The following is a 71,839-nucleotide window of genomic DNA, read 5'->3' on the forward strand; positions in this document are numbered from 1 at the left end:
TCTATTGACTAAGTTCCTTAAAACCAATGGACTCAACCACAATTGCGCCGCTAGACCTAGTGGTGATGGCTCAACAAATTCAACCACTAACAGCCAATGTGCAAGAATTGAAGAAACAAAATGAAGACTTGAAGTGAAAAGTGCATCCAGAGGGCACAAATACGTCACAATCACAGCGTAATCGCAATGACAATGACGACAAAGCCTATAGTCTAGGAAATAGTAGAAGAGAAACTTCTGAGCACACTGCACAGTCAACTCGTGGCAACAATTAGATGATGAAAAACATGAGGAAGGAGTTAGACGAAGTCAAAAATGCTATGAAGGGAAAGACAGCAATAAATCTTGATGGCATGATCAAGAGGATAGAATCACCCTTCACTGCCAGTGTTTTGGAGTGGCCTTTGTCTCCCAAATTTTGTCTACCACAGCTAGAGGTTTACCATGGCACTAAGGATCCCCTAAATCACATAGGGGCATTCAAGAAAATATTAAACCTCCAGTAGACCCCAGACGAGGTAATTTGTAGATCATTCCTAGCAACCCTTAGAGGAGCAGCAAGGGTATGATTTAGCAAGCTGCTCGCGACATCTATCGCGAACTTTGAGCAGCTGAGCGACTCTTTGTGAAGCAACAGGAAATGGAAACATTGCGAGAGTATGTAAAACGCTTCAACAAAGCAGTGTTAGAAATTGACGAGGCTAACGATCAGGTGATAATAACGACCTTCCAAGTGGGGTTGAACAATCCTAACCTCGTCTTCTCTCTAGGGAAGACTCCACCGACCTTGATGATGGATCTATCGTTCAAAGCACAGAAGTATATGAATGGAGAAAATGCATTAACTGCAAAGGGATTGATGGGTAAGCAGAAAAAAGAAGAGAATGTTGAGTCACAAGGTAAGAAGAGGGATCGCAAAGACAATCTCTCAGATGCCAAGGCCAGCAAAAGTGGTTTGGAAGCACCATCAAAGAAAAAGATGAATTTTACTCCTTTACTAATGCCTATGGACAAAATCCTTATACAAATAAAGGACGACCCTGCTCTGAAATGGCCTAAGCCATTGGGTTCATCCTCAAAACGGAGAGATTCAAAGAAGTATTGTCACTTTCACAAGGATCATGGTCATTATATTGACGAATGTTAGGATTTGAAATAACAGAGAGGAGTTAATCCAGAGAGGAAAACTCCAAAAAATTTTCAAGGACTACCAAACCTGTCGCCAGACTGAATAGAAGTCTACTGACGACCACAAAAAAGATGATCGGGACAATCCTAAACAAGTCGTAGGAGAAATAAGGATGATCATTGGAGGACCGGTCGCAGGGGGGTCATACAAGTATTTGAGAAAGGCAGTCCAAAGGCAAGTCAATGGTGTTCATATAAAGCACTCGACAACCAAACATCATTGCACTGGAGAGGATGACATTATTTTCTCCGATCGAGATGCAAAGGGAGTCAGGCAGCAATATGATGACCCTCGTTAGCATTACTAACAAATGAAGGGTACAACACCCGAAGAGTTTTGGTAGATAACAGAAGCTTGGTAGACGTGATGTACATGACAACATTTTAGCAGATGAAGTTGGATCCAAAATACCTCAGATCTTTCGGGTCTCCCTTGGTCAGTTTCAATGGGAACCACGTATATCCAAAGGGCATCATTTCCCTATTGATTATAGTAAGGACTCACCCAGCCCAGGTAACGAGGGAGGTAGACTTTCTAATTGGTGACTGTCTTTCATCTTATAATGTGATTCTAGGACGACCAACCCTTAATCATTTCAAGGCTGCAACTTTTACATACTGCCTAAAGGTGAAATTTCCAACCCCCCAAAGGATTAGAGAAATCTATGGAGACCAGCTTTTAGTTAGGGAATGTTGCCTGGCGGTCCTGGCGTCCAAAGAATCACAACTAAATGGTAGAGGAAGAGCTGCCCAAGCCCATGGAAGAGGCAGAAAATATAGAACTGGTGGAGGGAGACCGTTCCAAAACTACCAAGGTAAGGAAGGAGCACCAACCGTCCTTAAAAGACGAACTAGTGAAGTTCTTGAAAAAGAAACTAGATGTCTTTGCATGGAGCCATAAAGATATGCTCGAAATTGACAGACATGTGATGGAGCATTGTCTAAATGTCGACCCAATGAAGAAGCATGTCCAACAGAAGAGATGGTATTTTCTCCAAAGCAGAAAAAAAAAAAAAAAAAAAAAAAAAAAAAAAAAAAAAAAAGTAATTATGGAAGAGGTAGAAAAGCTCTTGACTGCAGGATTTATTCGAGAGGTTTATTACATGGTTTTAAAAACCGAACCTAACTGGACGGTTAGACCAAGAACCAGCCTTTAATCTGGTCCGGTTATGGGTAAAAACCAAAAATCACTCAAAAATCGAGAAAATCTGAAAACTAGCCAGTTCAACCGAAAAATCGAGAACCGGCATGATTGAATTAGTTAATGGCCGGTTAGGTTGAAAACCTAAACTACACCATTTTTTTAAAAAAAATTTCCCAACCTAAAACTATGTCATTTTGGACAAAGGGAACCTAAAAACTAAATATTTTAACCCCAAACACCTGATTCACTCTCACGCCTCTTTGTCTCACTCTTATAGTCTCTCACTCTCACCTTACTCAAGCTCACACCTTTCTTTGAATCTCTCTCACTCTCAAAAAAAAAATTTCCTTCTCACCCTCTCAGCCTCTAAAGTCTGATCTACTTCTCATCCTCACGAGTCACGGCCTTAGCTTCTGGGTTTTTTTTCCTTTGGTCTCGATCTTGCCCTCTGTGCTCTGCTATTTGCTTCATTAGGTATTGAACATATTTTGATTGTTTTCCTTTTTCCTTTTCTTTTGATTGTTGATTCTCTTTCTTTCATTTGATCATTTTCTCGGCTTCTTTTTTTTTTTTTTTTTTCATTTCTCTCGGTTTCATCTCAGGTTCTCCATTCATGTTCTTTGCCTTCAAATTTCCAATCAATTCAATGACTTCACTGGTAACTTCTATTGTTAACTTAATTATTCAATTTATTCTTTAATTATTAGTTTAGCATAGCATTTTAATTTATTTGTGATTTTGTGTATGTTGTGGATTGATTTACAGAGCATTATTGTTTGTGAAATATAGTTTACAGAGTATTATTTGTGTATGTTGTGCTGATGGATTTATTTGTTGATAAAATGGTTGCTGCCAGTCTAAAATTGTTAAGTGAAATGGAGTCTGCCTCTGTACCATCTAATGAACATGCTTCTACAATCGGGTCTAATGCTAATTCTTCATCTGTGAGAGCAAAATGTGATCCCACATGGAATCATGTAACTGAAGAGTTGAAAGACGAAAAAAGTAGTTATAGATGCATACATTGTGGGAAAGTTTATAAAGGAGGGGGCATCAATAGGATGAAAAGACATCTAGCTGGAATTAAAGGCGATGTGGCTACATGTATAGGTGTACCTTATGATGTTAGGTTTCAAATGGTGGAAAATTTGAAGGAAATTTCTAAGTCTAAAGAACAAACAAAAAAGGATCAAGAAGCATCTAATTATTCACCATTAGAAGACTCACCAGAATTTGAAGATATCCAAGAAGTTACTCCTAGAGGTAGGGGGTTAGGTAGGGGAAATAGAAGTGGTCCTAGTAGTTTGCCACCAAGATCCAATCTTGGCAAGAGAAAGGTTGGTGACATTGGTGATTACTTTGCTCCTAGAATAACACCGGAAGCTCAACCTTCTATTAAAACTGTGCTTGCTAGCAAAGATGATAGGCCAAGAATGTATTGACCCCTTGTGATGAATTAACCAATTAATTAGCCAAGTTAATTAATTAATCTGATTAACATGCAATACGCGTGATAGCACAAACAAATCGCCAAATAAATTAATATGCAGCGGAAAATAAAGTTAACATGGTGATTTGTTTACAAATAGGGAAAACCTCCAAGACAAAAACCCCCACCGGTTGAATTTAAGGTCACCATTCTCGAGAATCCACTATTATCACAACAAGCGGTTACAAGTAAAGGAATCCCAGTACCTTATACCAACCTACAGTTTAACCCTTACCCCAATACCCAATTGGACTTGTTCTGTAGTGACAATCTCTTCTTTTCAATGCACGGCTCCCAATACGTGACTAACCAATCAATGCACGGATCCAAGTACATGACTAACCACCAACTTGGAAAAGATGTTGGCTGCAAAGTTCTTTAGCTCATCAACACGATGAAGATCACGAAGCTCCTTGGTTACAAAACCCTACGGGGTACAAATGCAGCAGCTTCTTCAAGAGAAAGATGAACTATGGCAAATTGTCTCCAGTCACAATATGCTTGTGAAAAACCTGTGCATCAAGTTGCATTCACTTGCATCATCTATGACGGCTCTTAAAATAATCATTATATATGTTTAGAGTTGTGAGAAAAGAAAGCCTAAACATGTATACACGGATATGTGTGAAATCAGATTTGAAAAACTGATTTTCATAAATCTCGATAGATAGGTTATCTATCGAGCATCGAGCTAAAGGTCCCTTTTAAAACTCAATAAATGTTATCTGTTGAGTTAGCTGCCGAGTTTTAAAATCTAGCACTTCTTCACTTGTTTCTTGGACAGATTTTCATGGTTTTAACACTTGGACTTGAACTCTTGTTCCTTGAAGTATTAAACACATCCTATATGTACCCAATTACAAGTAAAGTGTGTTTTGTCATAGGATTAGTCAATTCTAAATGACATATGTTCCTAACATGATTCACATATGTCCTAACAAAAGAAAAGAAGAGGAGGGTTGATATATCTGTATCAAGATGGATGTATGATGCTTGCATTCTAATTAATGTTGTGAATTCCAGTTATTATCAAGTTATGCTAAATGTTGTAGCTTCTTATGGTCCTGGATATAGAGTCCCAAATTATCGTGCCCTTCGAGTGCCTTTGCTGAGAGAAGCAAAAAGAGAAGTCCAATTGATTGTTGATTCTCATCGTTCATATTAGGGTGACACTGGTTGTACAATAATGGTTGATGGGTGGACTGATACTAGGCATAGAACATTGATTAATTTCCTTGTCTATTGTCCTAAAGGAATTATTTTTATATGTTTTGTTGATGCTTCTAACTTGGTTAAGGATGCTATTACTTTGAGTAACTTGTTTGATGAATTTGTTAATTGGGTTGGTCCTGCAAATATAGTACATTTGGTTACTAACATTGCTGCAAATTTTGTAGCTGTTGGAAGAATTTTGTGTGGAAAATATAGGAACATTAGTTGGTCATCTTGTGCAGTACATTGCTTAAACCTAATTTTAAAGGATATTGGGAAGATGGATCATGTAGATAAACTTGCAAAACGTGCATCCAAGACCACAGTGTTCATCTATAACCATGTGGCTTTGCAAGCTTGGTTAAGAACTAGAAAAAATTGGACGGAAATTGTGCGTCCAGGGCCAACTAGGTTTTCTACTACTTTCATTGCCATAGGGAGCCTTAAGGAACATAAGCATGACTTACAAGCATTGGTGACTAGCAAATTTTATGTTGAATCAAGATATGCAAAAGATAAGAAAGCAAAGGCAATGTTGAAAATCATTCTTGACAATCAATTTTGGAATGATTGTCCTGTAATTGTGCATATTGTGTCACCATTGATTCATTTATTATGCATTGTTGATTCTGATGAAAAACCAACTATGGGTTTTGTATATGATGGCAAGTATAGAGCAATTGATGGAATCAAAAAAAAATTCAAGGGCAAGAAGAGATTATGGGAGCCTTATGTTAATATTATCAAGGATCGTTAGGATACTCAATTCTATAAAGATATTCATGCTGCTGCTTATTGGTTGAATCCTGCATTCCAATATGACCCATCCACTCTTAATAAGAGGCTAGAGACACAATTTGTTGTGATAGATGTTATTGAATCAAAAGTTTCAGTTGGTTGAATGAAGTTGGTGGAGGAATTAAAGCTATTTCAATAGCGTGAACAAACTTTTGGAACCCAACTTGCTCAAGAATCAGCCAAGACATCTCAGTCGAGTAAGATATTGTTTACTTTAGCTAATAATAAAATGAAAATATGTTTTAAAGATCATAGCTCTTTTTTATTTTTTTGGGATAAGTATAGCTATTTTTATTGATTTATTGTATCTTTATTTTGTGTTGTATATGGAACTTAGATGAGTGGTGGAAGTTGTTTGGATCTTGTGCTCCAACCTTACAAAAGTTTGCAATTCGGATCCTTAGCCAAATAGCTGCCTCTTCGGGATGTGAGTGGAATTGGAGTGGTTTAGAACAAATACATACCAAAAGAAGAAATAGATTGGAGCATCAACAACTTAATGATCTCGTGTATGTTCATTATAACTGCCGATTGAAAGAAAGGTATATATTATATAATCTCTTTGTTTCAATCCTTTTCTTTTAATCTCACTGTGCACTGAATCTAAAAATGAATAATGGGCTTTTGTTATTCCATTGATTTTACAGTGATTCACTAATTTGGTCAAGTGGGTTCTTTGTGATTGTGAAATATAAGTGATTTGGTTACTAATTATTCATTATGTTCATCTTATGATATTGAGTCAAAAGGAAGAAGTTCAATTTTGATCCTATTGATTATGCAAGTATTGATAAAACTGAATTTTGGGTAGTGGAAGATGAGGAACCTCCATATCTTAATCATGAGGAGATAGAGAATGCATTATATAAAGAGGCAGCTTATCCAATCGAAGAAGAGTCTTCTAGCCAATGTACAAGAAGGTTAGCTTATAACAATTATTTGCCTAGTTACATATTTTAATTAGACTATTTATGATTTATGAGAAATGATTATTAGAATCTTTATTTCATTTATTGTTCTTTGGTTTTGGAATTTGTATGGATATGGACAATGAAGTGATTAAGGATGATGATGACATCAATTTGGAATCATTTGGTGATGAACTTGATGCTCCTCCTGGATTTAGAGATAAAAATCATCCTATTCAAGTTGAAGATGAAGATGAGGATGAGGATGATGATAATGATGCTAATGGTGGAGTATTTGGTTCACATGATGATATTGATTTCAATTTTCTTCATGACAAATGAGGCTTGTGTTATCAAATGAACCTTAAAACTAGTAGTTGTTTGTTTGAAACTTTTTTGTTATTTGAATGTGATGAACTTATTTATTTAGTTCTCTATTTGCTATTTGGATGTAATGAACTTATTTATTTAGTTCTCCACTGTTTGGATGTAATGAACTTATTTGCTATTTGCCATTTGGATGTAAATGTAATGACTAATGACCTTATTTATTTGGTTTTGTTGAAAGTTTATTATGTTAAGGATGATTGTTTTGTAATGTTATTATATTAAATTCTTTAAAAAGATGTTATATACTTATATGTTCTTTAAGGAAACATATTTATTACGATTGGTTTGTTAGTTTTAGTATATTAAAAAATTATAAATTATTTATGACGTCATCGGTTCGACCATCGATCGGACCTTAATCCGACCAGAAAACCGGTAATTAGTTCCTTTTCCGGTTCTTTCACCATACCAATTTTTAAAACCATGGTTTATTACCCCAAATGGCTCACCAATGTTGTAATGGTAAAACAGTCCAACAGAAAGTGAAGAATGTGTGTGGACTTCATAGACTTAAATAATGCATGCCCCAAAGATAGTTTTCCCCTTCCCAGAATTGACTAGCTCGTTGATTCAACAGTTGGCCATGAACTACTAACCTTCATGGATGCTTTTTCAAGTTATAACCAGATCCTCATGAAGGAGGAAGACCATGAGAAAACTGCATTTGTGACTAGCCAGGGCCTATATTATTACAAAGTCATGCCATTTGGACTAAAAAAAGCAGGTACCACGTACCAGAGACTGGTAAACCAAATGTTCAACAAGCAGATAGGCAGGAATATGGAGGTCTATATGGACAACATGCTCATAAAAATTAAGGAAGCAAAAACCCACCTTAAAGACCTCCAAGAGATGTTCGATACTTTGAGAAGGTATAGAATGAAGCTCAACCCTGCGAAGTGTGTTTTTGGAGTCTCGTAGGAAAAATTCCTCGATTTCATGGTGTCTTAGTGAGGAATTGAAGCAAATCAAGAGAAGGTCAAAGCCATACTTGACATGACTTCTCCTAGGACAATTAAGGAGGTGCAAAAGCTGACAGGACGAATCGCAGCATTGAACAAGTTTGTCTCCAAGGCCATTGATAAGTGCCTCCCCTTCTTTAAAACTCTTAAGCAGGCCTTCCAATGGACAGACAAGTGTGAAGGAACCTTCTAGAACCTCAAGGAGCATCTAGCCAAGCCCCCACTCTTGAGCCCGTCTGTAGAAGGAGAAGATTCGTTCTTATATCTGGCTATATCACAAACAGCCATCAGCTTAACTTTGATTTGTGAAGAATTCAAGGTGCAACAACATGTGTACTACACAAGTCAAGCTTTTCAAGGTGTTGAAGCGAAGTACCCACAGATAGAAAAGATGGCCTTTTCATTAATCGTCACTTCCAGAAAGCTTCGTCCATACTTCCAAGCTCACACCATTATGGTAATGACAAACAAAGCAATCCGGAAAGCCATGAGCAAACCAGATACAGCAGGGTGCATGGTCTAGTGGACTGTTGAACTAAGCCAGTTTGATATTGAATACAGGCCAAGAACAGCAATCAGAGCCTAGGCGTTAGCAGATTTTATCATTGAATTCACTCTTCCAGACCCAGATCAGGAAACAGAGTACTGGACGATCTATGCAGATGGCTCATCTGTCGTAGGACTCAGAGGCGTCAGTGTGATTGTGACCTTGCCTGAGCACTACGTCCTTAAATATGAAGTTCAACTCCAATTTCCAGTGACAAATAATGAAGCGGAGTATGAAGCAGTTCTCACCAGCCTAAGGATTGTGAAAGCTCTAAGAGTTAGAAATTTGAAGCTAAGGATTGATTCCAAGGTAATTGTAAGGCACATAACCAACGAGTATGAAGCGAAAGAAGAAAGAATGAAGATATACCTGAAACTAATGAGTCAACTAACTGATGACTTTGATGACATCAGGTTCGAGCAAATCCCCCAAGAGAACAACTCAGCTGCTGACAAGGTTGCCAAACTGGCATCAATTGAAGATGCCCCAGAGAAACCTGGGCTATACATCGAAATCCAGACAATCCCTAGCATAGAGGGATTACAAGCCTTCTCAGTCCAGCAATCAAGCACTTGGATGGACCTAATCATTTCTTACATCAAAGATGGCCAGCTCCTATCGGACCCGTCCGATGCAAAGAAGGTTAGGGTCAAAGCAGCAAGATTTACTGTTGTGAAGGACGAACTCTACAAGAGGGGATTTTCATTGCCTTACCTAAAATGCTTGGATCCTGAAGAAGCAACGTATGTGTTGCAAGAGATCCATGAAGGCGTATTTTCATATTGAGATTGCACATAATTTTGTAGATCGTAAGAAAAATGCTTGCATCATGAACTGAAGCAGAGATACAAATTAAAGAAAACAAATACTCAAAATTTTCCTGACAACTTTTTCCTCACAAAACAAGCATATTAGTATGGTCATTCATTGGCAAATTCTTGGTATGTTTCTATATATGAGTAGCCAAGTGGCCATTTCACCATTTACTGCCGCATTAAGCAAAAACTTGGGAACGATCAATCCCATGAACCATCAAATTCATTTGGTGCATGTGGCCAAAACTTGGAGGTGGTGGAAATTCTAAATAATCTAGGTATCCATCATTTAGTTAGCACTTTGAAACTACTTTTATTGCTTCTAAAAGACAAAAATTTACCTTTGGCACTTATAAACCAGTATTTTAGTTCTAAGGATGCAATTTCTTATTTGCAAAGATTGAATACAATACAATATAAGTGAATTAATAGAAATGCAAGAACAAAAAAGAATCATGTAATTAAATTTATGTCATGAGTTAAATAGGCATCAAAACAACATTCCTACAACAACCAAATTGGTGAATGACAACATCCAACATTACATGCTAGGCTATTTATATGATCGCAGCATACATTTTTACACCCATCTCCCTTTGTCCTTTCAGCTTAGTTTTTCTCCAAACAATCTTAATTCTAACTTCCTCATTTGTTCACCTCTTCATACTTGGTAATAAAACAAAAATTCCTATTTATCAAAAAATATAAAACAAAAATTCCACAACAAAGAACTTTGATATTCAATTTAATTTGTAATAACCAAGTAAGGAAAGAGGAAGGTTTATAAAAACAAAAAACCTCAAAATTTCTTAAGAGTTATGAGAGTCATATCAAGAGCTAGACAACATAAACAACAACAACAACAACAACAACAAAAAATTCTATATGTTTAGTTCTAGTAGCTCAACTATTGTATTGACAATGTTACTAATTCACTACATGTTGTATATATAGGTATATCCATGAATAGGTTGTAATAATGATATAAGGATGGAGAGTATTTATTTGTCAAATGAATAAAGTGAAAATTCAAGTTCTGGAATTTTCTAAGTGAAAATTTGAAATTCAGTATGTTAGATCGATTGAAATTTTTGTTCGACCGATTGAAGTGTTGAAGAAAATTATCCTAGAGTTTTTGCCTGGTTCAATTGATACTCAATTCCTATTCGATCAATCAAAAAGGGCTTTTGATCGATACTCGATTCCTCTTGATCGATCGAGACTTGTGAAAACTGAATTTCTACAGAATTTTTTGATAACTGTTCTGAACGTTTGAAAATGTTTCAAGTTTTGTAAACAATTTTATGAAACATTTTAACTCTCCATACGTACCTTTTGAAGGGTTATAACCCTATGGATATAAATAGAAGTTTATGTTCACTTGAAAAATAGTAAGTTAAAAGTTAAAACAAATCCTATGGGTATTCTCCAAAATTGCTATTTGCAGAACCCAATAAACTTGGTTGTATCCTAGGGACAAGTTTGTAGAAACCCTTTAGCAACTTGCGTATAGGGACAAATATCATCTAAGAATAACATTCAATTGTGCCTCTAAGTCAATCATTAATTTCTATTTACTTGATCTGTTCATTTTGTTCTTTCATTATTACTCCTTGATTTGGTGAAATCCCCAACACTACATTGTAAGCATTAACAACACTAAACACAACTGTAACAGATATAAAATACTCAAAAAAAAAAATTAATCTCATTTCAAGCACTAAATGGAGATCTGACAGGGATATAACAAGAAAAACTTCAACAACAACAAAAAAAAGACATACTTGATTAGTTGGGATACTCACTCTTTAGCGCATGCGCATAACAATCAAACTCAACTGTGAATGGTTAGAGAGAAAAAGTATTTTTTGCAAAAACCAGTCCTAATTAACCAACCATACTACAACAATAGTAAAAAATAATAATTAGCAAAATGGCAATCTGTAATTATGCAAAATCAATTCAAGCATCAAAAGCTTAAACAAGTAGAGTTAGCCACATAAAAAAAAATTAAAAAAAAAAAAACCCACAATCGCAATCGCAGCAGTATAAATACTTATAGGTAGTGCTTCAAAAAAAAATGTAGGAAATTCATGAAATGTTAAATTGTATAAACAAACACAGCAAAATCTCCTAGATTTAAACAAAGTTTGGATGATCTAATTAAATAATTATTTGAATTTTGTATTTAATTAAAAAATAAAGGAGATGATAATCATCCAAAAGGGAAATTCCTAAAAAATCAAATCATATAAACAAACACAACAAAATCTCCCAAAAATCATATGAGTATTTAAACGAAGCTTGAAGGAGCAAATTAAATAATTACTTCAAAATAGAGCACAGATTCAACCTTACAAATCAACAATCAACAAGTATAGAGAATTTTCCAATTTCACAATCAACAATCAACAATGAGCATTTCATAAGAGAGAGAAGAACCTGTAATCAAACTAGAGGAATCAATGGTGTTGGAGCCGAGATGAGAGGAGACCTTCGATTTTTGAGTTTTCTAAGAAATGTGTGAAAGGAAAATCAAAGAAATGTGGTGAAAGTCGACAATAAAGTGGGAGAAAACAAAGAAACAAAAAAATTCAAAGGAGAAATTAGGGTTTTTGATTAGGCAATACCAATTTTTATCAATGTGATTGGGAGATGAAGAAAACACTCCATGACCGAGAGAGACGAAGTCACGAAGAGAACACCAAGCTTAGACTGAGAGAGACGAAGAGAAACAAATGAAGAAATCACGAACTTGAGCTTGAATGCTATGTGATTTCCATGATTGCCGAGCTTAGATTTGTGAAATTTGGGGAAAATGAGTGAGTGAGAAAGAGTGCTTCTTAGAGAAAAATGAGGGTTTGATAGAGAGCTTGTGATATATGAGAGACTGAGGGTGTTTGGATTGGGTGAAAGTTGAGTTATATAACTCAGTTTTCATTACCCATAATCTAAAACATGTGAGACCCACAGAAAAATTGTTGTTTGGCAAGATTTTTGAATCTTGTTCTCATCACTCAAAACTCAAAAAACTAAGTTAGAGTGATGAGAATTGGAAACAAATTTTTTGTGTTTTCATATTTCCAAGTTATGAATTACATGGCATTTTAGTAAATACATAACAATAATGGGACCCACCTAAAGTCTTGTCATATTAATTCTCTTTCTTTTTTCTTTTTTTTTATTTCTTTCTTCTTTTCTGCTTGAGAATAAATTGGGTCAGGAGCTAGTGTAAAATGTGTGTTTTACACCAACCAATCATGACCCACCACGTCAACAAAACAACTTATTTTCAATACACTCAAAACACAAAACTATAACCCAATTAAGTGCCCGTTTGTTTCCACATTTTGAGCCCAAAAAGGGCTTTTTGAAAAAAGCCAAACCTAAATTTGTGTTTGGTTAAGCCCAAAAACGTGGACAAACGCGGAAATTTTTATGGACCTCTGAGGGTCCATAAATGAAAACGCGCAGTGCGCGTTTTGGATGGGTTACCGTTGCTACGGTAGAATTACGGAAATACCCATTCAATTAGAACAACAACTCTTTCAGAAACAGCAGATCAAGAACAGAACAGAAAAAAAAAAAGAAAAAAAAATAGAACAACAACTCTTTCGGATCAACAGCAGATCAACAACAAAAACAAGAAGATTAGAACAACAGCAGATGAAGACCCTCTGGCGGATCAAGAAGACTGACGAAAAAAAAAGGGGGGGGGAGAGATTTACCGACCATCCAATCTTCCCGATCATCCAAGAACAAGAAAAAAAAATAGAAAAAGAAGAAGGAGAGCTGGTTCCTTCGTTCGTTTTGAAGTGCTAAGAGGAAAAAACAAAAAAGAAGAAGGAGAGCTATCTGTGGACTGTTCTGGACTGAAGTGCTAAGAGGAAAAAAAAAAAAAGAGAGAGTTGTGGAATGTTTTGGACTGTGCTGGTATGGTAGGAATAAAAGAGGAAAGAAGGAAAAAACAAAAGAAGGAAAAAACAAAAGAAAAGAGTGTGGGTACGTGGGTGGAGGAGAAAAAAAGAGGGGAAAAAAAAAAAGGGGGAAGGAGAGCCCACGTGTGTGGAGAGAAAAAAAGAGAGAAAAAAAAATTATTTCACAATATTTTCACAATAAATCCTAAGGTAGGTTATTATTAGCTAATATTAGTGAGAAAAAAAAAATTTTAGAAAGAGAAAAAAATAATTTTAATAGTATGTTAAAATTAAAATTAGTATCAATTTTTATCACAATATTTTCACAATACTTTCATAATAAATCTTAAGTGGTAGGTTATTATTAGCTAATATTGGTGAGAAAAAAATAATTTTTTTAGAAAGAGAAAAATTGATTTAAGTATGATGAAGTATTTGATTTAAGTATGAAACAAACTCACATAAACAAAAAAAAAAAGTATGAAATAAATTCTCTTATATATACATTGTCATTTTTTGTAATTTATCCCTCAAACTGCCACTTTTATAAGTGCTAGCCAAACACTCAGCTTTTTCATTATGTACTTTTTAACAGTTTTTACCAAACACTCAGCTTTTTGAAACTCCACTTTTTCATTATGCACTTTTAACAAAACTCCACTTTTTCATTATGCACTTTTACAAAAAGCTGAACCAAACTCACCCTAAAACCCATCAGCCCCTTTCAAACACACAACACAACAACACGTTCAGACTTCGAACCTGGAACACGACAAAACTTAAATCTCATCTCCTCCTCCTCACACCAGAGCTCCACCCCGTCACATATGTCTCCACCCATGTTGTTTCTAGAGCTGGCGAAATCTGTTAGAGCCATCGCAAGTATCTGTTGGTCCCTTATTTGGTCCAAGTTCTAGAATCAGTTTAGGGATTGATTAAAACCCATCAAAATACCAAAATATAACAAAACCCATGGTGATTGTCGTCCAAAAAACACCCCAAATTCATCAATATTTCGAAATTAAAATTGGGGTAAACCACCAAATCATAAGAGAACAAACCTTGAGATTGTGAGCCTAGACTTTCGACATCTTCTGCAGGCTCCAGCAACAACTCCAGTGATGACTGTGGTGGCATGGAGCTCCGATGTGAGGACGAGGATATTTTAATTTTATGCTTAGGTTTGCCGTGTTCCAAGTATGAAGTCTAAACATGTTGTTGTTTTGTGTTTGAAAGGGGCTGATGGGTTTTAATTGGGTTATAGTTTTGTGTTTTGAGTGAATTGAAAATAAGTAGTTTTGCTGACGTGGCAGGTCAGGATTGGCTGGCACAAAACACACCTTTTATGCCAACTCCTGACCCAATTTATTCTCTTTCTTCTTTAGGTCACCGGCCTTTTTTCTTTTTTTTTTTTTTTCACTCCAGCGTCATTCTTCTTTTCTCTTTTCTTTCTTTGTTTCTTCGCAGTTGCTTCTTCTTCTTCTTTTTTCTTCTTTCTCTTTCTCTCTTTCTTTCTTTCTTTTTTTTCATCTCTTCACACCAAATTTTTTCATTCTTTTTTCTTGATGGGTTTTTTGCTTTGATTTTCGGACTAGATTATTAAAGTGTTTTTTGGGTATTTTTTGGATTTGTGATGTTTGTGCTATTTTCTGGGTTTATGACATGAGATTAGAGCTTCAAATATCAACACCAAACCCTTAAAACTAAGATCTTTTGGCTTCATTTTCTAGGTTTATTTTATGAGATCAAAATTTTTTTTTTCACTTTGCATTCTTCTTTTATCTTTAGGTTGTAGCCGTTGTGCATTTTGTTGAGCATTAATTTCTATAAGTCCCACAACTTTATTTAAAATTGAGTTTTTGAATTGAAATACCCACCAAGAATTTCCAGCCAAACACACTACCAATAGAGTTATGAGAAAATTGAGTTAGAGATATGAGAATTAGATAATGAGTTTGAGTGATGAAATATGAAAATTGAGTTAGCACCAAATTAAACAGGCCCTAGTTCGAGCTTGTTTGGTTGGGGTACTTTTTGTTTTCATTTCTAAAAATTGTGTCCCACCTGTCAAAATGTTGTTTGGACATTGTTTTTAGTTTTCAGAAAAACTGAAACCCAAAAACACTATGGAGAACACAAAATAGGAAACAATTAAATTTTCTCTTTTGCTTTAGAAAAATGCGACATTAACAGAATGCAATGAAAGGAAAACATCCCAAGTAAGCTTTGTAAATGAAATAGAGCAATCCAGCTACGAAATCATTAAATTCTAAGGAGTATTATATAAGAAAAATGCTATAGATACTGCATATTATACTACATATCCTTTATAAACAGATGTGGAATGTGATTAATTAATTTAAAAAACATAATATGTGATTAATGGATTTAAAAAACATAATAAATGAATGTTTGGATTTTTTTGTAAATTTTTTAGAAGGATTTCTTTTTTCTTTTTTAATTAGTGATGGATTAGTTTTTAAAGTTGTGTAATAAAATCTGTAATATTTCCAACATCACTTGTTATATAAAGCTTGTACTACAAAAAAGGGAAAGGACAATATTTAATTCAAAAATAAATTAAGAGGGAGGAAAGCTCACAAATTCAAGGTCAATACCTCTAGAAGCTCACCATCATAATACTGGCACAATGTGAAGTTTTTTTTTTTTTTTTTTTTTTTTTTTGGAGATAGTTACAATATGGCTATTAATTCCGTAACTTGAACCCTTACCTCCTAAATTCTCAAACACTTTATGTATTGGAAGATGCCAATTAAGCTACAAGGCTTTGGCTAGTGTGGAATTCTTGAGTGGATGCAACTGCATGATTTTGAGAGACTTCTTTAATGAAAATTTTTAAGAAATGACATAATAGTATTGTTATTATACAAATGATTTTTTTTCCACTTATTTTCATTCCATCCTTCTTATCATTCAACAAGGGAAAATAAAATTTTTATTTCTTTTATATTTTATCAATTTCATTCTTTTAAGATTTTCTTTTAGCTAAATGAATCCATTCTTTGATCAACTGTCAAACAAAAATGTAAGGGCCTGGCCATTATTGATGTAATTGAGGTTATTATATAGGTCCATTGCCGAAATTCATCAATCTTGGGCCAGGAAAAGCCCATCCATAAGCTTGGAACAGAATTTAGAATATATACTAGATTCACATCCGATGTTACATGATGCAGTTATATACTGGACCACTGGCCCATCTAAATAAAAAATCTAAGAAATTTTCAAATAACCCTTATGTGTTTTTTAGAAACATCACTAAAATTCCTCTAATTACTCAAGAGCCAAAAAAAAATCAGCCTAAAGTACACGAAGAATGTCTGGTGGTACATCAAAAGATAATTTTGCTCATCTAGTTAGGGGTGGCAATTCGTGTTCGTGTGTTGGGTTCGTGTTGTGTCAACTCATGAGTATTCAACAATATAGGTCAACACTAACCCGACATGTTTATTAAACAGGTTAAGATTCTTCAACCCTAACACGACTCATTTATTAAACGGGTCAGTCCTGTCGACCTATTTATCAAATTTTATCAAAATGAAAAAAAAAAAAAATTATGAAAAAAACAAACAAACAAATATTTTTAATATAAAATTCAGAACTAACGAGTAATTGTATCACAAATAATCATTTAAAACTAAAGCATATCACAATATCACAAATAATCAATCACAATATGTCGAAGAAAATAAACCACAACAACTAATAAGTTTATATACCTAGAGTTTGAAGGGTATATTGGTAAAATGTCATTTAATTAAATGGATCAAATAGGTCAAACGGGTTCTATATATTCAACACTAACCCAACCCGTTTATTAAACGAATCAGCCGTGTCAACCCAAATATAACACGAACCCTGAAAACTCGAAAATGTGTTAAAACACAAGAGCTGTTTAGACCCCCAAATTAAATATTACGGCTCGATTGATTTTACTCTAACTTATACAAAATGCAGAAAAGAGTAAATGCGAGCGGATAAACAAACAAACTACTCTAACCCATAATCATTATAACACAGTAGTAAAATGAAAGGTAAAAGAGTAGGGAAGAAGAATGCAAACACAAGTTAAAACGCCGATATGTTATCGAAGAGGAAACCGAAGTACTCAATGTAAAACCTCTCCGCTGCCCTCCAAGCGGTAATCAATCCACTAGACAATCAGTTGGGATACACGAATAGCAAAAAACCCTCCAAGCCTAGTCTAACCAATGCACCTAAGCCTTCCAAGCTCGTACTCCAACAAGGCTTCTCGGAACCGTGTCTTGTCTAGCTTTCCGAATCCTACAATACGCCCGATTGCATCCGCCAAAGCCTGGCTTCTTCCAATGCTTCCCAATAGCACCAAAACCTCACTTGACACTCTGAAAGGGTGTGGTAAGTGTTTAGGCTATCAACCTCTCAATGGTATGGAAATGGAGAGGCAGGAGTTAAGGAAAATCCACAAGTAATTGTATAGTGTGGGTATAACAATCTCTAACTCTCAATGTTTGTGGCTAGGGTTTTCTCTCAGAAGCACTCCTCAACATATGTAGGTAATGGGGGTATATATAGTGTAGATAAGGATAGAGTGTATCAGAAATGACAATCTGGCAAAACAGAATGTTTCGCGGGTGTCTCGTGAGAAGGCCTTACCTGCGAGACACTCGCGAAAACTAGCTGTCTCCATCCTATCCTGACTCTTCGCATTCCAGTCATGTGCATGGCACATGCATCACTTCACGGGAAGCTTACTAGCGAGCTACCCACGAAAATAGCTTTAGTCTTCAATTGCCTTGAGTCTTCACACTTTCTCTCTCTTACACACAACCCTTACAAATAAATCACACATGAAATACAAGGTACATAAGATTGAACATAATTATAATCAAATTTGGCACGGAATAAAAGCCAACAAAAACATAGTTGTAAATTACAACTTTACAAACTCGTTAAGTCTCAACCCATAACCTGTTAATTTCATGTCGTGTCGTGTCAGGTTCACAGATCGTGTCCAATTTTTCCACCCCTACATCTAGTTAAAGAAATTTTCAAATAATCTTGTTGAACAAGATGAATGATAAATTTTCAAATAATATTTGATTTCTGGCAAGCCTTATTGTCCAGGCTAGCAAATATTGAGAGGGTAGCCCCCAAGAACTGGTTGTTTTAAGGTGTTGGAACATGTTCAGGCGAGCAAATGTTCTCCAACTGCAAAATTTTTATATAATGCCAATGATTGAAATTCCTTGATGCTATTTCTTAACATTATCATTTTAACTGTTTATTAAAAAAAAGAGTCAATGTAATTAAGAAATCCAAGAAAATGTAGGAATTCTTCTTCATATTACTTCCATTATGGACAATACTTAATATGAATAAAATCCATGTTTATACAAACTCAAGATACTTGCATTAAAATTTGAATAGAATGGTCTCAAACTTGCAAACGATTTGATGTCTTTGCAATTACTTCAATGAAAAACATTACAACTCTTAAGCTTAGATTTTTATAAATCCATAAAACAATGAATACTTTAAATTTTAATGAATTCAGTTTAAATCCTTCATTGTGCTTAAACTCTCTTCTATTATCTTTATCTAACTCAATTCAATTTTTATAAAGATGTACTAGTACATTGATTCCATATTTCCTAGCTGGTGAAACCTTTAACTTTCTAAGAAGTTGACTTCAGAACAATTTATTTGATTGCTTGCAATTGTGATGAATGGTGCAGGGGTGAAACGTGTATCTTGGATTTACTGAAGAAACTCTAGAAGCAAGATCGTCATTGTCGATGCTAAGTTTTTATGACACTTGTATTTCATTTCTATCCCATACACGTGTCCAATCCTAGTTGGAACTTTGCTTCCAAAAAAAATCCTAGTTGGAGAACTATTCAATTTATTTATTGATATAATATAGAAATTCTACTCTAGTATAATCTAAGTGAATATATGTGCGAAGCTCCTATTTAGAGACTTAAACTCCAAGTCTCCGACCCTTACCCCCCATACTGCACAAGCATTTATACTTATGAAGTGACCAACGCACCAAGGGTGCACGATAGTACTGTTCAATTTATTGAAAATTATTAGAACTATTACATCAATGCAAAAATTAATACAGCTGGTCTGGCTGCTACTATTGTTAAAGATAAATTCAGTTGGTGGATAGACCCAGTTGATGCAATTATAATTGGGGTTTACATAACCTCAAAATGGTCTTAAACTGTGATGAGATATGCAGGTTTCCTCTTGTAAGGTTGAATTTTATCAACCATCTTGTTGGTTTTATTCCGTGCTAAATTTGCTTGTATTTTAGCAATTAGTAATCCTGCATTTAGGTGGGAATCATGTAAAGGTAGTGAGTGAGAGAGTGTGAAGAAATGTTCAAATTGTGCAAGGATGCAGAGACTTGCGGCTGGACTCGCGGGTGACTCGCGACTAGCAAGCCACCAAAGTTGGCACACGTGTGGAGCATGCAGGGGAGCTGAAGAGTCATGCCAGCTGTTGCACTACAGGACAAAAGTCCCAGGCTGGCCAGGCCATTAGCTCGCAGCTTGAACTCGCGACTCAGTCCAATCGCGAGGTCAAGTTGCCAGACCACCCTATTTGGAAAAAACTGACTTTTCACATTCCTTCTCACCCTACTATATATATACCCTTATATCCACGATATTGAGAGAGCTTCTAGAGAGAATTTTAAGTGAGAAACCCTTGAGAAAAACAAAATTGATTCATCCACAATCTTCACATAGAGACTCTTCAAATTCCTCTACTCTCTTCCTCTCCATTGTCAAATCCTTGTACATTACCAAAACCTTTTCTCACCATACCCATATCTGTAAGAAGGCCATTTAGTGTTTGGGAAGCAGTTAAGAAGGGACCAATTTCATATTGGTAGATGCTATGGTCAAATAGCGGAATCCAATAAGCTAAAGAAGAAATAGGTTCGACGTAACCTCGTTGGAGTAGAAGCTTAGAGGGCTTAGGTATATTGGGTAGATTAAACTTGGAGGGTCTTCTGCTGTTCATGTATCCCAACTACATTTTTTAGTGGATTGTTTACCGCTTGGAGGCGGCGGAGAGATTTTACGCCAAGGGCTTTGGTTTCCTCTTCGATAACACATCGAGTGTTGTCCTTGTGTTTGCATCTCTCTTCCCTTAATCTTTTCCATTTAATTTCTGCTATGGATGTGATTTTATTTGGTTTAGATTGTTTATCAATTCTGTTTTAACCTTATGTTCATATTCCGCACATTAATTGTTTGACATTAAGCTTGAATTGGTAATTTGTAAATTGGGAGTCTAAACGTTCATAGTGTTTTTTACACTAATTGAACTCTCTCTCTCTCTCTCTCTCTCTCTCTCTCTCTCTCTCTCTCTCTCTCTCTCTCTCTCTCTCTCTCTCTCCTAAACATAAATATGCTACTAATACTATTCTCATTTGATGCCGACAATTTTTAATGGAAATAAAGATATTTGATGTTAATACCATCAATACACACTATTGAATACATTGTTAGATTTTTCCTTCTTTGATTATCCATGTGGAGTTTCCCTGGGACATGAAATTCCCCTCAAACTGTGACAACTCAATTGTTGAATAGGGCTAGTGATAACTTAATTTTTAAGACACGAATTCACGTCTTTTGTGCCATTGATCAATATATTGACTGTACGCAAAAGAAAAATTCATCATTTTTTTTTCTTTTTGGTCTCTATTTCTACCCATTTGTCCACCTCATTGACACATTGGACACCTATAATATCGTTTTGACATGTTTGGAGGTGCCAATGTGTCACCCACTGCTATTGCAGCCTGCCACATCAGGGGTGACAATTGCCTATGTGTATCATTCTTTCAATCGGAGCCTTAAATCAAGACAATTTTTTCCCTTTCAATCAACATAAAGAGTTACAATGATCTAACTAGGACTTGAGAAGTTTCCCTTCCATAATTGGAATTGAGTAATGAATACTTGTACAGTTGTACATCCCACAGAAACAAATGGGAAAAAACCACCAGCTGCTCAAACGTTCATATGATCTGTTTGAAGTACTCTAGTCATTGATTCTCATACATGGGAAACAAATATGAGCTATAGTCCTTGTACGTGCATTACACACTAAGGTGTAAGTACATTACGCTTTTAATTTCACAGGATCTTAAGCAGAACATAATTCTTCTGTGCTTAATTCAGTGAATTGTAGAATAATGAAAATACAATTACAAGAAAGAGGGGAAAAGTTACAAATTAAAGAAGACAGGTTTCTCTGATTCTGTGGTAATTATTCTACGCACGGGAGTCTGGGCCTGCTGGTCTTGAGTTAAGAAGTGGCTGGAGAGCCTTCACAACAATTGTCATATTTGGCCGGAAGTCTGCCTCATACTGAACACAAAGTGCTGCAACTGCTGCCAACTGTGACAATCACATGAAAGCAAGGTAAGAACGTTAACGCTTTTCTGAAAAACAAAGCACCTTGAACTTTTGCTTAAAAATATGCCTCAAGCACATCAGTTGGTTGAATTTAACGTTTGAAAGTAACATGAATGCAACATGAAAGCAACATATGTTACATATCTCATATACAATCAACAAAACAGTTAGAGATTATTCAAGACTATATCAAGATGAACTAAAATGGAAAAGGTACTTCTGAATACAGGCAAGTCTGTCTGCGTTTCAAGATCAACTAAAGATTGCAATTGCAGTGGCTGTAATTAAAAGGGAAGTTGTTTTGATGTTTCTGCTAACTATCCGGCCAAACTTTTGACATGATATCCTAGGAGGGGAGGTTATCCTAATAGTAAGTCAATACACATTTCACATCCTTAAAATACTTGTACGTTGTAAAACAATAATGTTAAAAGAGGATAACGAAGAAAACCTTAGCAATTGCCTTTGGTGGGTAGTCATTGTTCAGCTTAGGATCAACACATTGCTTCACTTTGTCCTCACTCAATCTTGGAGTTGCCTGTAGAATTAGAACACCCATCACAGATGTATATAGGGGTGGCAAAAGCAACTGAAATCAAAATTTGGTAGACAATGATACATAGACCAAACTAGCAGGAAACATACCCAAGTAACAAGACTCTGCTGCCCTTTGGGCATTGTATGGTCTACTGGCTTTCGGCCTGTCAAGAGCTCTAGAAGAACAACTCCAAAGCTATAAACATCACTTTTCTGAGTTATCTGCCCTGTCATGGCATACCTGAATAGAAAACACTAATGTTTATTTAAAAATAAAAATAAAAAAAAGGAAAGGCAGAATAAAGTGTCTTTCACTAGGGACACATAAGAAGAGCTAAGAGCAAAAATAAATGTAGGGAACTTGTAGTCTACACATAATTGGTCCGTTCAGTTCATTCAAGAAATGTTTTAATACAACCCAGATAAAGGTAACAGCTTTTCATATATTCAGGCAAATCTGTTCATCTTTTCGTATTCAACAGGAGACTTTTAAAGGAATTTAATAGTATTTACATTAGGGTAATAAAATCAATACAGAAGCTTAAATTAGAGTAAAGCTAAAGCTTACTCTGGCGCATGGTAGCCAAATGTTCCCAAGACTCTAGTTGAATGCAGCCGAGCTGCTGTATCAGAAGACTGATTTGACAAGTTAAAATCGGCAATTTTGGTCTGAAAGTCATCAAACAGTAGGACATTGCTGGATCTGATATCGCGATGAACTATAGGAGGCTGCACCTTTTCGTGCAGAAACTCAAGGCCTTTAGCTGCCCCATAGGCAATCTTAACTCTCTGGTTCCAGCTTAGAGCTGGACCTGGTTCAGCACCTTGTACACCTTTCCTTCCTGCATTAGTAAACAAATTTTGAATCAAACAACATGTGAACCAAGGAAAATGGAAAAAAAAAATAATAATAATAATAATAGAAGTGGGCGTACCATGTAATATGTCATGTAAAGAACCCATTGTTGCAAACTGATATATCAAGATTCGGTTATTTGCTTCCAAACAATACCCCATCAACTCAACAAAATGCTCATGCTTAAGCCTCGAAACTGTTGATAACTGCATGAACCGTGATAGCAGCCAAAGAGATTGCATCAGAATTAAGTGCCAAACACATTGCCGTCACCAAAAAAAAAATAGAATGTCCTAAAACCTCACCTGAGCTGCAAAATCAGTATCTGGCTCTTGTGATGAACTGGTATCCAGCCTCTTTATAGCTGCAGCCTGACCATTACTTAATTTTGCATAGAATACCCGGCCATAAGAACCTTCACCTATTAAAGCTTTTGAACCAAAATTACCAGTCAACCTATATAACTCATCCAACGATAGTGCTGGTATTTCTATGGGTAATACTTGCTGTGGAGCTCCAGTTCTAACCATGTTGGAACCCCTTGGCTCTCCTCTCCCGCTGCCTGTAATTCACAGAACACAATATTTCATCATCATTCAAATATCTGAAAAACTAAGGCCATTTACCAAAATACATGCACACACAGAAAACGTATCTAATGTGTAATTTGATTGTTATCCACGATAGAGATCCAAATAAGAATCACATGCTGCCTACATTACTAATAAGTTTGTAAAGTAAACATCAAGAAAAAAAAAATCCATAGGAAAGTCCAGAGTTCTAAACTTCGTATACATTGTCCTCTTTTTTTTCTTTTTTCTTTTTTTTGGCAATGAAATAGTACATAATTGTGTGAAGCATATTCATCATAGAGCATATTAGCTAGTATAACTTATGTATAAAATAAATTTAGGCTAAAATATAATTTTGGTCCCCTAAACTTTAAAAAGTTAATTTTCCATCCTTAAACTATTGAAATGTTACAATTTTCAATTAAAAATGTTTGTTTTTCATCTCTAAAGTCTAAACTATTGTAAAAGGTTCTGTCTTTGTACCAAAACTATTGTAAAAATCTATTTACAAAGTTGAGGGATGAAAAGATGAACTTCTTAAAGTTTATGAATGAAAACCAAAATCATGCAAACTTTAGGGATAAAAACAATATTTTAGCCTAAAATATATATGCTTTAGCTAAAGAAATATAAAATAAGAAACAAAAATTTTCGTCTTGATGCCTCTACAGCAAAGTAGAAATCATTCGGACATTTTTCTTTGTTGTGTAATGCAATTTTATCCTTTTGTACTAACATGGATCATAAAATTGTAATCAAACAAGCCAATGAAATGAAATTTGAGAAAATAACACTAAATAGAGCTTGAAAAGGGGCTGAAGTATGTTACCTCCACCATACATATTTCCCCCTCTAGGTGGTGCAGTATATTGGTGAGCTGGTGGACCATGGCTTTCTTCCTCTGCACCTCCGCAGCAGAACATAATTCAACTCTTGAATGCAGCAATCTCAAAAACCCATGCAAAGACAATGTACGTGGATTTCCAGTATCAAAACTGTTCCTATCAAAACCCATATATCAAATCATGACTCTAATATATTAAAATGGAAAAAATTATTTAAAAAAAAAAATGAAAACGAAAATTAGTGAAAACTCACAAACAAATAAATGGAGATCAGTTTGGTTGCCAAGAAAGTCCATTAAAAAAAAAAAAAAAAACTTGTAAAAGAAATTCAATCAATTACATTTTTCTCTAATTTTCAAAGGCTCCCCTGCTCTGTTTTAATCTCAAAGCATCAATATAAGGAAATTTCATAATGACAAAAATACTAAACATTGCCAATGTACAAACCATATGAAAATTAAAAAACATTCATGTAGATCAACATTTATAAAAAAATAACGAAAACAAAAAGAATAAGCCTTTACCTGGGATCCAAAGACCAGACAAGAGGCAAGACACATAAAACTAAATTGAGAGAAAGAGGAAGAGAATTAATTGTTATTTAATAATGGGAAATGCAGAAGAAGAAGAATCAAGAATGAACAGAGAAAAGAGATCTGGAAACAGAGGAAGCAAAAAAATGATCTGTGAACATCGTCTCCCTCTGATTGGTCTATGTTTTGGGGGGCAGAGGCAGATGATTCTCTGATCCGCGGGAAACTCGGTTTGGAGACTTAAACTGCCATAACTAACCTTTTTAGAACCTCCAATCTTACGTTAAAGTACCCCCCACGTTGCACGTCCTATCCTATGACACCAACTTTTACTATTTTATAATTTATTTATATGTTATATCTTACGAATAATTTTTATGCTCATACACATAGTTCATTGAATGAAAAATTGTCAGCACACATTCTTTCTAGTACAGTGAGGTTCTAGTAGTTCATATTCGTTTTTCTCGTTTTGGTTGCTGGTTATTTTGTTGCACCTAAATTAGCTTTCATGCAATACGTTTGTAAACCATGTCAACCTTTTCAAAAAACCAAAAAACAAAAACAAACAATATCAACCTTATGTTATGTATGTACCCACGAGAATGTTACAGCTAGGTTCCATTCAGAAGGTGCAAGGGTATGCACGTGGCAAGCTACCATTATTAAAATAAAAATACATATATTACAGTTTACATTTCTCCAATACGTAGGATGCAAATTTTATTTTTATTATTATTATTTTTATTTTATTTTTATACAAGACAGTGGTGATGCCACGTTGAACTCAGGGTGTTCCCAGGAACACCCTGAACTGAATTTTTTTTTTTTTTATATATATAATAATTAAATTTTGTTTTTATTTGTTTACCCTTTAAAAAAAATTAGGAACACCCTTAATCAAAATTAGGAACACTCTCAAATAAATTAAAAAAAAAATTTATTTGGTCTACTTTCAAGCAAAAAAAAAAAAAAAAAAAAAAACCCAGCCCATTCTTTGACCCATAAACAATTTTGAAAAAAAAAAAAAAACTCAAATCCCTTGTAAATTAGGACTCCAAAATCCGAATAAATACACAAAAACACAACCCAAACTTCCTAACCTCAAAGATCCACACTTCAGGAGGCTCACTGCCATTTGTATAAAAAAAAAAAAAAAAAAAATTGTTTTTACGCCGCTAGCTGCAACCGAGCAAGTGGCCATGATAGCCACCAACAAATTAGCCCCACTCGACATTTACGCCACCTCCACAGCTTCGCCTCCGTTGCAATCTTTGGTCTGGTATGAGTTTCTCACTCTCTCTATCTATGTTCTGTTGTCTGCATCTCTAAAGTAAAGTAGTTTTTTCTCTTTTTTGGACTTAACACACTACAATGGCCAAATGGCCATAAAATCCTAACTATCTAGTTAGTAGTTCTAGTTACCAAACTATATTATTTACTAGCATCTCGAGTCTAAAAGACTCGATTTTGGCCTATAAATCAAGCATCATAGACTCGATTTCCATGCTCTAATTACATCGGATGTGGCATCTTTTTCTACGTGGACCACATGGAAATCGAGTCTCTAAGACTCGATTTCTAACCCTTATAAATAAGAACAAATCACAGGAAACACCAGAACATCAGAGAAAAACCCAGAGAAAAAAAAAAGAAAACCAGAAACAGAAAGAGAGAAGATCGAGATCGGAGACCCATGCTCGCGCGAGCCCCATGCCGCGTGCCTCTGATACGCAGGCCGGCGCGAGCCCCAGGCCGCGCTGGTGAGGTTTAGGCCGCGCTGAGGTTCTCTCCCTCTGAGCTCTTTCTCTCCCTTTGATCTGAGTATCTAGGATTGGGATGGATGTGTTTGGAGTTTCTTAAATTTGTTTTGGGTATTTCGACTTGTACATTAGACTTAAAATTTAAAAAAAAAAAAAAAAAAAAATTGGGTTAGAAATCGAGTCTTAGAGACTCGATTTCCAGGTACACACCACATGGAAAAAAATGTCACATCAGATGTGAACAACCCATGAAAATCGAGTCTCAAAGACTCGATTTATAGGCCCTAAATCGAGTCTTTTAGACTCGAGGTGCAAGTAAAAAATATAGTTTAGTAACTAGAACTACTAACTAGATAGTTAGGATTTTATGGCCATTTGGCCATTTTGGCCCACTACAAGTCTACAATTCAATAAATATTTGTACTTTAAGTTTGAAAAGGCAAGACACCACCACCGATGACACTTCATTGCACAACACAAAAACACTTAATGGTTTCCAGCTAAGCAACAATCTAATTCAAACCAAAAATTAAATAATAAAAAACCTAAAGCAACCACAGATTGTTTCGTACGGCAGCCTAGTTAACACTTAAATTAAATTTATTATTTAATTTGATAAAAGTAAAATTTTAAATTATTTGTTTAATTAATAGTAGTGGCTTGGATAATTAAACTAAATTAAATTATTGTTTTTAGACTTGTAAGTTTCATAACAAGATGGACAATGAGTTTTTGAGTAAGTGATTTCTAAAGAATTTAGTTCAAAATCAATTATAAATGATTTTAATGTCATGAAAGATGACACATCTTTATTAAGTTATAGTTAATTTGTCAAATAAAGAATGTTTTCAATCATTATTTTTATTAATACTTAAGAATTTTATTGTGTCTACCTTGCCTCTCAAATAATGAATTTTTCATACCCTTTATATGACACTTCCTCAAATAAAGAATTTTATTATAAAAAAAATGTTTACTCATACCCTTTAAATCACACTTCTTCAAATTCCCTTTTATAAGCGTGGAGAAAGAGAATATAGACAAAAGAGAGAAAACACAAGGTTTATGTGATTTGGCCTAATGGCCTACATCCACAAAGAGTAATCCTTAACAGATACATCTTCACTATATTATCAATTTACGTAGGGCACGTTTGGTAGTTTATAATGATGATTACATAAGAGTATGAATTGATATTATAATGAATACAATATGTTGTAATGTAATACTTATTACTGTTCATTTGTTTGGTGACAATACAAGAATAGAACTCTGAAGACAATGAAATGATTAAATCAAATTGTCTAAATTCTAACATTAGAATAAAACTTAACATGATTCTCAAAAAAAAGAATAAAACTTAAGATATATTTTAGGAAATATCTTACTCATATAATTATTTCTTAAAAAATAATGTTTTTTAAATTTGAAAGACTGACTAGTCATTTTTTTATGACTTTTTATTTTTATAATTGTTATGTGCATATAGAAAGTTTGTTTATTTGGAAATATATTAATTCTAAAAATTAATATACCAACTAAGAAATAGCAATTATAACCCTTTTAAAGAGGAATAATTATTCCTCATTTTAAAAAATAACTATTCATAAAGAATGACTATTTCCCGTATTAAAAATATAATGAAATTACTGAATAACTAAATCGTAAGAATAACTATTATATTATAGGGTACGTTTGGTACACTGAATGTAGATTACATTAGGAATAGTAATCTTTATTACTGGGAATAGAAGACATTGTAATGGAATAACTATTACTATTCATAAGTTTGGTTGTTACATATGGAAAGCTTGTAAAAGATGATGTATAAGGAAACTTTATATTTTTGGAAATATATTAATTTTAAAACCTATTATATATACTAAGTAATAGCTATTACATCCATTTTAAAGAAGAATAACTATTCTTCAATTTAAAGAATAGTCATTCCAACGTAATAACTAATCCATGTAATAAAGATGCAACCAAATGACCGAATTGTTATTACACATGAATAACTATTCCATTACAGGAGTTATTACAACATACCAAACGGCAAACATACCCTAAGTTACAATGAACCCTAAGTAGGGTTTATATAGAGAGAGATAACTAGGGTTAAGCATACATGGGCTAACAATAGAATTGGGCCTACACAATACCTCTAACATATGTTAAATGGGCTTGGATCATGCTTAAAATAATAAAATAAAATATAGTAGGTTTAATTGGGTTGGAGGACGAGTTTCCACGGGCCTTTGGCAATTGTGATTCACGCAAAGTGAACATGACAAGCTCTCCAAACGTGAGTTCAGTTGCTATCGCAATATTTCGCTTGTCATATTCGCTTATTAACATGTATGTCCAAGTTGAAGCACAAGACAAGATATATCAAGGATTGCTTGATGAACTAGCACATCAAGGTTGCCAATTGTTGAGGGATCATATTGCATGCAACGTTAGATGAGTACCATGAAGATCATGATGAGGTGGTCAATACAATTTTGAGGGAGTCCATGGAGGCTTATGAGGTGAAACCTGTCACGATAACCAAATCATCCATTGACTACTGAGGCATTAGAGAAGGTTCGGCTCAGGGACAGAGAGAAGAATTTTTAAATATTGATTTAGTCAATATTACATAATTTTACACATTTATTTTAATTATTTTTGTATTAAATAACTATTAAATTAATTATGATGTTATCGCGGTTCGACTATAGTTCGACTTTAAAAACCTTAAACCTCTCTATGCTCCAATTCTTTGAAGTTTGAACGATATGGATTTCAAAACCATGATGCAAACGTATTAGTAGAATTTTTTTCTCAAAATTTCAGTATCCTCATGTTCTAGTTTTTTTTTTTTTCTTCTTCTTAATAAAATGATTAATGTTAAAAAAATTAAATCACCAAAAAGATACTAGGAGACTAAAATCTTATTATCCATTTAACTATAAAAACATACAGTAAAAGAAAGTACTAAGTGCTTGACATTTAACAATCCAGGAGAGATGTATAAGTAGATGTAGTAGAGCTAACAAATGATAGAACATTATCTGTTGTGAACATTCAATTTGTTAAGGAGAGAAGGATGGTGGATGACGATAGGTTCAAGTAGATCGCAAATAATTAGGTGAGCAAAGATACATGGGGTATAATTGAAGAGGAGAAATTAAATCACCCTTGTCCTTCATATAGCAAAAGAAGAAATAAATTACTCCCATCCAGGGGCAGCTCTACACTTTGCTCAGGGGGTTCAAATGAACCCCTTGACTTCAAAAAAAAAAATTATATATATTTTTGTTAGTTTAATACATTAATTTTTTTCTTAAAAATATTTTTGCATACCTTGACTTAAATCTTATACACTACACGCTTACTGTAAGTATTTCTGACTCTAAGGGTCCATTTGGTTGGAGGGGTGAAAAAGTGAGAGAATAGAAAATGGTGAGAGAATGAAAAAATGGGAGGATAGAAAAAATTTTAATTTCCCCCATTTTTGTTTGGTTGGAAGTGGAAAAGTAGAGTGATGAAAAAAGTGAGTTTATATAAATTTACTCATAAATCATTGTTAACAAATGATGGCCAATTAAAACAAAAAAGTGACAAACAACCAAAAAAAAAAGCAATCACCCAATTTATTAAAAAATAAAAATCATGTCCCAAAAAAAAAAATCATGTCTAGTTAAACAAAAGAAAAAAAAATTATCACACCCACAGCCCAGAAAAAAAAAAAAAAAAAAAAAAAAAAAAAAAAAAAAAAAAGAGGTAACATGCCCACCCACAGCCCAGGAAATCAAAAAAAAAAAAAAAAAAAAAAAAAGTAACGGGACATGGCCATTTTTATCCATTAAGCAGTCTCATTTTCTTCATTCAGTTTCCTCTCTATTTTGGGGAGAAAACACCCGAGTCCTACCATTTATTTTCCTTCCTCCCCACTTTACCAAACACACTCAAAATAGTTTTCCTTCACATTTTTTCTTCAAAGTTATCATGTTATAATAACTTTTTGTCGTAAAGTTAGAAAAAATCAAGAAAAAAATTGCAAAGTTAGTAATTATTTAAGTATTTGATTGGTTAAGTAAACATGTAGTGAATTACAGAGTATTTTATATATGAATGAGTGTGGTTGTGTGCATCAATAATTAATATAGAGCTAATGAGTTGAGTTTAGTCATTTAGTTTAAAATATTCTTATAAAAACAATGACAAATATATAATAATAACCGCATAAAAATAAAAGTTTAAATAAACTTAACAAAATAAAATGGTCATGGCTATCCACATTAGCAATAAATACTCATAATGAACTATCGTTTAACAATTCAAAATTTGAAAACTTGTAGAAGGAAATTGTAAAAATTTATGTTTCTTTTTGTCGATAACTCGATATATTTAAGTTCTCTTTTTATTAAATTTTTTTAATTTAAATTTCTTAATGACCCCCCTAAAAAAAATTTCTGGAGCTGCCATTGCTCCCATCCATCCTATGGACGAGGATAGTCAGAATTAAAGGAGCTTCCCCTAAATGACACGAGTAGCAGCTCACTTGATAGACAAACAAAAACGTAACAGATGGACCAATGGGCAGAAGAACATTAAATCCTATAACGTTCTAGCATTTATTCTCAATAGAAACAAGACCATTAAGGTCAACATTTATCTCCATAATGAGGGGCAAAGACCTAAAAAAAGGCACAAAGAACCAAACAAAGGTACGCAACTCTTGTGCAACATATGCACTACAATTCTCCAGCCAAATAATAATTCCTCCGTACAGTTAAGCTCTGATCTTACTAACTAGCTCATCGGAGGCCCTTTGGCACACACCACACCGGTGTGCTCCAACAACCTTATCCTTTTTTACAGGATCTTATAGCTGCTGTGTTAACGTTGTCCATCTAGATAGATGAAGAGTTCAACTGAGGATTTTCTGCATCATCAATAATCATAGGAAATTAGGAATATGATGCATGAGGTATAATTAGGCAATCAAGCTTGCTATGTTCTAGTGGTACCCATGGGCTAATCAAAAAGCCCAAATGACAATGTTCCATAGAGCATGAGAGGTGATGATTACGCACTTGATCCACTTTTTCTCATTTTGTCCTACTCCAGATATGAATGCAGACAAAATGGTCTTGCGAGTCATGTGAGTTGAAATAGGTCACCAGCATCCTACATTCCTGCATATAAACCATCAAACAGTCCATTACATTATTTTTACAAATGCTCTAATAATACAAAGCGCGTTCTTTGTGGGGATCACTATTGACTTACTCCTGTTACTTACTTTCAGCTATTATTTGGCAATTAGGTCCAACACAAGAAGCCAAAGACTTCGACGTCAATGGGTGTTTTTCAATTTTTTATCTAATACTTTCCTAGAAAATGTTTGGTGATGAGTGATGAGTCTGATGACTAACCTATATCCGTGTTATTTCAATCTGCCCAAACCGTTGGATGCACTCCACTCCATCCAACCCCACTTCGCACGTATATCATATGATTCATATATGATATCAATTTGCAAGCAGGTTGGACAAGTTCAACTTTTAAAGCAAAGGGTTGGGTTGGTTGACGGATCAAGTTTTTTTTTTTAATTGTAAGGCCTGACCCGACCCCCACATACGTAAATACATACATATATATTTATCTCATGTCAGATTAAATTTTGTATTTTTTTTTTTTTTTTTGGTTGACACCATGATTTACAAATATTAATAAGAAAAATGAATGTTACTTTCTTAACAAATTCGTAAGCATACTTAGTGATGTGATATGGAACTCGTAACTTTTTTTTTACCCTTACGTTAAAACTATGGTTGTTCACTAGTCGGGTTTGTGCCCAACCCGAAACCAACCTGACAACTTTGGGTGACAAGAAAGCTGACCCATCACCAACTGTCGAAAACCATGGGTCAAGTCAGTTTCGGTCGAAATTGATGGAGCAACAGCGATGGCCAGATCTTGTTGAAAATTGGCCAGATCTCAACGGATCTCATCTAGAACTAGTCGAATCTCGTCAGATCTTGACAGATTTCATCAAGATCTCATTGGATCTCGATAGGTCTCGTCAGATCTGCGTTTGAGAAAGAGGGGGAGAGAGATGAACGACAAGCTTCGGAGGGGAGGTCGGTCAGTCAAGTCAGTTGGAGTAAGTTTTTCATGCGAAACTAACTCGCCAGTTTCGGTTTTTGAAAGTGGAAATCTGCTGCCAATGTCAGGTCGGGCGCAATTTTTAGTCTGGGTCAGACAGTTTGGGCGAGTGGGTCGAGTGGCAGGTCAGGATGGACAACCCTGGTTAAAACATATGCACTTTAATCTATGTAAAAGTGGGCTACTTCCTACGATTTCCTTTAATGCTTTAAATGATTTAGAGGGAATACACCTTAAATTTATCCACAAATAGTAAAATAAATTTTAAAGTTTAGTATAAAACACATCGGCCTAACAAACAAGTTCCATGTTTCCAAAAAAAATATGCATTTCTATGTTTGAAATGCCCAAAACCAGAGCAAAATAAAGACGCAAACGGAGAAAGGTTTCCTCACAAAGATTGCTAAAATTTGGTCTTCATTTCCATGTTTCTGCATTCTCTCTTACCCGCTTATTTTGAATGTTCACATTCAATATTTTTTTTTCCCGGCCTCTTTAGTTTCTCTATAGATCTCCAGTTCAAAGAGTTGGCTGATGAGTTCCAAGAACCTATGTACTTCTTCTACAAGATCACAACCCGACTAAAGAAATTGACAAGAAGCCGACTTTACAGATAAAGAACTTTGACATCATAATTGATGGGCAAGAGGTTTGTGCACAATTAACAATAGTAGTGAGGTAGAGGAGGATTTATTTACGGTTATAAAATTAAAATGTTATGTATTTATCAATAATCCAGTGCTGTTGAGCAACCATGTACCTCTATTTCTTAACAAGGTCGTTTTTTATTTTTAAGTACTACTTTTTAAAGGTTTGATCCCAAATTATATTTTTGCTTGTGTGTGTGTGTTTTTTTTGGGTACTAAGAAAGATGTTGTTCATTCAATTGGATTTATTAATGCTTCGAAGATTTATTTATTTTTTTTTTTTTTTTTTTATGGAATGCTTCAGAGATTTTAAATTCACAACGAAGTTCTTTTACGAGTTGAAAGTATAAGACTTTGTAGTTATCAACTATCCTTGAGTTTCTTCTCAGTACACCATGTTCACGTTTATGTAGTACAATCCTATCTAAACTGTATTATCATTTGATTTTATGGATATTATCGTTTGATTTTTTTAACACAGCTTAACTGAAGCAATATACTAAGGTTATTCTACGTAACAAATTACAATATACTAGCATCATCACACGCACGAAACGCATGTAATGAGACTTTTATACTAGGAAGGGGGGTTTAGTGTTATAATTTTTCATTTATCCCAATTTGAGATTTACATGTTTGTCCAGCATATTATGCATTTAAAACTATTAATACCGTTAGGAGTGTGATGCGGCTAGCTCCAAAAAGTAAACACCTAAATAAATGAACACTTAATAGTATTGAATTTGTTAATTTTTTTAAGCTAGCCTCATCACATTCTCGGCCATATTAGTAGTTATAGTGTGCGTTTGGGATGAGCTAAATTTTTCACTTTATCTCCACTTTCAATTTATTTTTGCTATTACTCATGGGTCTCACTGTATTTTTTGGAATTATTTATGGATTTCACTATACTATTCAGCTAACTTTTACCTTTATTTAGAGTACTTTCAGCAAAAAAAATTCAGTTTCAGTTAAATAAATTATTTCCAAACGGACACTAAATACATAATATGGTGGACAAACTTGTAAACCTCGAATTAAACTTGTAAACCTCGAATTAGGATAAATGAAAAATTATAATGCTAAACCCCAACAACAACAACAACAACAACAAAAAAGAGCCTCATCAGGCGAAGATGGATCTTCAAATTTCCTAATCACAGAGACGCAAAGGTCTCGTCACGCTCAACCAGCACTTCCCAATCTTTTCAATTCCTCATCAAATCAAGTGTTGACATTAACTAAACAGGAAAACACGTGCTTGCATAATTCTTTCTCCCAATTTCAGCATCCACACGTTTTAGTTTTTCAGTTTTCTTGTTAAGGATATGATTAATGTTGAAGAAATTAACTCACCAAAAGATACTAGGCGAGTAAAAAGTTTTTAATTTCAGTTAAATAAGTTGTTCTCAAACGGACACTAAATACATAATATGGTGGACAAACGTGTAAACCTCGAATTAGAATAAATGAAAAATTATTACACTAAACCCCAACAACAACAACAACAACAACAACCAAAAAAAAAAAGGCCTCATCAGGCGAAGATGGACCTTCAAATTTCCTAATCACAGAGACGCAAAGGTCTCGTCATGCTCAACCAGCACTTCCCAATCTTTTCAATTCCTCATCAAATCAAGTGTTGACATTAACTAAACAGGAAAACACGTGCTTGCATAATTCTTTCTCCCAATTTCAGCATCCACACGTTTTAGTTTTTCAGTTTTCTCGTTAACGATATGATTAATGTTGAAGAAATTAACTCGCCAAAAGATACTAGGAGACTAAAATCTCATCCATTTAACTATTAAAATAAATGGTAAGAGAAAGGACTGATTGCTTGACATTTAGCAATCCTGGAGTGATGTATATAAGTAGAGGCAGTAGAGTTAACAAATGATAGAACATTTAACTATTGTGAAAATGCCATTTGTCAAGAGAGAAGGATGGTGGATGATGGATGATGATGGGTTCAAGTATCTTGGTTCCAGTACATTGAACCAGTTGAGATGATAATGTGTGTCCACTTTTGACCACATGTTAACATTGCAACAAGTTCAATACACTGGAGGTACTAGATCCAAACTAAGTCCAAATCATAGTCCACAACTAAAGATTTAAATTTTCTGCACAAAATATTAACAGGAGAAGAACAATAAGATGTAAAACACATGCATTGTATAGTACCAAATGAATCTTTTTAGCACCACAATTTGACCAATTAACGTTTCCAGCTTGTACACTAAGTTTCAACAGGAGTCTCTCCAGAGCAGGGCAGCTGACATACCACTCCAATTACAGAGGCATCGATTTCAGAGGCATCGTGTAAACATAAAGAGAAGCCTAATCGTAGTAACTAAAGTTTCACTCATTGCCACAAGAAGCAACCCCATAAAATTACTGTACAATCGCCACAACAATCACCACCCATCCATTTTGTTATTCTTCTTTCCATATTCGGCCGGTAACCCTCAACTTCAGCTCTTCCCTTTCTGCACCAGAAAAGTAGAGAGCCAAATTCCTCTGAATAATGAGGCCATCTTGACTGTCACGTACTTTCTTATGACTATCACGGATGCTCCTTGGAATTCCTTGCCATATGAGCTTACGACCATTTGCACCAACTTCCAAACTATAGCTAAATTTCTTTGCCTCATTCTCGTCACCCATGAATCTTAGGAAGGCCATGTAGACTGGTGCCATACCAAGCTGGAAAGCCTCAAAATGCAAGCAGAATTGTCTTCCAAAACAATTGAAAACCTGCACAAAGGTCAATTAAAACATTGTATAGGGAGTGCAATAAATTTTCATAACAGAGAGAGAGAGAGAGCAAATTATAAATTGCCCCTTTGTTGTTGGGAATAACTACTACTTCCTTGTCCTTCAGAAACAGTCATCAAACCTTGTCGTTTTAAGTAAAAATGAAATTGTCAAATTTTCAATCCAACTTGATAAATTCCCCATGTGACACGCACGTATCATATGAAGCACCAAATTTAGCCCTCAGAACAGGCAGGATCAAAGCTAACCTGTTATGAAACAAAGTTGTTCTATGGCCTCCCCATGAAGCTTTAAGGCCCATTGAGGATACTGAGGGCTAAATTTCACATGTCAAGCAAACATGTGCATTACTTGGGAGACCCTACCAATTAAAATGAAAAATATGAATATTTCATTTTACTCCAAAACATAAGGAGCAATTATCCATAGTTATGGTTTCCCAAAAGCTAATTCCCCTACTCCCAAGGAGAACATTTATAATTTACCCCCAATAAAATGTAATAAAGAGCTGAATCTAAGGAGAAATTCACTCTTCATGCAACTAAATGCTACAATGAAATTTGGTTAAAATGACAAGGACAAAGAATTCCTTGAAATATGAGATGTTCTTCAAGATGTCTATACTAAGGGTTCGTTTAGGAACAGCTTATTTAACTGAAACTAAAAATTTTTTGCTAAAAGTACTGTAGATAAAGGTAAAAACTAGCTAAAATAGTACAGTGAGACCCATGAATAGAACTAAAAAGTGCAGTGGAACCTATGAATAGTAGCAAAAATAAGCTAGCTTTATAATCTATTCCCAAACGCAACCTAAAGCTCATGAAACCACTAAAGCAAATTATTACCAGTTTCCAACATCAAAGGAATTAGGAATCGTTTTTATAATTTCATTTAAACACGTTTTAAATTAAGATCGAGTCAGATAATCACTATCTTCAATAATGCATGCTTAGAATGTCTAAATCATTTTTTGCTTGATTAATTAAACATGCATCCAATGGGTTTTGAACCCACAACCTCATACTCCACCTGATGGCTTAGCATGACCAAATATTGCTATCATCAATAACATTTATCCACAGTTAGTGATACCAAAATATAGTAAACAAAAACAAGAAATATGGGATAAGTTGAGGGAATGAAAAAAGGTATCGGAAGACCAAAAATAACATTAGTAGAAGTAATACAAAAGGACATGTAAATTAAGGAAATAACAAAGAGTATGACTTTAAAAAAAAAAAAAATAGAATGGAGAAAAAGAATATATGAGTTCAACCCTAACTAATTTGTTGAGGATCCATATCCAACCCCAACAGTTTGGGATTAAGGCTTTATTGTTATTGTAAGAAATATGAGATAAGATAGGATCATATCATTTCCCCCAAAAAAAAAAAATCTTGCAAAACTAAATTATTTAGAGAACCATACAGCTCAGAACCCAGGCCATCTCCCTCATCTGCCAATAAAACATAGACAAGAAGAGAGATGGAAATGGATGGTCCAGAGAAATTACACAAGTCAATATAGCTAATTAGATTATAAAATCAGAGCAAAAAATACTTACAGTTAACATCCATGTGGCATTTTCAACTTCATGTGGATTTGATTTAACATAACGATGGTTGAAGGTACAGCCATCATGCATGTCAACCTTGTGATCATCCTTGAGATGTGCAACAAGAGTTGGGATATCACCCGTAACAGAGCACTCAGATCCGGCATAAGGGCAATTGTATGGACGGAATCGACAATGTTGCTCATGCTTAAGCTTGCTGTAGTATGGGAAGATATCATTACAACCCAAACTCTGGTATGTACATGGGAGTTCCAATGATTCAGCAACTTTCTCCAAAGCCAAACACCTTATATTTCCAAGATCATAGCGGCATGTTGGGCAACAGTTGAGCACTCTAATCTTGCAGTTTGAACACAGCGTGTGGCCATTTGGACACTGCAAATTAAGAATTCAGATAAAAAGGAGAGTTTAGAAAACCTACAGAGTACACGTGCATGTGTGTGTCAAAAAAGAATAATTTCAAATGTTAAGAGAAAATGGACAAGACTCTTTGTTCCCAGTTTCAATAGGTTAAATTGACATTCAAACTTGGTTTATCAAAGAAAGGTGTCACAAGTTATTGAATAGTCAATTAGTTTTTTTTTGTTTGATAGCTACAAAAATGCTAATAAAAAGAAAGTGTCACATTCATACCTTTTAATGTAATTTTGGAAAGATTAGTCAATAGACATTTGAATGACAAAAATGCTAATCTTCCAAAATCACATTAAAAGGTTAAATCACTTGCACCAAAAAGATACTCTACTACAATCACAAAATAAAGCAATTTTTTTGCACTTTATAATTTATTCCAAATCCAACCCCTAGCCATACAGCAACCAAGCTTCCAAAACCTCTCTCATGCATAAGCTATTCAGCTACCTTAAAAGATGGTCTCCAAATCTAACCACCTAATAATACATTCATAAGCCAAAAGGGCCTTAACACTAACCTTCCTTCCGCAAGGTGTATCACACATCAACAATGTAGAAATTTATTTGGAACAATTAAAATTATAATACTAACGAAGTGCACAAAGACTCATTGATTAATGCATAGGTGTTGTTAATGATACTAAAAACACATGCATAGTTGCTGTGACACCCCTAAACTTCAATTCCTATGAGCAAGAGTCCACTAATTCCGTACGCAATGAGAACATTAAGGCAAGACTCCTTGTAGGCTAAGCTATTAGTATAATGCAATTATAACAAAATTAAACGTAACTATTAGAATTGTGTGGTTAAATGACTAAATTTACCATATCCCAATAGCTTAAACTTTTGCGACAATCAGTAATTAACATATTATTAGAGCAATAGGTCCTAAGTTTGATCCTTGTCTCCTCCACTTTACCTCCCATTTAAATCACAAGCGTTAGGCCTCACCTATTAACAGGTAGTTTGAGCCCACGCATACGGGGCAGTGTTAGAATTGTGTGGTTAAATGATTAAATTTATCATATCCCAATAGATTAAGCTTTTGGGACAATCAGTAATTTAACAGTGACATTTTTTTTAAGTGAGACCCCCAAAAAAAAGAGGAAAAAAGAAACTACCATTATGATTCAACCCAGAAGCGTGTTTTTCGCAACAATTTAATTTTCCTTTTACACTTTTCAACTGAAACAATCCTACATTATATGTATATTTGATAATGTTTGGAAAGTTACTGGTATATAGTAATTGGTTTGCAGAAGCATTTCAATCTTCAATAAAACCTTAAAAGTGGAGTAGAAAACAGAGTTCTACTAATCTCATATATATTGAGAGTCATCAGCAAAACAATCTTTCGAACCATATAAGTCCAAAAGATCTTCCATGCATAACTGTATAGTACTTGAAGGGGTCAAACCAAATGTACATCAGACAGATCCACTGAAAAATGGGCCCTACTTTCTGAAACAAATCAAAGATAAGATCAGGAATACAACATAAGGGAATTAAAATCATACCTGGTGAATTGGAGGGTACATCAAACATGTGCAGACAGGGCACTCAAGCAGTTCGTGCACACCATTAGTCGAATAAATCCCTTGTTTTCCACCTGAGCCAGTTGTAGCTCTAGTAGGTGTACTATTATTATCCAGCTTTGCCATTGCTACATCATAATCAGTAGAATAAGACTCAAGGACTTCTTTGCAAGCACTGCCTCCAGGAGCCATTGCTGATCCAAATCCAATTATATTTCTAGGTCAATCACTAAGACTCAGAAGTGTGACTAACTCCCCATTTATTTCTCTTCCAAGCAACTATGTTCCTGTTGTTCTGTCAGAAATATAAAGACATCAATGGGAAAGAACATTACTTATATATTATAGCATAATATGCATTTAAACTTTCACATGAGAACCAAATAAGAAATATATACATAGCAATGGGATGCACTTAACGCATACAAGATGGAGGCAATATGTAACTTCATTTTCAACTACAACCGCTGTAAGGGGTTTAATGGACTTGGGGCAGTGTCATCAATGCAACCTATTATTGCTTTCAGTATAAACATAACTTGGATCAGATAAGTTGGAACAGTTTTTTTTTTTTTTTTTTGATAAATAAGTTGGAACAGATACCTGATCAACTGATTGGAAACTCACAACCCACAAAAAATACCCTATGTGTATGCTTAAAACCCAGCTATCCTATTTAATTCACATTTCAAAGGTGCTATTCTTACTTTTGATAGGAGACTATAACTCCACCAACTAGAGAGATACAACTTATTATTCCAGACACTTATTGAAGAATTAGTGGACCTCTATCTACTAGAGTGTACCATACTCCGATTCCCAACACATATAATTAGTCACCTATCCTAACAACTTAAGATAGTAAGGCAACATTCAGAAGTTAATCTATTGTTTTGCTTCATACAACCCCAGTAGGTCAATTATACTCTGCAGTACAACAATGTCAACGATCCTCCCCATGAAAAAACATGTAAAGTAGACAGGATATAAGAAGCAGCGCTTAGCAACAGAAATAAGTTTACAAATTTACCGTTCCCCCATAACACTTATAGGGAATTGCACATTTATACTAATACCAACCAATGCCTTTAGCAAACTTTTAACGAGAACAAGATGAGGAAAGAACACAGATGAAGGTTGTTTATAACAGATGAAATTTCCCAAATGAAGAGTGTTTCAGATTTAGAAATTTGTACAAAACGTAAATAATAAAGAGAAAAGCAAGCACATATAATCCAAAACTAAAAAATTTCACACAATTCCTCCACCATACCTCATTTAACCAAATCTCCTACAAATTTAGCAAAACGCAAACAAACTCAAAGTGGGTTTTGACAAAAGAGCCATATCCATATGCATAAACTATCAAGCAGTCAAAAATCTATGCTCGAATCAATGAAACAAGAAAAATCTCATTTCACAATTCCAACAAACTTAGCATGTTCAACCAAGTGCCAAACTGAATTTTTCCAAAAACTATCATTCTCCAGTTTAAATCAAGTACCTAAACAGTCAAGATAAGAATCCAGAACAGTTGCCCATCTCAAAATATCAATCAAAGAAACATCTTTTATAAAATTTAAAGCTCGATGTGCCAAAAACTACCTTTCCCACTTAGAACAACCATCGAAGAATAAAAGTAAGGTATAAGAACCAAAAAAAAAAAAAAAAACCCACAAAAATCCCAGCCAATTCCAACCAGATGCAAAACTGGGTCTTGTCAAAATTTACCTTTCCCACTTAAAAATAAATCAACAATGCAATCAAATCTAGCAACAGAACAAAGACCAAATCAAAATCCATTACCAATCAAAGGAAAAAAAAACACAAACCAAAGCACAATCCAAAAGGGTAAAAAAAAAAAAAAAACATATACCCATTTGAGATTTCCAAGCCAAATGTCTCCGCACACCATCAGATTAAAACCATAAACTATATGGGTTTTGCTCAGAATCACGAAAAAGACAACAAAAATTTTGAAACCAAAAAGCAAAATAAATATTTATTCAAAAAAAATAAAAAATTGTGCACGAGGTCCGGAACTTACGCGAATTACCCGGATATAAAAATCGTTGAAGAAGATGGTATCTTGTTTTTATCGGTGATGACTGATGACCATTAATGGGTCTTTGTTGTTGTTGTCTGTCTCTATGTTTGTTTTCCACAAATCACAATTTGCGAAAATGTGAGGATTTTTATATAGTAATTTGCTTTTTACGACAAAAGGTTTTTCTTTTTTAAATTTTAATTTTTTTTTAAAAGAAAGAGAGTAAAGTAATTTAATTTTCGTCTTTTGTGGAATACATTTCTAATATAAATATATTAAGTTAGTTCGGGTTTCCGACCGTGGACCAGTGACACTTACCGCACGCAACGTTTGAAATTTTAGGATTCTTTTTTTGTTTTTTTTTTTTTTGGTTTGTTTTCTTTATTGAGACCGTTGACGTTTTTAATTTCTTTTCTAGAATGAATAATAATGATCCAGCTCTTCTTCATACGTGTAGATTAACAAGGACAACTCGCTGTGATTTTCAGCCACGTTGACGTTTCATTGTTTGCATTTGCATTATTGTACCGCACTGTGAGATTTCTACCAATGAGAATGCCCTCCATTTAAAGTTTTGATTATTTTGGTGTATTTCATATTTAACATTAAATTTTACAAATTTAAAGTTGCATAGATTGTTGTTTCAAATTCAAAGTTGCATAGATTGTTGGGTTCAGAAAATACCTTCCACCCCTAACTATCATAAAAAATCAAAAATCAAAAATCAAAACCGTGAAATAGATATAACTTGAAATAAAGATCATCCAAGTTTTTTTTTTTTTTCCTCAAAAAAAAATTTTGAATTAACTAAAAACCTGCTATGGTTTGTGTTTTTGGGCATGTTTGTCAGTGTTGTTTAAACAACAGTTTTCATAGTTTAAATAAAATAACACGTATTTTCATAACACTTTTTCACCTACACATATTTTCATAATACTTAAATAACGTTACTAAAACAACATTACCAAACGAACCCTTAAAAACTTGAGAAACGTGTTTTTAAGAATGAAAACTATTTAAAAATGTATTTTGTTATGAACAAAGATCAATATATATTTATATTAAGTGTGAATTTTGAAAATCTAACTGTTGGATTGCATGTTCTTATTACATCCATAATGTTTACAAAATTTCAAGAAAATAAAATGTCAATTACTATGTCATCAAATAAATGTTATAATTTCAAGTTTTTGTAATCTAAAGTTGTATATAAAAAATAAGTTAATTGATCAAAAGGTAAATAATATCCGATTTGATATGTATGTTAAGAACATACGGAACATGAAATTCAAAGGTTAGATTTTCAAAATTCACACTCAAAAAAGAAATATATGAGAAGTTTGAAGAATTTCTCTCCAAACTAGCTTGGAGAGAAACTTTGTTCTTTTGTTATTTTCAAAGTAAAAAATATTTTTAGGTAAAGTGAGAGAAACCTAATAGAAACTCACATAATTAGAGCAGGAAAAGTTGTGTCTCATTGTTTTGGGAAAAAAAAAAAAAAAAAAAAAAGAACAAGGGAAAGCCATGAGGATTCAAATTGGAATGCTTTTATTTATAATCTCTCATTGACTTTCATGCAATTGAAATTATTGTTATTAGTCTTTGAAAAATGTATATAATTTCTTAATTTCTCACTTGTGGGGTTTAGAGTTGACAAATTCCATCATGATGTAACTGTTAAATATGTCTGGAATAAGTTAATACAAGTTACATTATGTTCAAAAGCAATAGGCAAGAAGCAACTCAAGAAAATCAATATGTATAGAGCTCAACTGCTCTTCGATCAATCGAGGCTCAATCGTTCAAAAATTGAGCTTAATATCTCTTAATTCCTGAAGTTAGCTTTGCCAACTTTATTGACATAACATATATAAGGCAATGTTATTACTCGACTTAAAAAGGTTGGAGAGGCACTTTGCCGTGAACATTAATGAAATACCATCCAAGCCTATTTTCATAAATCCCATTGGTACATATTGAGAGATATTCAATACAGTTTTAGTGTAACAAAGTGAACAAGTTGAAATCAGAGAAGCCCAGTCATTACTGTACTCAATCAAATCTTTAGGAGGTTTTTGGAGTGGATCAAAGGTTCCAATCGTGAATTGTGGATGCCTCTTCCATGAATAGTTTAAATATTTTAAAATTGTAGAATGTTTCTACAAAAAAATCCATCCATCGGGTAGAATTTAGGATTAAATGTTTTAGTCTAAGTTGTGAACTTCTCTTGTTATGGTGGATTGCTTATTTGGGGTACATTGCCCCTATAGATTCATTGTAGCTTTTCTCATGTGAACATTTTCCTTGAGTTCTTCTCTTCACCACCATATCAACTATTTTTAGCATATTGTTGTTATTGCTTTGCAATTAGTGACTAACTGTGTTTAATGTTTTAATTGTTAAAACCCAATTAACAATTGTTAATTAGGTAAATAAACAATTGACATAGTTGGACTTTTAAGTAAATAATCTGTTGCGAAATATAGTCGGGGCCTAGACAATATGACTCTTTTTTTTTGTTTTTTAGAAGAAGAGAAGAAAATAAGTGACGAAAGCTTGCTCTTCAAATCATGGTTTTCAGACCCAGACTGTTCAAAGAACCGAAAAATGGAGAAGTTCAAGATTTTAAAGGTCAAACTGAGGTTCAACTGTGATGATGTCATAATTAATTAAAATACAAATAAAGGTATATTAAATATATAAATATTAGCATAATTAACTAAAAATAATTGAAACAAAATTTATAATAAAATTTTATGATATTATAAGGTTAATAGAAAATAGTAGAACATAATAAGCATGAAAAAAAATTATATAATAGTCCATCAAGACTAAATCATTTTGATTAAATAAAAAAATAACTTTTAATTATTTTAGTTATTTCCCATGTAAATGCATTATTCTTAAATTGCAAGTAAATTTATCAAAGAAAACAAATTTAGAAATAATTAATAAATTGAAAGAGAGATAATAAAATTAAGTTGAAAAATTATAAATAACATAAGTTTATAATAAATATAATAATACTTCATGTTTGTTCACAAGGAACTTAAGTGGTGCATTGGTCATTGCACTGAAGGTCTCAGGTTCTACACCTCATAGCTCCTTATTCTCTATTTTTAAAATTTAAGTCAAATCTTTGACCCAGTTGAACCGACGCATGATTTGGGCAGTTTTCTAGGTCGAACCCCAGTTCAAGAGGTTTTCTCTAATTATTAAAATGACCAATTTTTACATTTAAAAAATTGGTTTCGTGATCAGTTCAGGGTTAACCCAGTCGAGCCGACTGGTCCGCTCCGAGTTTGAGAACGTTGCTTCAAATGACTAATGGGTTAGTTTAGTCGTCTTCACAATTTTTTACATACATTCGCTTGTATATGAGGGTTTGATAAAAATGGATCAAAAATGTTCTTTAAAATGTATGGGGAAAAAGTAAATTAAGCTAATGACAAATTTCACAAAAATATCAAAAGTGATAAATTCTTGATTTGCCTAGCAAAAAAGAAATTGCATCAAAAAAATCTTTGGGTAATAAATTGAATATAATGCTTGCCCTTAATTATTTTAAATCCGTAAATAAGCAAATCTTTTATGGATTTATGGATTTTTTAAATCCAAAATTATTGTTAACATCTTATAAGCAATTCAACTCAACACAAAATCATTTTCTCAATAAAAAAAATTTTAAAAAAAAAAAAAAAAAACTCATCACAAAACCAAATCCAATTGGTGTCTTGGTCAATGATAAATAACATTCATTAGAAATGAACGTCATAAGTTGAAACTATATTTTACAAAAAAAAAAAAAAAAAAAAAATCCTCTACAGAATATGTTTATCATGCGTTTAGGTGCATCATTTGTAGTTGGAATTTGACGTTAAGTAAGGATTTAAAATTCTACTCATACAAATACTGAGTTTGACTGAACTTGATGTGGAAATTAAAAATTTCCCATGAATTTTTAAATTATGATTTAGTGATGACCAATCTTGACCCTAGATTCCTTTAAAATAGTTCCAAAAAAAAAAAAAATATTCCTTTAAAATAAGTGGACCCAATTTCTATGAGGGTGCGGCTTTTGTCCAGTGAAAACTTTCACCGGACAAGCCCTTTGCTCCCTATGAGAAGGGTGTGAGTGTCTGCAAGAATAAATGGCCTTTTTCCCCCCTTTTGGAGAATTAAATGCCTTATTTATTTATTATTTGTTAGACTTTTTTTTTTTCTTATGAGAAAATGTTGGACAAAGTATTTAACCAAAATAGTTTGGAAGAATTTCATTTAATCTTAAAAAACATCTATGTATATTATTAAACAATTCATTGGTTTGAAGATAAAATTTGTCCTTTTTATTACTTTTTTCCATTTTTCCTTTTTATATATTAACGGTAACACGTGTTATTAAAACATGGCGAGTGTTGTACCTCATAGTATTTAAACTACACATTATATTAGCATGTTAGTTTTGTGATCAAATTTGTGCTCTTGTGCCCCTCTTCTTAATAATAGGGGGACTGTCATCACTTTCTTTTTTTCATTTAAATAAAGAGCGTGTGCTCTCAAAAAAAAAAAAAAAAAAAAAAGAGAGAAAGCGTGTGTGTATGCATATATTGGAAACATTAAGAAGTGCAATTTGAACTACAAACTCTTAGTACATATTCTTTGATTTTAAGTATGATCTCTTTTGATAAAATTTGATATAGGGTAAACGATGGTATCTCTATTCTTAGGAGGTATATGGTGCATCCAGTGGCGGCTCTACATGCAAGTTAGAGTGTCATGGGACACTTTGACTTGTAAAAAAATTTATATATACACTTGCAAAAAAAATATTATATGCTAAACTAACTTATTGTAACTACCTTAATAAAAATGTTGAACACCTTAACTTGAGAATTACAAAAATTTGGATTCAACAAAAATAAGAACATTTACAATATTGTCACAATAATTTCATAACAAATCTTTTTTTTTTTTTTTTGAAAATCAATTTCACAACAAATCAAATGTGGTAAACCGTTACTGTTTTTAATTTGGGCTCAATACTAATATTATTTTTTTATCCACCAATAACATTTTTTTGCATAAGATTTATTGTAAAAATTTTGTAAATATAGCATTATTCTAAAATTAATTCTGCCCCAGGTAGAATATTTAGTCCCTTTTTTAAAAAAAAAAAAGCTTAAATAACAACAATAAATATTAGCCCAAATAATAACAAACATAAACCAAACAAAAACATGACAAGACCAAACAATAACAAGTCAACAAATTATTCAATAAAAAGCCTATTATAAAACAAAAGGATAAAAATCGCAAATCATTCAAATTTGTAACTTGTTCAACTTATTCAATAAAAATAATTTCTAATTTCATTTTTTCTTAAAAAATGGTATTGAGAAAAATGTTGTGGTTGTGAATTATCCTTGATGATGACAACCATTATACTCTTTTTGGCTTTGTAGTCGCAATAATATTACTCTCCTTAGCGACTCAACTCGCAGTTATAGCAAATATATAAGTTATTGCTTTATAGATTCTCAAAAAAAAAAAAAAAAATTATTGCTTTATTAAATTTTGTATAATTTAAATATTTTTAGTGACCACCTTACAAAAATTTCTAAAGCCGCCACTAGGTGTATCAAGCATATGTAACATCCCCTTGTAGGGAAACCTTATCCTCGCTACACTATATGCTTTTTCCTCTATTCTTAAAATAGAGAAGGCCTAAAGACACCATCAAACTTGTTTCACCCTGGACGACAAAGTCTTTTGCACGGACACATCTGGTTACAAGTTTAAAACTAGTTAAAAGTCAGAGTTGCATTGCCCCCTTTTCCTAGTGTCATCTAAAAGAGTACAAAATGTGCAATTAAATTGAATTACACTGTTGGAGTAGCCCTGTGCACAAGTCATTAGATCATTCATATCAAATTTCTTTAAAAAAATTTAGCCTTTAACAACTCAAAAATTCATTTTATCTATTTTAACAACTCGTTTTACAATATACCAAATATCAAAGTTTCTATTTTTACATTCATCCCATTAAAATAATATAAACAACTTATTAAAATAAAATAAAACTTCCCCACAAAAATTAGCCACTACAGCCACGCGTGTTCCCTTGAATAAAAAATTGGTTTGTTTTGACTTTAAGCTACAGAGAGCTGCTATTTGTAACTCAAATTCAAATTTTTTAAGTTTGCCTTCTTTGCTGTAAAACATGTTTTTCTAGTATTAGTTGCTAAATTGACTTTTTAGTCAATTTAGCATCCTTATTGCGGATGCTCTAAGGGTGTGCTTGGTTGGGGTGAAAATAGGGAGAATGGAAAATAAGGAGAAGAAAATAGGGTGGAAAATACTGTTTTCCACTGTTTGGTTAAAGAAAGAAACTAGGAGAGACAGAAAATAGGGAAGAAAGTTTTCCTTCCTCAGTCCACTTTTTTTATCCTCCCAGATTGGGAGGAAAATGAGGAGGGAAAAGTGATGAGAAATGCATTTTACACAAATACCTCCACTTTATTACACTCACCTATCCCTCCCACTTTCCCACTATTATATAACAAGGACATAATAGTCAATTTATATAAAATACATTTTCCATCCTCCCCTTTTTCTCTCCAACCAAACAAAAAGTTTTCTATCCTCCCACTTTTCCACCCCTCCAACTAAACACACATGAGGAAAAACCAAGTCTTTTTTATCCTCCCACTTTTCCATCCTCCCACTAATTTCTCATCCTCTCACTTTTTCACTCCTACAACCAAACAAACCCTAAAGGTTGTGGCTTCTGTCTTACCATACACCCACATGTTATTAAAACATGGCGAGTATTGTTCCTCATAGTATTTAAACTACACATTGTATTAGCATTTTAGTTTTGTGATCGAATTTGTGCTCTTGTGCCCCCCTTCTTAAGAGTAGGGGGACTGTCATCACTTTCTTTTTTCATTTAAATAAAGAGCGTGTGTTCTCAAAAAAAAAAAAAAAAAGAGAGAGAGAGAAAGCGTGTGTGTATACATATATTGGAAACATTAAGAAGTGCAATTTGAACTACAAACTCTTAGTATATATTCTTTGTTTTTAAGTATGATCTCTTTTGATAAAATTTGACATAGGGTAAATGATGGTATCTCTATTCTTAGGAGGTATATGGTGCATCCATTGGCAGCTCCACATGCAAGTTAAAGTGGTCACAAGACCACTTTGACTTGTAAAAAAATTTATATATACACTTGGAAAAAAAATATTATATGCTAAACTAACTTATTGTAACTACCTTAATAAAAATGTTGAACACCCTAATTTGAGAATTACAAAAATTTGGATTCAACAATAATAAGAACATTTACAATATTTTCACAATAATTTCATAACAATTTTTTTTTTTTTGAAAATCAATTTCACAACAAATTAAATGTGGTAAGCTGTTACTATTTCTAATTTGGGCCCAATACTAATATTATTATTTTATCCACCAATAACATCTTTTTTGCATAAGATTTATTGTAAAATTTTTGTAGATATAGCATTATTCCAAAATTAGTTCTGCCCCCAAGCATAATATTTAGTCCCTTTTAAAAAAAGGCTTAAATAACAACAATAAATATTAGCCCAAATAACAACAAACATAAACCAAACAAAAACATAACAAGACCAAACAATAACAAGTCAACAAATTATTCAATAAAAAGCTATTACAAAACAAAAGGATAAAAATCACTAATCATTCAAATTTGTAGTTTGTTCAACTTATTCAATAAAAATAATTTCTAATTTGATTTTTTCTTAAAAAATGGTATTGAGAAAAATGTTGTGGTTGTGAATTATCCTTGATGGTGACAACCGTTATACTCTTTTTGGTTTTGCAGTCACAATAATATTACTCTCCTTAGTGACTCGACTCGCAGTTATACCAAATATTTAAGTTATTGCTTTATAGATTCTAAAAAAAAAAAAAAAAAGTTATTGCATTATTAAATTTTGTATAATTTAAAATTTTTAGTGACCACCCTACAAAAATTCCTAAATCTACCACTAGGCGTATCAAGCATATGTAACTTCCCTTGTAACTTGTAAGGGAAACCTTATCCTTGCTACACTATACTTTTTTCTCTATTCTTAAAATAGAGAAGGCCTAAAGACACCATTAAACCTTGTTTCGCCCTGGAGGACGAAGTCTTTTGCACGGACACATCTGATTACAAGTTTAAAACTAGTTAAAAGTCATAAAGAGTTGCATTGCCCCCTTTTCCTAGTGTAATCTAATAGAGTACAAAATGTGCAATTAAATTGAATTACACTGTTGGAGTAGCCCTGTGCACATATCAAATTTCTTAAAAATTTTTAGTTTTTAGCAACTCAGAAAGGCATTTTATCTATTTTAACAACTCATTTTACAATATACCAAGGCTGTGTTTGGTTGCTGTAAAACGTTTTCCGGAAAATACATATTTTCCGGAAATGCTAATTTCCGGAAAAGGAAAATGTTTCCATGGTGTTTGGTTGCACTTCAAAAAATTTTCCGGAAAATATTTTCTGGTGTTTGGAAAAGAAGAAGGAAAACACAAATTCAGAAAAACACAAGCCACAACCCAGGAAAAAATCATCCACGACGACAAATTCAGTCCGACGACCGCGCCGTCAATCGCGATCTCGCCTTCTTCGCGAGATCGCGATCCAGGGCGCGATCGCGATTCAAGATCGCGATCTCGCGAAGCACTGCGCCGATCGCAATCGACGCGGCGAGATCGCGATCTCGCGAAGCACGGCATGATCGCGATCGACGCGGCGAGATCGCGATCGACGCTTAGCAATCGGCGGCGCGGACTGGAGCTCGACTGGGTTCGCCGGCAATCATCAGACTGGACTGGAGCTCGCCTTCCTCACGCGCGCTCGCTCTCTCCCTTTTTCCGGAATTCATTTGAAGTGAATATAGGAACGGAAATTCATTTCCGTGGTCAAAGCCTTTTTTTTTTTCAGTCAACAGATTTCAATTTCCGGAAAATAGAATTTTCCGGACCAACCAAACACACCTATTTTCCGGAAAATCATTTCCGGAATCATTTTGAAGTCGATTCAAACGCAACCCAAATATCAAAGGTTCCATTTTTACATTCATCGCAATAAAATAATATAAACAACTTATTAAAATAAAATAAAACTTTCCCACAAAAATTAGCCACTATAGCCGCGCGTGTTGCCTTGAATAAAAAATTGGTTTTTGTTTTGACTTTAAGCTATAGAGAACTGCTATCTGTAACTCAAATTCAAAATTTTTTAAGTTTGCCTTCTTTGCTGTAAAACATGTTTTCCAAGTATTGGTAGCTAAATTGACTTTTTAGTCAATTTAGAACCCTTATTGCGGATGCTCTAAAGGTTGTGGCTTCTGTCTTACCATACACCCATACTAGTGTTAATTTGGGACCATACAAATTGTTGCTTTATCATAGTTAGGAGCCTTTATCAAACCACATAAACTGCAAAAACCATCCGTAAAATGGTATAACCGCACTGCATCGCATCGCATAGTGCAGTGCAGTTTGCGGTTTTATAATAAGAAAACCGCACAAATCGCATTGCACAGCACCCTCTTTATATAGTAATATATTTATTAATTTTTAATATTAAATATATTATTAATAGTTTAATAACCCTAATTAAAAAAAAATAGCTCATAAAAAAAAAAAAGTTTGATAACTCTATCAGGTGTTAACTAGAAAAACCAACCCAAAATAAAGAAAAACTAGCTGAATAATTTAAAACTTGGCCCAAAAGAAAGGGAACAATTAGTTTTGGGCTAGGTAGGAAAAGCCCAAAATTTGAAAAATACACAGACTTCAAACCGCATCTTATACATAATACCGCAAAAATGAGGTGCGGTGCAGTTATGGTTTTAGTTAAACTCTAAACCACACCACATCGCACATGTGGCCGCAAAAATAAGGTGCGGCGCAGTTATGGTTTTAGTTAAACCGCACCGCAAAATGTGGTACTAAAAATGACCCAAAAACCGCACCGCACCGCATTGCACACACCCCTAATATAACAATTATAAATCTAGTTTGTAAATCTCTATATACCAGTTGCTAATCTTTGTGATTTGCATTGTATTAGTTTTGTATCTGAAATTGACATATAGATGTAATTATATATAAGATTGACAATGTTTGGCACAACTCCTGAACATGACACACTTATTTGCAAGGTAGCGTATAGTGTAAATGGGTTCATGTCAAAACAGGTCGACTTGCTTTGATATGATTAATAATTGGATTAATTCCATAATGATATGCTTAACCCGCAATCAATCTGAAATGAGCTAGTTCATTATTTGTGTGAAGACAGGTTGATCAATTTTGACACACTCATTTAACCTGGATAAATAAATGTCATTTTATCCAACATGAATTTGAATATTTAATATAAAATTGAGTGATTAAAAGAATTTTAATGATCGTGTAGATATTCTTCATTGAAACTCTAAAATTCCTAACATTTTTACCAGATGTTGCTTTCACACTTGCTTGTTGCTCGTGAAATGAATCAATTTAAGTGTTGCAAGCCTCGTGAACTTTGCTGTAAGGTTTCCTTTTGTTTAATGCACGTTTTCTCTGGTATCAAAAAAACAGAAGAAGTGTTGCAAGCCTTTTTGTTAATCGCTGCAACTCTTTGGTGGTCTTATGGGTTGTGTACTAGTGTCTATATAACAACTTGTTATCTTTTCGAGGTTGGTCTTGATCCCTCTTTCCGAAACCATAAATATGAGAAATTACATGATAAGACCCTAGAGACAAACTTAGAAGGTTAAGCTTCATATGATACCTCCTCAATACATCAAACGTATTCTCCAAATGGCTGTGTTGCTCAGTCTTCTAACTCTTAACTAAGATCCCCTATTCTTGGGGTGGTTTCTCAAAAAAAAAAAAACTCTTAACTAAGATATCGTGTACTTGTTAGACTTCTATATTCTTCCCAATCATAGTTATCAAAACTGAACCGAGTATAAAAAATAAAAATAGTGGGACTTTTTTTTTTGATAACTATGATTGGGACTTGTGACGAGCAAACGAAATCAAAATAATATAGAAATTATGGAATCTGAAATTCAAATCCTGTGCAATTATTGTTGCGTGCGATTACTATGTTGGTGTGGGATGTAAAAGTTTAAAAGTAAAAAAAAAAAAAAAAAAAAAAAAAAGGTAAAAAGTTGAAAAGTTAAATTTATTTTCTAATCCAAAGATTAAGATTAAAAGTGGATTTTTTTTTTGGTTAACTTTTAATCTCAGTCATCAATAAATCTGGATCCAAAATTAATATTTACCCAGACATTACTATTATTATTTTTTAATGAACAGACATTACTACTGACTAACTCAACCACTTCCATTTGATAATTGATATCATGTAATCAAGTTTCAAAATTATGATTATAAATTGGATAAAAAGAATAATATTGATAATTGCTTATATTATTCTTTTTTCTTTTTTTTTTGAGAAGATGCTTATATTATTCAATGTGAAAGAAATTATATACGTTGTTTTCACACTTATCAACTTTATCAACCAAATCTTATCGTAAAATATTGCTCTTCTTTACAAGGAAAGAAAATGAGGTTCCAACTCTTCCCCCCTTGTTAATTGTTATAACTTATAACCATCAAGCCATATCAAAAAAGAATTCAAGTTCTCAACCACCCATGATCCGGTTTATTGGATTCCCTTGCCATTCTATCCAAAATCTTCCTTTCCATGGTGGCTTATACCGTCGTGTGTGTGTGTGTGTTTTGAAATGGGTACCATCAAATCATATTAAAAAAAGAATTCAAGTGCTCAACCACCAATGGTTCGGTTTATTGGATTCCTTTGCCATTCTACCCAAAATATTCCTCCCCATGGTGGCTTATACTATCGTATGTGTGTGTTTTGAAAGAGGTAGATATTGCGGGAGGAGGAGGAGGAGATATGAAGTTTGAATAACAGATATGAGGAATCACAAAAGATGTTATTATCATTAGACTATTAATATAGTATCTATCCTATGCATCTATGTATTTAGTTTTAATTTTTTAGATAAGTAGATAGTGAGGGAGAGGGAAGATGGGGTTCAAATCATTTACCAAAAAACATAAAAAAAAGCATTATGAAGGATGCTATTACACATGAAAGTTAAGTACTATTTACTTTGTTACATATCCAATAAAAAATGATTTTTTCCCTAAATATATAGTTCGACAATTATGATAGTTATTAATAGGCATTTATAATGATTGTGTTTGTATATATAACCACAATAACACTCCCCTTTTTTTAACTATTGGTGGGAAAAAAAAAATTTTAAATAGATGAAGAATGTGTAAATTTGGTATTTTTAGCACAACACTGAAGTTTTTGGAGAAGAAAAGGTTAAGGGATATTACCGCAACTGCAACAACATAAAAAGTTCAAGGGTCTTAATACATTTTATTTTTAAAATAAATTTTAGATTGATTTTCTACTTATTAATATTCATATTATAAATTAAAGTTTTCCTTCATACAATAATTTGAAATAATAAGAAACATTAATAATGCTTTAGTTATGAAATAATAAGAAAATGGTTTTTATATATTCAATTTTTTTTCTTTAAAATATCCTTGAAAATGCTCAACTTGCCAATTGATAATCATGTCGTATAGAGTATAGAGTAAAAGAGACCTGGTCGTTGGAATATCAATTTCAATTGCAACAGCAGCTGCACCTGAATGTTGTGCTCACACTCACCAGACTCATAGCAAAAGCAGTGTGTAGTGTTAAGTGTACCCTTCAATCTTTATCAACAAAAATCCCCAATTTCAAAAAGTACTCTCTCATTTCCGCGCCCACATAAAATAAACACAAGAGGCAGAAAGTAAAAACCCTTCTCACTCGCTCACAAGATTTGAAAAAAAAAAACGAAAAAATTTCGCCATTTCCTTGAAAACCCATTTGCAGCAATGGAAGAAGAAGACCATCAAAAAGTGTCAGATCTGATAAAAGAGCTAGTCCTTCGCTTACTTTCCCAAAACCCCACCTCCGATTCCCAACCCATTGACCCAAACTCCACCGATTTCGCCAACTCTCTTCGCTACGCATTTCGCATTCTCTCCAGCCGAATGACACCTTCCATTGCTCCTGACGCCGCCGCCATTGCTGAGTCCATCAAGCGCCGTCTCGCCACTCAAGGTAAGTCCTCTGAAGCCCTCACCTTCGCTGACCTTTACTCCAAATTCGCTTCAAAGACTGGACCTGGTAGTGTTAATAACAAATGGGCTGTCCTTTATTTGCTCAAAATCATTGCCCATGATAAGAATTCCGCGAGAACCCAGTTGTTGGATTCTTCGGTTTTATTGCCTAATTTGTCTGATTCGAGGGTTTCAAGTAGAAAACAAAACGGTTGGGAAAATGGGGTTTTGTTGGTTTCTAAAGACCCCGAAAATCGGCGTGAAATTGCGTTTAGGGAGTTTGTGAACTTCGTTAAAGAAGAGAATGAGGTTCGTGAAGAGGTTTTGGTGAGGGATGTGTTGTATGCTTGTCAAGGGATTGATGGGAAGTATGTGAAATTTGATAAAACTGCTGATGGGTATGTTTTGTCTGATTTAGTTAAGGCTCCTAGAGCAACCCGGATTATGGTCCGGAAGCTTTGTGAATTGGGTTGGTTGTTTAGGAAGGTTAAAGGGTATATTTCGGAGAGTATGGATCGGTTTCCAGCTGAGGATGTGGGAACTGTAGGGCAGGCCTTTTGTGCCGCATTGCAAGATGAGCTTTCGGATTACTATAAGTTGTTGGCAGTGCTCGAAGCACAGTCGATGAATCCTATTCCATTGGTTTCTGAGAAGGTGAGCTCTGAGAATTATCTCTCGTTGAGGAGGTTGTCGGTATGGTTTGCTGAGCCGATGGTGAAAATGAGGTTGATGGCTGTTTTGGTTGACAAGTGTAGGGTTTTGAGGGGTGGGGCAATGGCTGGGGCTATTCATTTGCATGCCCAGCATGGTGATCCGCTGGTTCACGAGTTCATGAGGCGTTTGCTCCGGCGGGTTTGTTCTCCGCTTTTTGAGATGGTGAGGAGTTGGGTTTTGGAAGGGGAGTTGGAGGATATTTTTGCTGAATTTTTTGTTGTGGGTCAGCCGGTGAAAGCGGAGTCTCTTTGGAGAGATGGTTACAGGCTCCATGCTGGGATGCTCCCATCTTTTATTTCACAATCTCTTGCTCAGCGCATTTTAAGGACTGGTAAGTCAATCAATTTTCTTCGTGTTTGTTGTGAGGATCGTGGTTGGGCTGATACTGCAACAGAAGCTGCTGCTGCTGCTGGGACCACAACAAGAAGAGGGAGCTTGGGATATGGTGAAACCGATGCCCTTGAGTCTTTGGTTGATGAAGCAGCAAAGAGGATTGATAAGCATTTGTTGGATGTTATGCACGTACAGTATAAGTTCAAAGAACATTGTCTTGCAATCAAGCGGTATTTACTGCTTGGACAAGGTGATTTTGTTCAGTATCTAATGGATATTGTTGGACCAGAACTTTCAGAGCCTGCTAACACCATTAGCACTTTTAAATTAGCTGGGTTGCTTGAAACTGCAATTCGGTCTTCAAATGCTCAATATGATGACCCAGACATATTGGATAGGTTGAGAGTTAAGATGATGCCACACGGAACTGGAGATAGAGGCTGGGATGTATTCTCATTGGAATATGATGCAAGAGTTCCACTAGATACTGTGTTTACAGAGTCTGTTATGGCAAGGTACTTAAAAATTTTCAATTTTCTGTGGAAGCTTAGGCGGGTGGAGCATGGGCTTATTGGTGCATGGAAGACGATGAAACCAAATTGTATTACTTCTCATTCTTTTACTAAGCTGCAACAGGCAGTTAAGTTGCAGTTGCTTTCAACATTGAGGCGATGTCAGGTTCTTTGGGTTGACATGAATCATTTTGTAACAAACTTGCAGTATTATATTATGTTTGAAGTCTTGGAGGTGTCATGGTCGAATTTTTTGAGTGAAATGGAAGTAGCAAAGGATCTTGACGATCTACTTGCTGCACACGAGAAGTACCTACATTCAATTGTAGAGAAATCCCTCCTTGGAGAACGTTCCCAGACCCTTTGCAAGTCACTCTTTGTCTTGTTTGATCTTATATTGCGCTTCCGAAGTCATGCTGATCGGTTATATGAAGGGATTCATGAGTTGCAAGCAAGGTATTGATCTTTCTGTATCATTGTTGTTATATTTGTAGACAAAATGATTAATAACTAAAGAATTTCATTTGATTAAGCTGGTATAAGTTGGATCACATCTTTTTTGCAGAACTATGGAATCCTCTTTGCCCTCTCGAGACAAGAGCAAATCACGGAGGCAATTAGGTGATAAATCTTCAGACCCTGGGTCCTGGATAGGTGAGGGCAGGAAGGCCCTAACACAACGTGCTGGTGAATTTCTTCGCAATATGGGACTAGATTTGGATGCAATAGCGAAGGAATATTCATCACTGCTTGAGGGCTTCATTTCTCAGTTACCTGTGCAGCAACATGTTGATCTAAAGTTCCTCCTGTTCCGGCTTGACTTCACCGAATTTTATACCCGGTCGGGTCCTAGTTTATAGGAAAAAATTTGATGCATTTGAGTTCAAGGAAAGTTTCTACTGTCAAGGCATTAATAATGTGCTTCAATTTGCTAACGACTCCCAGCCATATCACTGAACAATTATGCAGGGGCTGGCTGACATCAGGATGTACCAGTTTGTATATAATTTCTTGAACTTAGGTATGGAAACACTTAGCTCCTTTTTATTATGTAATTGTGTGTGTGACTGTGCGGTTTAAAAATATTTGTTGGGGGTTCTGATACAGGTATATCTTACTTTTCAGATGGTGTTGCTTTTCTCTGATGGCTTGTGTGGAGGTTTAAATTGACTTGAAGGTAGTTTGCTAATATTAGACCAGAGTGTGAAATGTGGTAGTGTTCACGTTTTGTATCTGATATCTGAATGATTTTCTCTTGGTATTTTCTTGCGGCTTTTGTAAGCGTTCCATCCTGAGCTTGTATATTTGTACCATAATTTTTCTATTGGTTGAATGATAAGCGATGTCTGCTATCTAATGTTTCACATGTTCATTTCTTCTATTCAATTACTTTTTCTTCTTGTTCCTATTGTTATGCTGTGTAGGGGTATTCATTTACTAGTAGATTTTGTCAGTCAAGGACTTGCTAGTTAAGTTCTGTGCATTTTTATGTGTGAATCCATGAGTCTTGGAGAAGAAATAACATTTTATTAGGTAGAGTATTTTCTGGATTTATTAAGGATGGAAATGGGGCAGGTTTTCTGGATTTATTAAGCCTGCTCCTACCCCCACCCTATGAGAGAGAGAGAGAGATTGCATGACATAGGATAGATTTGGAAGTCTATCTAAATGTGTATATGTGTATGTGATGGGTTTAGGGTTAGGAGAATTTGTTGATTGAGGGTTTAGAGTTGTTGAAGAAAGTGTTAGGTCTCAAACTGGACTAGAGTTTGATAAGATGGGGGAAAAGGCAAGAATACTATTTCTTGATGCTGACAAGTTGCTAGAAAATTTTGGATAGCAATGGTGTTTAGGAATAAAGGAGTGGTTGGATGAGTTATTTGGTGGCCATTTAGGAGAGAAAGTACGTGGGGTTTTAAGCTTTTGATTGGTAAGGGAATGGTTTGATTTAGGGTTATAAGAAAGAAGGAATGGAGATAATTTTATGATGTTCATGGACTACTCAAATGGTACCGTGAGAAAGTGAAGAAAAAAAAGAAAAAACGAAAAAGAAAAAAGAAATAGAGAGGAGAAAGTTCACATTAGGGACTAGATCTTTCTTGTACTAGAAGTATTAGGACCAGGGGTGTATAGGTCATCAATATCACTGACCAAAGCCGATGTCACCAAGCTGCACTGCCTACTTTAGGCAGTCACTGACATCATTTAAAACTATTTAAATTTACTCCAATTGGACTTCACACATTTGACCCAATAAAATAAATCTTAAGTGGACTAAATTCTGAAATAGCAACAAATGAATCTTTCATATGGTGTAAGCCCTAGAGAAAGAGACTGAAAATGGTGGTTGGTGGTGGTGTGCATTGAGAGGGGGGAGGGGGGGGGGGGGGTGGCAGCAATCTGAAAAATAAGGAATGGAGAATAAGAGTTGAGTTTGATTCTTTTAAAATTATATAATGAAAAGATTAAATATATATTTTTAGAATTAGTATCAAGATACACCTAGTCAATTTGTGTTACTCTTCTTAATATAACATCATTTAATAATTTTTTGTTGGATTAATATTTTATAAATCCTACTGTTGGATTATATGTTCTCTGTTCTTAACTCACATTTAATTTTGTGTTAGTCAGGTGTTATTTGCATTTTGATCCATAGACTGATGTTGTGTATGTTATTTTAAAGTTGAAAAAACTTTTTAACTTTAAATTATGGTCATTCATCTCAAATCATCTTGATATTTTGTGCATTTTATCTATTTGAGTTAATAGGTAAAATATATTACTACCTTGAGTTTATTACATTTTGTCAATTCTATGTTATGAATCTTTTTGTTAGAAGTTATTATACATTATATTTGAAAAAATGTGTGGTTTACATTAATTAGGCATGCTTTTGTGATTTACACCTAGACTCTAGGAGGTCTATGCGCTAAATTGCACTTGATTCTTTCACCAATACCAATTTAATTATATTTCATTAGCAGGCAATCACATGACCTTAAAATATGGGATTGTTACATATATTGCCCCTCAACTTTGATGTGAAGTGTTAAAATATTCCACCCAGACATTTAGTATATTTTTTAAGTAATCATACCATTGGCTCTGAAGGTTTGGTTTGTCAAAAAGGGGTTAATTGTTCAAATTAAAAGTCCATGGACAGTCCAAATATTAGATTTGTCAAAACTTCTTGAAATATACTATCTGGACATTTAGTATATTTTTCAGCAATCTTACCATTGGCTTTGGAGAGGAAGTAGGTGATCTATCTCTATGCAGGATAGTTAGAAACGCTTTTAAGGGGTGGCTTTCTCTAGACCAGGTAGACCAAAATGTGTCTCCAGTGAACCTAACTCTCTTTTTGACTAATGCATGAGATGTGTGAATCTAGCAATTAATTCTTTCGTCATTAATTATCTTCTTGTAATGGTCCCAAATCTTTTGACCATCCTGCATTATGTTGGAGCATACCTCTCTCACTAGACATGAAGTGGGAGACTGGCTTTTTGGGTATCAATAAGATTCATTGTTATGCTCGGTTGGTTAATAAATTTGCATGGTTTATTCATGCCCAGTTAAAGACCAGCTTCTCTATGCTGTATGAAAACAGGCTCTACTATATCTTCAGTTTGTTCCACAGAGAACACTTTTAGTTTTCACTTTTCAGTTCATTTTAAAATTCTTAGATACTCATCTGATCTGCTTGTATTTCATACCAGCTAGAAGTACAGTCCATTTAAGCTTTGGTTAATTTGCTCTATAACCCGACTATTACTTATTCTCTAAATATTGATACACTGGAATTCAGATTACTTTCGTTTCTTTCTTTTAAAGAAACAAATGTAGTAGTGACTTACGGTTTTACTTTTATTTGGACATATGTTTGATTATGTAGCTTAGTCTGGGCATGCATGGAGTTATCCAAAAAGAGCTTAGGATTGATCTGCTGCCACTACTTATCATTGTTGTATAGAAACCTTAACATTAAAAAAAAAAAGAAAAAAAAAGAGGCTAAAGTGCAAAACAAACTCTTGAAGTTTGGGGATATTTGGATTTTGCATTGTACTTCAATTGGGTAGCACCTCCTAGTGTTTTTCAAGACGTCTAGGGTTCATATCCCATCTCTTCGTTGTAATTATCAAATTATCAACAACGAAAAAAGCAATCTCACATTGCTAAAATCTTTTTTTTTTTAATAGAAAGTTCAGAAATTCCATTAATAGATAATGACTTACATCACAGGGATTACATCATCAACCAATACAGAAGAAAACTTTAAAGGCAACTTCTCTAATCACACGGTGAAATCAGAATAAGCATCAGCAGATAAAGCCAAACTCTGGTACCCTATTTCCAGAACTAGCAACCAAACTAAATTGGGAATCTTCCAAAGAAGACATTAATTAAAATCAGAAGTTCTTCCACCAGGTGTGCAATAAAGGGCAAAAGAATTGCAACTATGCTGCATTAGTCTGTAAAAGCCAGCTTCATCACACTCCATGATGCAATTATGAATGCCAACATCCCTAGTAAACCGGATAGCATTGCTCCAGTCAAATACGATTCAAGTTTGGAATTAAATCAGGGTCTCCTTGAACAACAGCCCCACCATAACTTGACCAGCTGAGTCCCTTAATAATAACACCCAAACCAGAAATTCATATTGTGAAAATTGTGAAACACCAGTTCAACTCACTAAAATCTGAACCATTGCATTCTGAGATCACGTGGTTATGATTTAGCTGTACAAGAAAAGTGGGCACTACAGAAATTTAGTGGATGGGTGACTGATTCCTCAGTACTTGCCTTTCTTCATTCTGTGATGGTTTCTCATACTGTGACCAATCCATTTGTAAAAATTACCCATCTTCAACTAAATTGTTCACCAAAGTTCTTGCAAGATGGGTGTTGAAGTTAGGCAGTTTATCTAAAACAAAAACTGTCATGCTTACGGTCCTAGATGAATAATTAACTAATAGAGAAAAAATGTAGTTGGAACTTGGAACATAAACTTGCAAGAGCTGGTGCTGGATTGTGCTAATTGAATAACTTGAGTGAGTGATATGGTTTATATGAAAAACGAGATAATAGAATCATTTCCAATTGAGCCAACAATAAACAAAATTTAAGGGGGAAAAAAAGTCTCAAGCCTGCTCAATAATTGGTACAAATTGTGAGTTGGTTAGATATAAGTATATAATCTTACTCACATAAATAGCTAAGATCAAATCACTCAGTCAATTTATACTTCTTCCCTGTGAATGGCTGAAACTTTTGTTGATCTTTCTTTGATGTTTCTGCTTGAACAAAATCGTTTGAGATCTTCATTGGCTGGGTCTCATGAGAACCAAACACAATTTTTCCTGCACGATTATGCGAATTGAACTTTGGTTGAGTTGCCATCCTTGTGTCTGCAGCACCCAATGGTTGCTCCTCTTCAGATGATAATTCTGGCACAGCTGGTTCAGTAGAATTTGTCCCATCCAAGCGTCTTGCCATTCCCGTAAACGGTATAAACTTCCTTTCCTTATTGGCCTGCTCCCCTTGATCATTGGCCAATGCATTCTTTGTTGCTGGTTTCTCAGGTTCTTTGTAGTCTAGAGGAGGAGCAAACTCCGCCTCACAATCTGTATCAATAATATTTATAGCAGCAGAAGGCTTGGTCTCTAATATATCAATGTAAAACTTCTTACTGTTGTGGTTGATCATAATAGTATCTCCAATTGTCAGACAAGAGAAGTTCCTCAATATGTCTTCCAGCATATCTTTCATGCATGGTAGATGAATGAAATCCGTGGTGTGAGGCTGCAACTTCATGTAAGTTCCTTTGTCAAGCCTCACATTCTTCAAAATCACAGGGTCACCCTCTTGTAGCTTCATGTTCTCCATCATCCAAGTTGGTAGGTAGACACAATCCTCATTGCCAGTGAACTCCAAAACCCCACAGTGTGAAACTCGACCGGTAGATTGATTTTTGATTTCAAACTGCATTGGGTACTCTACATTCAACCGTAGGAGATGTGTGATAGCTGAAGTTGGCATTATGATCTTGTCACCATTGTCTGGGAGTGACTTCTCAATCTGAGAGAGAGGGTAACAATTGTAAACTTGATCAAATGAGCCTGCTGATGCATCATATTCATCAGCATAATCATCAGAATCAGAGTCATCACTGCTGCTTTCATAGTCTTCTTCTTCAGAAGAAGAATACTCATCAGTGTCATTCCCAGAAGACTTATCAAAGAATTCACTGCCGAGTATTTCACATATTAGTGAAGACTGATCACCATCATCGCTGCTGCTGCTGCTGCTGCTGCTGCTTTCATGGTCTTCTTCTTCAGAATCATCAAAGAAGCCTCTGCCGACTAATACATGGAAAGACTGATCACAATTTTCTCTACCTCTTTCGTTGGATTCATCAGAAGACTTATCAGACAAGTCACTACTGCCTTCTTTTTTCAGATGAACGAAGTCAGTGATTTCCTTAGCCAGATCTCTTTTTTCATCAGATTCTTGAGAAGTATGATCCTCCATGGTTATGGTGATTGAGGAAGGAGGCGTCTCTTTGGCACAAAACCTTTCTTTCTTTCTCTTTCTCTTATTCACAAGTCTTTCTTTATTTATTTTTTTGATGAGCAACTCTTTTGACTTTCTTTGTTAGTTCTCAGACTTTTAATGTACTGTTTCTTCTTTTTCACTCTTATTATATAAAAAAGGTAAATAAGTCCCCAATTTAACTACCGTCATACAAACGCGGAGTAGAGATGAGATGTACTTCCAGGAAAATCCGGTGCTTAAACAGATATTCAATCTGTTCTCTGTGGGTCTTTCTTCCATTCTCAAACACCTTTAATTAAGGTTATGGTTACCGACTTGGTTTAGCATCCATTTACCTACACGGCTCCACCTATTATTATTTGCTAGGTATGAGGTATGAGCCTATCAGGTTATGTTACTTGCGTGATTGATTTATTTATTTTAATGTGGAGCTCACTCATAATAGTTATTTTATTTTATTTTATTTTTTATATTTGGATATTCCCTGATAATATATATTTTTTAGTTATTTATTCTACAAAAATGACTTTTGACTAATTATGAAATATTCTTCTCAAAAAAGAAAAAAAAAATCATGGCACATCTTTTCTTATAGACTAGAAGATTAGGAGACAATATAGTAGGCATAGCGAGTCAGCAACGTAATTTTCTTATCGATAATAGTTATAAGAGTATTAAATTGAGGAAAATATTAAAATTAATATTAAAAAAATAAAAATAAAAATAAACATAAGAGGAGAGTGTAACAACCATATCTCTTGGGATAGAGGAGATATGAACGCGCTCACCAGGAATGAGGAAAACTCGAACCAAAGACAAAAAGTCTTGTTGAACAAGGCCTGACCACTGTTTTAAAAAACCGGACCGGACCGGCCGGTTCGACCGGTTCAACTGGGAACAGGGAGTCAATCCGGTCCGGTTAAAAGCTTCAAAACCGGTCAATAACCGGTCAACAACCGGAAAACCGGTCAAAAACCGGGGTTGAACCGGAAATTTTGAAAAAAACGGTTCTATGACCAGTTCGATTTTTAAAACCATGGGCCTGACCACTAAACTATCTACCGTGTAGGTATTAATTTTTAATATAGAACGTATAAATTGGCATAAAAATAATTAATGTCACCAATGTCACTTCAACATCAAAATGAAAACATGGTTGAAATGTTTTTTTGCAATTGGTGATACTTCGTTGGTTTGCAAGATTTATGTGTATAAAAAAAAAAGGGGGAGCAATTTAGGAAACAACCTGACCTTCAATTTAGCTATACGCCCCAAATGCATCTGAATAGAGATTTACAGTATTAACGACCCACCACATTTTGATGTCAAGTTAGTGGCATAGAAACTTTATGAAGATGCAGTGCCCCAAATCTGCTTCTTGGACAGCTATGAGTATATTCAAATGCAGAGATGTCCTTAGTAATGGGCTTTGCCATAAGATTGGGAATGGATGGGGTACGTGTATATGGGAAGACCCATGGGTTCCTGAAATCCCAAGATTTATTCCCACCAGCTCCAATGACATAAGTAGCAGTGATGTTTATGTGGCTGGTCTCATTAATCAGGACTCAAGACAATGGGACCGTGGTAAGCTATTCGAGTTATTTGATACGGAGACAGCAATGAAAATACTTAAGATCAATCTTCCACACCAACAACACAATGATCAGATTTTTTAGTGTTTGTCAAAATCGGGCTCTTTCTCAGTCAAGTCAGCCTATATGTCAATCATCCAACCCCAATTATCTGGCCCAAATCCTCTTAGTATCAAAGAATGGAGAGGTTTATGGAAGCTTAAGGTCCATGCCAGATTTAAGAATCTCCTGTGGAAGATGGTTTGGAGGATGCTCCCTGTAGGTGAGGAGTTGGAGAAAAGATCTCATATCCCATCCACAGAGTGCTACTTATGCAAAAATGCGGTTGAGACAATTGAACATATTTTCCTCCAATGTCCGTGGACCTCTCAGGTATGGCTTATGGCTCCATGGCCTTTAAATATGTCTAATTTATCTCATATTGATATTATAGAATGGGTAAAATGTATCATTGATCCCAAAATGAAATTGGGAATGAGGGACGAAGAATCCCTTCATTTCCAATTATATGCCTCAATTGTGTGTGACAGGATTTGGATGCAGAGGAATAAGGCTAGATTGGGTGAAGATATTGGTTCGGTGGTAGATCTAGCTAGGAAAATTCAAAGCTCTTATAACGAACAACAAGCCGCTTGGGAAGAAGTTCGTGGGGAAAAACTAAAATTGACTGAGTCTAGTTGGATCCCTCCTCCTGCTAGTTGGGTGAAATTAAATTTTGATGCTGCCATAAGAGAGAATAAGATTTCAGTTGCAGTGGTGGGCAGAGACAATCATGGCAGAGTTGTTTTGGCTTGGACTGACATTTTGGACCCGGGAAGCCCCCTGTGGGGTGAAGCTAAAGCAGCCTATGCAGCGGTAAATAAAGCAGTTGAAGCTGGGCTCAAAAAGGTTATAATAGAAGGTGATGCTTGGAATGTTATTGAACCTCTTAAAGACAAAAAGTCATCATCTGAATGGACTATTGAAGTAATATTGCAAAATATTTTAACTCTTTGTAGTTTGTTTGATGATGTTTCTTTTTCTTATGTGAAAAGAGAGGGTAATTCCTCAGCTCATTTGTTAGCCCTCTAGGCTGCTTTTTGTAACAACTCAAGGCCTGTCTCCATATCTGATCCATCTTTGATAGTGGCTCAAGTTTTGGAAAGAGATGGACATAGGCCCATGAGTTCCTTGTTGTACCAGTCTTGGTTTCCTTTTGTGAAATAAAGATATTTATTCAGCCAAAAAAAAAAAAAAGTTAGTGGCATATTATCAAGGCATGGTTGAATAATTAATGCTTACAAACGAATCTATTGACAACGACCGACCAACAAAAAACCTTGAAATGTTGTCTTAGTTAGTACTATAGAGAAGAAACAATTAGTTAACGTTCCTGTGCAAAGGTGGGATGCACAATTTGGCCAAACCAAACATAAAAAGAAAGGAAGTACAGTACACAAACATATATCCAAAAGGCTGTATTCAGAATCAAGAAGGGGAAAAGAATGAGAACACAATTCTGCTTCCCCTGTTCTTATCTATAAATATTTATATTTATACATTCTCACCATACAAGGTTTCATTTTTTCACTCTTTGGAGTCCAGTAAGAGCTTGTTGCTGCAATGGATAAAAGATGAGGGTGGCCTGAGAGTGTTTTTAGGAGCACTTATCCAAGGGGTACCTGCAATGGCAAATCTCCATAAAGCATTGACATGCTCAGGTAAAGCATATTCAATGCCAACACGTGGACCTATCAGTATCTTTTCAGGCTCTGGACCATCTAAGAGTTCTAAACCACCTGCGCCCACATGCTTTACTCATTTCAGAGCTGCATAAATTCTATTAATGAAGTTCAAAGCTCAAAAGGTATGTGTTGGTAGGCTTACCAGGAGTGTAAAGGCAATGGTTAGACCATTCTGTTGTAAGACCCAATGCTTGACCAACCTAAAAACAGGGAAATATAAATGTTGAGTAACTGAAAAACCCAGTGACATGAAAGAGCAGTATATAAAGTCATCAAGAAGACTAATTTAGTTCTCTTTCACCCCACAAGTATAAGTGTTTGTGGGGTGTTTTTGGGGGGAGGGGGAGCAAGGGTCAGGGTTCAAGTCTCCAAGAGGGAGCTTTACACACATATACACTTAAATTAGGCTAAATTAGAATTTCTATCTTGTATTAAAAAAAAAAAAAAAGACCATGTCATCTATTCATGTTCAGTTTTTCTAAAGTATGTTATTGCAGCCAAATAATTTTAAGAAATGTAGCTATATTATTTTGGAATTTCTACATAGGCTCACTATCTTTTCTCTCAAAAAAAAGAAAAGATAAAGGGGAGTCTGTAACCATCCTCGTAACTTCGTAATTTCTACATCCTGCTTATGTAACCATCCTCTCACATAAAGGGGAGTCTGTAGAAATTACGAAGTATGGTTTTGTGTTAAAGAAGAGCCAAGGCATTACCAGCAGCTATTACTATGGTTCCAGACCCATTCAACCAATAAAAACCTGAAATTTCCAATACTCATCATATTATGTACAGAAATTATTTACATTGCTAATCATATTTGTCAATCTCAGCTACAAATTTAAAGTGAGGTAACTTTAGCACTTGTGAACTTAAATTATATAATTTATTCAGTTTATCACTGGTGAAGCTAATAATTTAGAAGTTCCAAGAAGAAGTGAAAAAGGGCCAGACCACTTGATTAATAAAAGTATAATTTAAAAAGATAAAGAAGCTAATAAATATCATAATCTAGCCTTCTTATTGATGAATGTTCATATTAAACTACTGTTACTGAACATCATAATTCTTCTGTTTTAACTCACACAACCACCCTGTTGTTGTGAAATTTTTGCAATTTCCAGGTTTTAATTTTTATTTTGTTTTTCCTTTTTTTTTTTTGGTGTGCCATAAAAGTTATATGGATCTGTTGTTTCAATTTTAAAATATGTGAGAAGTGAAATTACTTCCATCAGCTTCATTTCTCAACCGAATTCCTCAGCCTTTTGTCCCTTCTATATCAGGAAAATGTTTTGAAAGATGATTCTGTCATATGCATAACTGAAAGCATGGGTTAAATACATCATTTTTACCAAAAGCAAGTATTAAATAAAGAACTAAATATAAAAATAAAAGTAATTATCATAGATAGTTCCATCATATTATAATCATCAAATAATGCAAATGTAACAATTTAAATACTTTCTCTAATTAATGAGGCACTTCATTACATTTTCTATCACTATTTTACACAGTTGGTGCTAATTTGAAGATTCTATATCGGTATATCCCTTTAATTCCAAATAAATATATTTACAGATTTCAGTTCTACCGAATGAAAATACTGAACTGGCTCATCTACAAGGTAAGAGCAAGAATTAGCCATTACAAATGTGAAAAATAAAATGTAAGAACACAACAATGCCTAGAAAGAAAAGACAAGAAATGTGACCTTCCCAGGCCCAGAAAGAAGAACTGGCTTGTCAGTTTTCTGACCTCGACGCTGCTGAATGGTCTCCAATCCTGTGGTGTTGTTAATGATGATAAGGAATTCTTTTAAAGGTAGTATGCAAGATCATTTTACAAAAAACCATAGACATAAAGATAGAATAAGGGTCCTTGCACAAACTTATGCAAGGTACAGCTAAGGAAAAACGAGGAGGAGAAAATTAATAAAAAAGGGTTGTGGCTAGTGAATAGCTGAAGTCTATGTAACAAGGGTCCTTTTTTCCTTCCACCCCCCACCTTCTTTCCTTATGTAGGAAATTCTAATTCTCCATACTGTGGCAAAGAGTTGATGCGCTTATCCTATGTAAATTTTATTCAGGAGGGCATCATTACGAGCTATTTAATTAGTTCTACAATAAGTCATCAAGTAAATTTATGTGCAAAATTCATTTGCAAAGAAAATTACTAAAAGATATGGGTAGCAATCTCCACATACAACAACATATTCTTAGACCCCAAATTTTGGGGTCAGCTGGAAGGGGATGAATAATCTTTTCAGCACCCGATCAATCGAACTAATGGGTTTGGTTGGTTGGTTGGGGTTTGCCCAGGAGAGAAATGGCTGATTACAACACAAGATTACATTAAACTCTGCCGATGGTAATAATCATATTAGCTTTAAACATTTAGAAGAAAAAAAGTAATTACCACATATGGGAGCACAAGAACGAATTAAGACAGCAGCACCAACTCCTTCCTTGTCAGCCACAATATTCAGCATTGAATGGAGTCCATAACACAAATATACATATGCATGTCCCCCTGCTCCAAACTACACACATACCCAACAAAAACCCATTTTCAATTACCAAATGCATTCATATTCATAACAAAGCGAGTAAAAGACAAAGACTTTCTTTCATATAATGAAAAAAATTTAAGAATTTAAAAATCCTAGAAAGCAAACAAGTTGTGGAAAGTAGTATCTTACAACTGGGGCTGTTCTTGCTGTAATGCCAAATCGACCATGACAAGCCGAATCATTTGGTCTGTAAGCTTCTACCTATTAATATCAAACTCCCAAATATTAAGAATTGAAAAGCGAAATCATGGGACAAAAGTTTTGGTCGGAATTAAGTTACCTCGGTAATCTGAAGAACAACATCGTCCTTCCGAAGAAGTTTGCCAAGCAAGCGTGGAGCAAGGTCTAGAGAGTCAATCTGACAGAACTCAGGCGGCAAGATTGTCAATTTGTCGATGGGTATGTCTGAGATTGGGAATGGATTTAGTTTGGGCTCGGGTTTGGGTTTGGGTTTGGCCCGAATGGTGACTGATTTGGAGCGGAGACTCGGTCGAGTTTCGTGTTCGGGTTCGGTGGTGGAAATGGGTTGCTTGAGTTTTCCAACTCGTTTGAATCGCTGGGTTTTGCTCATTTTCGTGGCAGTGAACTGAGTGAAGTGTGAAGGAAGCAAAGTGGAGCTATTGTACGACAAGATGATGTTGACTTCTGGGGGTTTTTGGCGGGGACTCGTTCATAGATGGTATCTCATATCCTACTCATCCAGAATATTTTTTATTTTATTTTTATAAAGGAAATAGGTAAACAAGTCTAATTGGGCTAAAATGGCACAATAGCACTTGTTTACTGAAAAGAAATATATATATATATATATATATATGTGAGATGGGTTCAAGTTACACTATTTGTAGACAGTAGATTTGTAATTGATTTAATGGTTAAAAAAAATAACATTAAATGCTAATTGACTTACACTTCATTCACTTAATTAATACAGTAACAATTTTGTTTCTCTCTCCTTATTTAATATTTAAAACCTTTTACATATATTCCTTTTTTTTCCAATAACTTTACAAATATTTTTGCAATATATATATATATATATATATATATTTTTTTTTTTGAGAAACTTTTTTTTTTTTTTTTTTTTTTTTGAGTTCGTACTACACATTTCCCCGGAATATCTTAAATATTCCTATTAGATCATTTTTAAGTAAACCTTAGCTTTGGAATTGTTGTGCTTTTTTTGCAGACTTGGATGGAGAGTGGATATAATTGTTGCTGTTAGGACACAATGGGCTCATTTTTTTCTTACCTTCACGTGTTAGTAGTTGACAAGTTGTCTCCTCTAGTGTGCTGCTCATTTTCAGCCCAAATAAGTGGTTTTTTTGCCACAAACACGGTTCGTTGGTTTTAATATTTTTCCCATTAGTATTGCAATCACCCTATAATTTTTTTTTTTTTTTCATTCTCTTTAATTAGGTAATTTTAGTTAGACCGATCTAAATTATATTCTTCAATTTTATCTCACAAATTTTGTAAGATGAAAAGTCTGTCAATTGTGAACTTCAAACATAGCTCTCACTCATGAGAATAGGAACCCTGTTTTGGGTATAGTTGAAAGTAGATTCACTTGAACTTGCTGACAAAGTTTATGGTTCAAGTTTATAGGAATAGAAATTTAGCTTTGATACAAAAATTGTTGTGTGCTAGCCAAAAGAGAAAATTTATTTTGGTGGTAAAAAAGAGCACACGGGTTGGCTGTGTAGCCTATTTGCACTAGTGTCTTTTATACTCTCATAAATCTTCGAATACATCAGCAGATGGTTCAAAATATTTCCATGAGTTCCTGAGTGCATGAAATAGAAAATGGATGTGAGTAGCATATTTTACTTCTCGAACTAAATCCAAGTCAGAAGCCTAATTAATTTCAGTCATGGAAGTTCTCTTCAAACTTTTGCAAAACATTAGATGGAAAGCCTAGTTAAAGGTATCCAAATAGCTCGAGGAACCCAGCCATGTCCTATTTACAATTGCGAATGATAGACACATCTTCTGAAGGGACAAAAATTCTAACAGAAATTAGATTAGCACTAGTGGCATCGGGTAAATTACAAGCTTGGTTAGTCATTAGATTAAAAATTGTTGAGGGAGATACAGAGTACCTTGGTCTCGCATTGTCTTTGTGAAGATTAAATTCTATCTCAGATCAAAAAATTACAAGCTTGGTCAGTCACTTAGCCGTTTATTTATTTTTAAGGAGACAGGATATATATTCACAACTGATAAGACTATAAGAGTATGACCAGCTTAAAAGAAGGAAAAAAAAAAAAAAAGTAGTATGAACTCAAAAAAAAAAAAAGTATTGCAAATATATTTGTAAAGTCATTGGCAAAAAAAGGAATATATGTAAAAGGTTTTAAATAATAAATAAGGAGAGAGAAACAAAATTGCTATCAATTAAGTGAATGAGGTGTAAGTCAATTAGCATTTAATATTATTTTTTTAACCATTAGATTAATTACAAATTTACGGTTTACAAATGGTGTAACTCTTGTCAAGTTACACCAGGTGTAACTTGAACCTCTCTCTCTCTCTCTCTCTCTCTCTCTCT

The 71,839-nt window shown here is 34.4% G+C and overlaps 6 protein-coding genes across 7 annotated transcripts; 2 read left to right on the forward strand and 4 right to left on the reverse strand.

Annotated features, from left to right (window-relative positions):
* The first annotated feature begins 5,007 nt into the window (after positions 1-5,007).
* LOC126691201 (uncharacterized) lies at positions 5,008-7,081 on the forward strand. The gene is made up of 3 exons (XM_050386261.1): positions 5,008-5,702; positions 6,581-6,741; positions 6,888-7,081. Exons 1-3 carry the CDS (start codon positions 5,008-5,010, stop codon positions 7,079-7,081), a joined length of 1,050 nt encoding a protein of 349 aa, XP_050242218.1.
* Positions 7,082-21,297: 14,216 nt separating this feature from the next.
* LOC126692873 (probable protein kinase At2g41970) lies at positions 21,298-25,777 on the reverse strand. Of its 2 annotated transcripts, none has more exons than XM_050388674.1 (8): positions 25,149-25,777; positions 24,609-24,774; positions 23,513-23,769; positions 23,287-23,413; positions 22,920-23,193; positions 22,460-22,592; positions 22,266-22,352; positions 21,298-21,796 (listed from the first exon to the last, which is right to left on the reverse strand). In XM_050388674.1, exons 2-8 carry the CDS (start codon positions 24,700-24,702, stop codon positions 21,671-21,673), a joined length of 1,098 nt encoding a protein of 365 aa, XP_050244631.1. In that variant the 5' UTR covers positions 24,703-24,774; positions 25,149-25,777; the 3' UTR covers positions 21,298-21,670. The 2 variants fall into 2 exon arrangements, with proteins under 2 accessions (XP_050244631.1, XP_050244630.1); XM_050388673.1 differs by having other exon boundaries at positions 24,609-24,780.
* Positions 25,778-35,882: 10,105 nt separating this feature from the next.
* On the reverse strand, positions 35,883-42,247 carry LOC126692874 (E3 ubiquitin-protein ligase SINAT2). The gene is made up of 4 exons (XM_050388675.1): positions 42,082-42,247; positions 40,017-40,329; positions 38,072-38,458; positions 35,883-36,486 (listed from the first exon to the last, which is right to left on the reverse strand). Exons 2-4 carry the CDS (start codon positions 40,224-40,226, stop codon positions 36,166-36,168), a joined length of 918 nt encoding a protein of 305 aa, XP_050244632.1. The 5' UTR covers positions 40,227-40,329; positions 42,082-42,247; the 3' UTR covers positions 35,883-36,165.
* A 12,531-nt stretch (positions 42,248-54,778) lies between these two features.
* On the forward strand, positions 54,779-58,225 carry LOC126692876 (gamma-tubulin complex component 3). Its single transcript, XM_050388676.1, has 3 exons — positions 54,779-57,295; positions 57,405-57,860; positions 57,965-58,225. Exons 1-2 carry the CDS (start codon positions 55,053-55,055, stop codon positions 57,697-57,699), a joined length of 2,538 nt encoding a protein of 845 aa, XP_050244633.1. The 5' UTR covers positions 54,779-55,052; the 3' UTR covers positions 57,700-57,860; positions 57,965-58,225.
* A 3,702-nt stretch (positions 58,226-61,927) lies between these two features.
* LOC126692877 (uncharacterized) lies at positions 61,928-63,551 on the reverse strand. The gene has a single exon (XM_050388677.1). The coding sequence runs from the start codon at positions 63,374-63,376 to the stop codon at positions 62,072-62,074; it is 1,305 nt and encodes a 434-aa protein (XP_050244634.1). The 5' UTR covers positions 63,377-63,551; the 3' UTR covers positions 61,928-62,071.
* Positions 63,552-66,378: 2,827 nt separating this feature from the next.
* On the reverse strand, positions 66,379-69,989 carry LOC126692878 (DNA-3-methyladenine glycosylase). Its single transcript, XM_050388678.1, has 6 exons — positions 69,569-69,989; positions 69,418-69,489; positions 69,135-69,258; positions 68,431-68,501; positions 66,862-66,919; positions 66,379-66,773 (listed from the first exon to the last, which is right to left on the reverse strand). The coding sequence occupies exons 1-6, from the start codon at positions 69,857-69,859 to the stop codon at positions 66,562-66,564; spliced, it is 828 nt and encodes a 275-aa protein (XP_050244635.1). The 5' UTR covers positions 69,860-69,989; the 3' UTR covers positions 66,379-66,561.
* Between the last annotated feature and the right edge of the window lie 1,850 nt (positions 69,990-71,839).

This window comes from Quercus robur, chromosome 7 (genome assembly GCF_932294415.1).
Source record: "Quercus robur chromosome 7, dhQueRobu3.1, whole genome shotgun sequence".
In the NCBI taxonomy this organism is placed as follows: Eukaryota; Viridiplantae; Streptophyta; class Magnoliopsida; order Fagales; family Fagaceae; genus Quercus; species Quercus robur.

Bases quoted from the DNA above. Each gene is read 5' to 3' on its own strand.
- LOC126692873 (XM_050388674.1), bottom strand. From the start codon at position 24,702: ATGTTCTGCTGCGGAGGTGCAGAGGAAGAAAGCCATGGTCCACCAGCT. The intron at 23,770-24,608 runs GTAACATACTTC...TGTGAATTACAG, and splicing joins GGGAAATATGTATGGTGGAG to GCAGCGGGAGAGGAGAGCCA. The intron at 23,414-23,512 runs GTGAGGTTTTAG...CGGTTCATGCAG, and splicing joins ATACTGATTTTGCAGCTCAG to TTATCAACAGTTTCGAGGCT.
- LOC126692876 (XM_050388676.1), top strand. From the start codon at position 55,053: ATGGAAGAAGAAGACCATCAAAAAGTGTCAGATCTGATAAAAGAGCTA. The intron at 57,296-57,404 runs GTATTGATCTTT...TCTTTTTTGCAG, and splicing joins ATTCATGAGTTGCAAGCAAG to AACTATGGAATCCTCTTTGC.
- LOC126692878 (XM_050388678.1), bottom strand. From the start codon at position 69,859: ATGAGCAAAACCCAGCGATTCAAACGAGTTGGAAAACTCAAGCAACCC. The intron at 69,259-69,417 runs GTAAGATACTAC...GTATGTGTGTAG, and splicing joins CAGCAAGAACAGCCCCAGTT to TTTGGAGCAGGGGGACATGC. The intron at 68,502-69,134 runs GTAATTACTTTT...ACAACACCACAG, and splicing joins TTCTTGTGCTCCCATATGTG to GATTGGAGACCATTCAGCAG.
- LOC126692874 (XM_050388675.1), bottom strand. From the start codon at position 40,226: ATGGCTCCTGGAGGCAGTGCTTGCAAAGAAGTCCTTGAGTCTTATTCT. The intron at 38,459-40,016 runs GTATGATTTTAA...CTTAATTTGCAG, and splicing joins TGTACCCTCCAATTCACCAG to TGTCCAAATGGCCACACGCT. The intron at 36,487-38,071 runs GTAAGTATTTTT...ACCTTTGTGCAG, and splicing joins ATGCCACATGGATGTTAACT to GTTTTCAATTGTTTTGGAAG.
- LOC126692877 (XM_050388677.1), bottom strand. From the start codon at position 63,376: ATGGAGGATCATACTTCTCAAGAATCTGATGAAAAAAGAGATCTGGCT.
- LOC126691201 (XM_050386261.1), top strand. From the start codon at position 5,008: ATGGTTGATGGGTGGACTGATACTAGGCATAGAACATTGATTAATTTC. The intron at 5,703-6,580 runs GTATAGAGCAAT...TTGAGTCAAAAG, and splicing joins GGTTTTGTATATGATGGCAA to GAAGAAGTTCAATTTTGATC. The intron at 6,742-6,887 runs GTACAAGAAGGT...TGGACAATGAAG, and splicing joins AGAAGAGTCTTCTAGCCAAT to TGATTAAGGATGATGATGAC.